Here is a 72,089-nt window from a genome sequence, read left to right as displayed (position 1 = left end):
TTATTAACATGTCTCTTGTTCTGTTACTCAGCCATGTCCTTACTTATGAGAAAGTCTGCCTGATTTCAATGAGAATTTGTCCCAACTGCAGTTCCAGGCTTATTGAAAATGTAAAAAATGTTTTCTTCAAGGAGTCACAGTTACCATTTGAATGTTCATCACTGTGCCTGATTTGTCTATACGACTCAAAAAGGTGCAATATCAAGGAAGTGATGAACCAAGCTTAGTATTTTACTATTTTTTAAGTAAGTTACCATAGGCTTGTATTAATTTTATAATGCCTGGATGTTGGTTGACAACTTATAACATGATGTAAATAGTTATTTCCAAGATAAAGATATATATGTATTGATATTTAAGTGAGTCTGCTGAACAGATACTCCAAAAAATGCTAATGATTAAAAGTCATTTTTCACAGTCAGAGTGTTTAAATCAATATCTCAGTGTTTACAACTTAAGAAGTGTAATACAACTCAAAGGCAGCACAAAAGAATACAGTGAAATTCAGGCATATAAACTGATTCTGTAAGTCCTTACTCACACAAGTAATATTTGCAAGACTCAGCCCTTGTTTGGGAAATAAAGGATAATAGTACATCAGTTCACCTATTCAGAGAATTATTCTGATCTGAGTGGACAGTTTTCTTTATGAGCTGGAGGGTAATTTTGAGATACATACAAAAACAATTGACAAAAAGTTAATTGCTATTTTATATTGATTGTCCATTTCTCCAGATATTAGAGATAGGTTAATAAATTCATTAATTGTGTTTCAGGTGGATAGTGAAATACAAGAAGGCATAAGTATTTGATTAATCAATCACAGATTCAAACTGGGAGCATGTAGACAGACAGTAATAAGATTAGGATATTAAAAAAAAAAAAAATCTACCTGCTCAGCCATGTTTAAAGTTTCATATTTTCCACCATTTTAACAATGGACAAAAGTCATACTTTTTATGGACAAATTATTTTGATATCTCACCTTAGTAATTAATTGGCAATTGTTACACAAAAAGCTGCCTATATCAATAAGTAAATTAACATGATGTGAAATCACCATAGACTGAGTTATGGAGTCCATATTTCTATATTTTTTAACCAAGTGTGGGCAATAGGAACTGAAATTAAAAGACAAAAGCCTGCTGGAATGTTTCATATTAAATCAAGATACATCAGAGAACTTACAGATTTTGGAGGTGTGTTGCACTGAGTTTATCATTGCAGTCTTCCTGATCTAAACTTTAAAAACTTGCAGAGTTACAGTAGTACATCTCTTACCCTCTGTGGGCCAAAAGCGTCACACTCAAAATCAGTTTTGGAACCCTGTGAAGGTGGAGGGTCCCAGCACTCAGGCTGGAGCCCAAGCTCAGATGTCTATACAGCAATTTTTAGCCCCACAGCCTGAGCCCAAGTCAGCAGGTGCAGGCCAGCCGGAGCTGTGCTGCAGGCTTCTGTCTCCACACGGGTATACCCCCAGATGCCAGAGTCAAAGTCAAGAATCAGAACCCAGGGTTACCTGGAGTGAGGAAAGGCTGCATCCAAAGGAGGAGTACAGCTAGGAACAAGGAGACCCAAGAGCTGTCAGACCCATGGGTAAATGCTTTAAGCAGCCATTGAATTGCTGCTGGGCTTAAGAGCCAGTCTGCTGACTCTTCCAACCAATCAGGTGGTGGAGCCAGTTAGGCAACTTACTACAGGCCAGCTGTATTCATTAGGTTGCTCAATAACTGGCTCTGTTGCAGGCCCCGCTTCCTGTCAGTTGCAGCTCCAAACTCCTGCGCTCCTTGTTATATTTTAGAAGATGTAGTGGCACTAAAAAGCTCTCTTGTTGTTTTAACTGCATTTCCTGTAGTACTATCATGTCACAACATTTATTCAAGGCCTGAGTCCTGTACCTATCCAGTGGAATGTAATGCAGAACAACCAACCATCCATCTCACTAACTGATAATTCTAAGCCTGGATGTAGGAGCCCTTGTCCCAATTTCATGAACTTTCACAAAACATTGTTATGAAACTAATGGTGGAAAATTGTTTCAATTTCAATGATGCCATCTTTTTCTGTTACAATTTTGGCAACCCTTATCAGGATCTGATCCTGAGAGGAACTGAGTACCAGTAGCTCCTGCTGAGGTCCATGTTGTACAGATAGTCCCATTGATTTTAGTAGGTCTACTTCACTAGAGTAAGGCTGGGACTACACGACAAATTTAGATCAACATAAGTTGCCTTGCATCAAGCTATGCGTGCATGTGTCTCCACACAAATTTGTCTCCAGCGATGTAAGCACTCCCTTACAGCAACTCAGTAAAACCACCTCCCCAAATGGCATAGAGCCATGGGGGCTGATTCCGTAGGTGCTCTGGGGCTGGAGCACCCATGGAAAAAAAATAGTGGGTGCTCAGCACCCACCGGTGGCCCTGTGGCTCAGCTCCTCCCTCTCCCCCCCCAGCACCTAGCACCCACCGCAGATCAGCATTTCAGCAGTATGCAGGAGGTGCTGAGGGTGAGGGGGCAGAGCGAGGGTGTGGGAAGAGGTGGGGTGGGGCAGAGTGGGGGCAGGAAGAAGTGGGACAGGGTGGGGGTTTGGGGAGAAGGGGTGGAGTGGGGCGGGGCATGGGGCGGAGCGGGGGTTGAGTACCCCCGAGGAAACGAGGAAGCCGGTGCCTATGCATAGAGCGATGGGATACCACAACAATAGATCTGGTGTTGACACTTCTACAAGGAACTGCATGACGTGCTTGGCAGAGACCCCACCAGCACCCTGCAGACCACCATGGATATCTTGGAGGAGCCCAAGACAGAGACCCCTGCTATGAACAGCAAGGAGGAGGAGTAGGGAGAAACTGGTGGGGGACTCCAGCCACGCCACAAGCCAGGACCTGTTTGAGGCTCTGCCACAGCCTAGCCACTCCAGCCAGGCGAGTGTGAATTAGCCAGTGAAGAGGAAGGGAACTCAGTTAAGAGTGTGCATACATTTCCCCTCACAGAGCTTAAATTTAAAGATGGCACCTGGTCCATCCCCAAGCTAACAAGACAAAGGGGTTTACTTTTTGTTGTTTTACTCATATCAGAGGAAGTTGAGGTACAACAAACAGAGGTAGGATTGACATCTGCTTTTCAGTCCCCTGCTGGGTTAGGCACTGGAGGCCATGCAGAGTACTTTGTATATGGGCCTGGGGGGGTCCCTTGTATCCTCCTGAAATTTTCCTGGAGATACTTGCAATTCTCTCCCAAAGGTTTCTTCCTCCATGGTAGGACACTTTCTCATGACATTCTTGATGTGTTTGTCTTGCACCATTGCAGTAAACAGGCTGGCAGCAACTGGATCTGGGTGGATTCAGGACACCCATAGAAGCTGTGTTCTCTGTGCCTTTGTGACACTCAGGAGTGAGATAGCTATTAAAATCACCATCATCTGTGGAAAATAGTGCCAATTTTTAGTGCTATTGTCCTATAGTCATACCCATGGAAAGGGTCTGAAATTTTATAGTTTCATGCAACAGAAAATCCTTCTCCCTGTTGATAAATTGTATAGTCAGTTACTCGACCACACTTTGGTTCATTATGAAATATATTCCAGAGACCAAATAAACAGTGTCAGTCAGGTTTATTGGTATGGTACAGGGAAAAGATTCAGTACAATACCCATCTCAGAAGAGTACTCCCGTGCAGCAAGGTGTGCTCCCTGAAGATACATCCCTAAAGTCATCTTTTTATATCCTACTTGTTTACCAGTAAAAGGTACTATATATGTAATCTGAAACTGGATTCAATTAATCAGCTTTTTACCTTGTTAGTTTCTGGTACCATGGTGTACCCCTTTGTCTTTTGTTCTGAACATGATTCCAAGTCGTGATGCACCCTTATCGTTGTTCTGAGTACGTGCATTCCAGGTATCAAGGGGCATGAAGACACCTCCTAGATTTGTGTAGGTAACTCTGTGATGGGATCCCCGGGGTACAACCTGAACTGTGGTACCGCTGTGCCCCCTTAACTCTCCAGCCTAGGCTGTCTCTCACAATGCATTGCTAGTGAGAAGCAGCAAATCCCTCCACATGCTGTTATCACTCAGCACAACAGCATGTGGAACCCCAAACCCAGGTAAATTGCATGAATGCTCCCTGAGCCACTCATGAATCACACAGAGAAAGGCACTAGCACATCTCCCAAGCCCCCAGCTTTGCACCCTGGAATATACCGTCCTGCCCTGTCAGAAGCCTAATCAGTGTAAATTTATTACCAAGTCTGCCCCTCCCTCAATGTGGAGAGGACACACACCAGCCTTTTTAAACTGAGCAGAGGTTTCCCAAGCATTTAATCCAAAACACACTGTTTTAGGTAAAAAATAAATATTAACTACAGAAAGATAGCTTTTAAGTGATTATAAGTGGTAGGCATAAAAAGTCAGAGATAGTTACCAGAGAAAATAAAAGGTAAGTGCATAGTCTAAATCTTAAACCTTATTACACTAGGCAGTATTTGGATCAAACAGTTTTCTCATCCCACTGGATGTTGCAGGTAGATTATAGTTCTTAGTACACAGGCTTCCCCTATAAGCCTGGGACCAGTCGCCTCAGTTCAAGTCTTTGTCTTCCCAATGTTCTTGTTGCTTCCAGCATAAGGGGGAGGAGAAAGGCTAAAGCATTATGCCATGGTCCCCTATTTTATATCCTCAGTCCATATGCCTGGAAGATACTAGCCCAGGCATGCTTGGTCAGCCTTGCTGAGTCATAGGGTTGAGCAATCTCTCTGGTGTGGTCTTGTGCAACTGAGTTGTAGAGCTGAGCAATCCCAATTGCGTGGTGCTTGCACAACTGTCATTCCTTGTTTACTATTACCCTGATGGTCAGTTGCTAGTGAAAATCATTCAATGCCTGTCCGGGTGTTGGTCACCTTCTTCGTTGTGGTCACAGGAGAACTAATATTGGGTGACTGCCAAACTCACAACGTATTTCACTAAGAACCATACACCAAAATCTCATTAATTCATAGACACTAATGATATACATATTTTGACAGAACAATAGGTTTCAGCAGCTCATGACCTTTCATATGGTATCCTACATGGCATGCTTTGTATGAAATATATCATAATTCTATGACGGGGTGAATATGGGAGTTCCAGGGTGCTGCTTTGAGGTACAAAGTGCCACAAACTCCTTTCCCATTGCCATGAGGACATAATCATATGTCCTGATACTGACAGGTTTCCAATCTCCTCAAGCCAAGGCTTACTTCAGCTACTTATAAAATCATGAGTGATGTGGAGAAAGTGGATAAGGAAAAGTTATTTACTTATTCCCATAATACAAGAACTAGGGATCACCAAATGAAGTTAATAGGCAGCAGGTTTAAAACAAATACAAGGAAGTTCTTCTTCACGCAGCGCACAGTCAACTTGTGGAACTCCTTACCTGAGGAGGTTGTGAAGGCTTAGACTCTAACAGCGTTTAAAAGAGAACTGGATAAATTAATGGTGGTTAAGTCCATTAATGGGTATTAGCCAGGATGGGTAAGGAATGGTGTCCCTAGCCTCTGTTTGTCAGAGGATGGAGATGGATGGCAGGAGAGAGATCACTTGATCATTGCCTGTTGGTTCACTCCTTCTGGGGCACCTGGCATTGGCCACTGTCGGTAGACAGGATACTGGGCTAGATGGATCTTTGGTCTGACCTGGTATGGCCATTCTTATGTTCTTATGTACTATGAGCAAATTTAGGCTTCTGGCTATGATAAAGTGACAGTTTTCTGAATAAGATTCTGATTATACACTGAGATTGATTCTATTACAAGGAAAGGATTTTGTTACTCACAATGTTTCACTGACTTTTAATAACTTGTGGGTTCTGTCCTCTGTGCATAATCCTGGCTCTCTGAGCTCTGGTCAAGTGAAAAAATTATCTGAACATTATATACATCTTTTGAATCTCTTACCAGTACAATGGCATATAAAAATGCACCAGAGAGCAAACTAATCCCTTCACTTGAAGGAACCACTTTGAGCTTGTATCACCTTCCCTCCCACTTTAGAAGTTGGTTTTCTGGGCCTTTTAAGATAATTTGTATTTTGGCACCAGTAAATTCATGGAGTTAGCATATCTGTTCTAGTCTCATGTGTAACTTTATCTGAACTCAGACTTCATCTGTACCAGGCACCCCGCATACTACAGAAAGATAAAGTATGTGCACAAACTAATTTGACTGAAAACCATAAATTTCAATTTGCTCAAGATGCCTCCATAGTTTATGTAGTAAGTGAAGGCAATGTAGTAAGTAAAGGCCTAATGAAGGCCCAGTATGAGGCCTGAACCAAACTAAAGTAATGGTCAAGACTTTGCTAATATGAAGCAAAGTTAAGCTGTGAGCAAGAGGCAGGCCCTGCTCACAGAAGTTGGCAAGGAAAGGGCTGATGTTGCTGATGTTACAGTATAAACATGGTACCAAGACACACTATACCGGAACATTCCACAGATAACATGGAACAGGCCGACCCATCCCAATGACAGGGGCAAAAGGGTAAAATGATGGATAGAGTTGTTTTGATCGAACCAACAGGTACAAGGTGAGAGGCGGCACCTTATTACGTAGAGGGGTTGTACCTTGCTACGTAGAGGGGTTGCACCTCAATACGTCAGGAGTGATGTGTAACTTGTTTGTACCTGTGTATAAGAATGTGTCCCTGGGGTGGTGTCTTTGTCCGGCCACGGGGGCAGTGGAAAGTCCCGCCACTGAGCCGGGTCCTTGCCAAGAGGCACTTTTCTCGTAGTATGCCCTGAATGAGGCTCAGAAACCTACAGGGAACTGCAATTGTGTCCGAGATCGCAATAAACCTGGCCGAGGTGCCTTTGTATCTTAGTAGACTCTGTGGTTATTGGGGATTCTCGTCGGGTCTGCTGTGTCAGCTATCTGCGCAGAGCTGGGGCAGCACACAGAGGGAACATAAGCACGCAGCCGAGTGATATCAACAGGAGAAAGCAGAAGCACCACACCGGTAGCCTCTCACAACAGTTTACTGAGACATTGATGAACAATATCACATTTTAAAGCTCAATTTCCTTTTTCCCTCCTCAGTCTTGGACTTTTACGTCCTGAGGCAGTAATATTTAAGCTTTAGGTGATACCATAGTTTTACACTAAGAAACAGGAAACAGGGACGTGTATCTGAATCCATTTTAAGTTATTAACTAAATACAGTGAATGTTATTGCTTGTGGATGATACAAGAGATTGCTGTGACTAGAGCTAAAAAGAATGAAAGCAAGAACTGTTTAAGGAACGTGTCCCACCCCATCTAGTTAATACTAGGGCTATCAATTAATCGCAGTTAACTCATGCGATTAACTAAAAAAAAATTAATTGTGATTAATCGCACTGTTAAATAATAGAATACCAATTAAATTTATTAAATATTTTTGGATGTTTTTCTACATTTTCAAAAATAGTGATTTCTATTACAGCACAGAATACAAAGTGTACAGTGCTCACTTTATATTATTATTTTTTATTACAAATATTTGCACTGTAAAAATGATAAACAAAAGAAATACTATTTTTAATTCACCTCATACAAGTACTGTAGTGCAATCTCTTTATCGTGAAAGTGTAACCTGCAAATGTAGATTTTTTTGTTACATAACTGCACTCAAAAACAAAACAATGTAAAACTTTAGACCCCACAAGTCCACTCAGTCCTACTTCTTGTTCAGTCAATTGCTAAGACAAACAAGTTTGTTTACATTTATGGGCGATACTGCTAACTGCTTTTTATTTACAACATCACCTGAAAGTGAGTACAGGCATTCGCATGGCACTTTTGTAGCCAGCATTGCAAGGTATTTACGTGCCAGATATGCAAAACATTCATATGCCCCTTCATGCTTCAACCACCATTCTTGAGGACATGCTTCTATGCTGATGATGCTCGTTAAAAAAAATGTGTTAATTAATTTTGTGACTGAACTCCTTGGGGGAGAATTGTATGTCTCCTGTTCTGTTTTACCCGCATTCTGCCATGTATTTCATGTCATAGCAGTCTCGGATGATGATCCAGCACATATTTTGTTTTAAGAACACTTTCACTGCAGATTTGACAAAATGCAAAGAAGGCACCAATGTGAGATTTCTATGGATAGATACAGCACTTGACCCAAGGTTTAAAAATCTGAAGTGCCTTCCAAAATCTGAGTGGGACCAGGTGTGGAGAATGCTTTCAGATGTCTTAAAAGAGCAACACTCCGATGCAGAAACTACGGAACCTGAACCACCAAAAAAGAAAATCAACCTTCTGCTGGTGGCATCTGACTCAGATGATGAAAATGAACATGCGTCAGTCCGCTCTGCTTTGGATCGTTGTTGAGCAGAACCCGTCATCATCATGGACATATGTCTTCTGGAATGGTAGCTGAAGCATGAAGGGACATATGAATCTTTAGCGCATCTGGCACATAAATATCCTGTGATGCCGGCTACACCAGTGCCATGCGGAAGCCTGTTCTCACTTTCAGGTGACATTGTAAACAAAACATGGGCAGCATTATCTCCTGCAAATTTTAACCAAACTTGTTTGTCCGAGTGATTGGCTGATGTAGGACTGACTGGACTTGTAGGTTCTAAAGTTTTACATTGTTTTATTTTTGAATGCAGTTGTATTTTGTACATAATTCTACATTTGTAAGTTCAACTGTCATTATAAAGAGATTGCACTACAGTACTTGTATTAGGCTATAATAAAAATAAATATAAAATGAGCACTGTACATTTTGTATTCTGTGTTCTAATCGAAATCAATATATTTGAAAATGTAGAAAACATTCAAAAAATTTAAATAAATTGTATTCTATTATTGTTTAACAGTGCGATTAATCGTGTGATTAATCACGATTAATGTGTTTAATCACTTGGCAGCCCTAGTTAATACACCTCATTCCTTGGCTTCACTCTTCATTCCTTATGAAAAATCTTATAGCATCTAATATAGTGTCAGGACAGCTGGGCAATTAGTCTGGAGCAGGGACAGGAATAGGCACAGGCTGAAGAAGGGGTAGTCTGTCAGAACTACCAGGATGCTGGGAGTATCCCAGGATCGATAGGACAGTCATAGGGTTTTTGTGGGGGTAAGATATCAGTATTTCTTTTGTCAAATATATCAGCAAAATCTTGGCAGTTTGCAGGGGTTAATGAGACATTGCCTCCTTGAGTCTGCTGGACTCAGAGGCAGTGGCCTTTTCCATGCCTCGCCTCATTTTCTGGGCACCTGACTCAGCAAGACACAGTTGTCAGCAACATCAGCTCAACTTGAATTGTATCTTTTGCATCTTCCAAGAGATGTTTGGATCATTCACTGAGAGCCAGGGAATACGTGATTGGGAAGTACGGCACGTTTATTAAATTAAACTGCAGAATTTCTTGTTGGTCTCAGATTTTGAGCTGAAGGAGTGTCGTTTCATGGGTGACTGGACCTGAAGACAGCAATCGATTCTACTAAGTCTGGTGTGAGCTTCTTCCGCACTGGCAGTTGGTTAGCTTTGGCAAAGCCTGTATCCATAAAATTACTAGAACAGGGGTCAGCAACCTTTCAGAAGTGACAGGTTTCAGAGTAGCAGCCGTGTTAGTCTGTATCCGCAAAAAGAACAGGAGTACTTGTGGCACCTTAGAGACTAACAAATTTATTAGAGCATAAGCTTTCGTGGGCTACAGACCACTTCTTCGGATGCATAGAATGAAACATATATTGAGGAGATATATATACACATACATACAGAGAGCATGAACAGGTGGGAGTTGTCTTACCAACTCTGAGAGGCCAATTAAGTAAGAGGAAAAAAAAACTTTTGAAGTGATAATCAAGATAGCCCAGTACAGACAGTTTGATAAGAAGTGTGAGAATACTTAAATGGGGAGATAGTCAATGTTTGTAATGGCTCAGCCATTCCCAGTCTCTATTCAAGCCTAAATTGATTGTATCTAGTTTGCATATCAATTCCAGCTCAGCAGTCTCTCGTTGGAGTCTGTTTTTGAAGTTTTTCTGTTGTAAGATAGCCACCCACAGGTCTGTCATTGAATGACCAGACCGGTTAAAGTGTTCTCCCACTGGTTTTTGAGTATTATGATTCCTGATGTCAGATTTGTGTCCATTAATTCTTTTGCGTAGAGACTGTCCAGTTTGGCCAATGTACATGGCAGAGGGGCATTGCTGGCACATGATGGCATATATCACACAGGTAGATGTGCAGGTGAATGAGCCCCGATAGTATGACTGATATGATTAGGTCCTATGATGATGTCACTTGAATAGATATGTGGACAGAATTGGCATCGGGCTTTGTTACAAGGATAGGTTCCTGGGTCAGTGTTTTTGTTCAGTGATGTGTGGTTGCTGGTGAGTATTTGCTTTAGGTTGGGGGGTTGTCTGTAGGCGAGGACAGGTCTGTCTCCCAAGATCTGTGAGAGTGAGGGATCATCTTTCAGGATAGGTTGTAGATCTTTGATGATGCGCTGGAGAGGTTTTAGTTGGAGGCTCAAGGTGACAGCTAGTGGTGTTCTGTTATTTTCTTTGTTGGGCCTGTCTTGTAGGAGGTGGCTTCTGGGTACTCGTCTGGCTCTGTCAATCTGTTTTTTCACTTCAGCAGGTGGGTATTGTAGTTTTAAGAATGCTTGATAGAGATCTTGTAGGTGCTTGTCTCTGTCTGAGGGATTGGAGCAAATGCGGTTATATCTTAGAGCTTGACTGCAGACAATGGATCGTGTGGTGTGTCCTGGATGGAAGCTGGAGGCAGGTAGGTAAGTGTAGCAGTCAGTAGGTTTCCGGTATAGGGCGGTATTTATGTGACCATTGCGTATTAGCACAGTAGTGTCCAGGAAATGGACTGCTTGTGTGGATTGATCTAGGCTGAAGTTGATGGTGGGATGGACATTATTGAAGTCATGGTGGAATTCCTCAAGGGCTTCTTTTCCATGGGTCCAGATGATGAAGATGTCATCAATGTAGCGCAAGTAGAGTAGGGACATTACTTTCAGAAGTGGTGTGCCGAGTCTTCATTTATTCACTCTAATTTAAGGTTTTGCGTGCCAGTAATACATTTTCACATTTTTAGAAGGTCTCTTTCTATAAGTCTATAATATATAACTAAACAATTGTTGTATGTAAAGTAAATAAGGTTTTTAAAATGTTTAAGAAGCTTTATTTAAAATTAAATTAAAATGCAGAGCCCCCGGACCGGTGGCCAGGACCCAGGCAGTGTGAGTGCCACTGAAAATCAGCTTGTGTACCGCCTTCGGCACGCATGCCATAGTTTGCCTACCCCTGTACTAGAAGCACCGGAATCCACAAACGCAAGCAGGATGCAGCTCACCTCAGGTATAGTTAGGATGCAGAGGTGGAGCAAGATCTGCAGATCTGGAGGGTAACAGTTCATGGCTGCCAAGATACACAATGGCAGAAGAGGGGGCTTGAGTGCAGGGCCGGCTCTAACTCTTTTGCCGCCCCAAGCAAAAAAAGAGTGCCGCCCTCCATAGCACCACCATAACACACACCCTCAGCATCGTGATGCCACCCCCCCCCCCCCCCCCCCCCGGCCCCCCCCCCCCCACCCTCCGCCTGCCCCCCCCCCCCCCCGCGGAGCGCCGCAACGCCGAACCCCCCCGCCAAACTCCCCAGCTCCCCGCGGAGTGCCATGCCAACAAACCCCACAGCCTCCCGTGGAGCGCCGCCGAACCTCCCAACCCCCCGCGGAGTGCCGCCAAATGCCGTGCCGCCGAACTCCCCCGCCGAGTGCCGGCGGTCGCCTAGGGCACTAACATTTGGGGGGCGGCAACCGCCGCGGCCGGATCTTCGGCATTTCGGGGACGGGACCTAGGGCGGCAAAAAAGCTGGCGGCACTCCGGAGTAGGATATCACTGAAAGCAAAACAGACAACCCTGTTGGTACCCAGAGCCCTGATGCCATGTTATAGTCAATTTTTACCTGAATGGGAGACAACAAAAGATCTACTAAATATGGCAGCCTGCATGCTAGAGCTAATCTTTCCATTTATCAGGTGAGGTTAGTGGTACTGCTGATACTCCTATGAAAATAAAACAAGCTATAAAGATCTATTAGCTTTGTGAGTTTGGAAAATACTAGGAAATAAGTATTAACATCCTAATACAGTGATTGGCCATTAGTACTTTATATGCTGGTTAGGAAAAGGTGTTGGAGGTATGTGGCAGATTTTTGTCCCCCCACTAGGTCTCTTTACAGTGTTCTAGACTAGGCATAAAGGGCACTCAGAAGGCATAGAAGCTGCATCCAGAGACTATCCCCAGTTCAGGGTGGCACAAGGGCAACATAGATGGCTAATGCCCCTTGTAGCCTTTCCCTGGTGTAGATGCATGCTGGGGATTTGAGGGGGCATGCTGAGGATGGAAAGGGGAGTGGCCAATGCTCTGTATACTTTGGAACAGCTCATTGCTAGCTGGGGGGAAGCTATTGGAAATTAGAGCAGCCCCTTTGGACTGTTGTGATTTATGTACAACTGGAGGCCACAGCCTTCCCCCAGAGCAGTTGAGAATCTGGGAGGCTGAAAGGTGGAATAAGCACAGAATGTGGCCCCAGCAATCTAATCTCTCTGTTGGCCCAGGGGAGACAGCCGCAGTCCTTTTTATATAAACCAGTATTTACTGGTATGATTATATTCTGTCCTAGTTAAATTTTAGGCTCACTGTAAAACTAGGAGCCCAATCAACAGTTCATTATGAGTGAGGAAATCAGTAAGATAAAGTAAATACCATAACTCCAGGATCCATTCTGGGCGGGAGCTGCTTTTCAGATTGTTTATCTGTGATTGAGAGCAGCACTGTCACTGGGTCTAGATAAAATTTGACACCCTCACAAAAACTGGAAATCACATTAATTCAGATGTTTCTTAGTGAGGTTTAAACTCACTAGGAGAGTCATCCAGGAAACACCCCAACCTTCTGTAGTGATGAGGGGAGGTATTTGAAGGCTTGGAGACTGAAGGGCAGGGGCTGTTTAATTAGCAATAGGGGATATGGCAGGCAGAATTTAATTAATCAGGCTGAGAAGCCAGTATTACATGCTGAGGCTCTAGCGCTTCTAGCCTAGCCCTTGGTGCCTCGTCAGGTTAGGTCCTTCTGAAAGTAGACCCTCTCCAGTTCCAGGGGGAAGTCACTGGTCACTGCCACCCCAACACACCCACTTTGCTTTCCTCCTGCCAGGGCAACTGAAGGGGATTATTGTCCCCTTGGGAACTAAACTCAAACAGGGAACTCAGGATGAGTTGTGTTCTCCCAAGAAAGGAGAACAAATAGAACTGTTTTTACCTTAAGGCCACAAGCAAACAAATGAGTCCGATAGGCTAGGAAAATATCTCCCAGAAGAATGGGTTACAGGATACAAGAAAAACATCATCGCGGGGACAAAAATCTAGCCTGCTAAGTTTAATAACCTTTTCATAATGCCCTTATGTAATGTCTTCCTGATTCATTGTTCTTTTCTATATTTTTAACAAACATGTCACTTAAAATGCATAATTACAAGCCCCACACACATCTTATTTCTTTCAGAATCAACAGGATTTCACACCTGACACTACAAAGCTCCCTGTGTAAAGGACAGACAAACCAATTGTTCACTTACCTCCCCGTCATTTCATTTCTGTACAGAATGTCTTGTGTGTTTTGTAATTTTGGCTCTAGGAAAATGTTTGCATTGTGACAGAAGCTTGAGCACTTGGCAGTGATATTAATGACATTTCTGGCAACAGGAACGGTATGTCTGTATGTCCCACTCCTGCACATCCTCACACTGCATGGAGGCACTATGGTGGTTCTGTGAATGCAGTCAATGGCTCCAATTAGCAGGCAGGTCTGCTGGGGCATAGAAACCTTTCTGTATTGGTTGTGATTCAGGGGCCTGAAAGCTTTTTGAAATGAACTACATTACTATTTGTTGTTATATACCTATCCAACCCCCCAAAAGGCACAGGACGATCAGAGGTGGCACGGACTTGACATTTGAAGGGTATAGTTTTCTAAAGTCATATGAGCTGGAACTATTTATATAAAATTTCTGAGCCTGATACATTTGCTGAAAGGTAAAAATGAACCCCAGGCCCGAAAGACAAGTGCACCCCGCCACACAAACGCAAGCAGGGGGGTGGGGGTGAGGGAAAGCAAGAGCCACAAATAATAAAATGAAAGTATGAGAATAAAACTTTAAAACACTGACATACATGGGGTAGACAATGCACGCTTTGTTTTGTGTGGAGCTAGAATACCCTTTTAACTCCTTGCAGCTGGGGAAAAACAGCTACACAATTGAGTAAGATTTTAAATACATATATTGTATTTTATTCAACATCTTGCTTATTATGACATTCAACTTCTGGCTTCTTCCTTTGATCCATAGTACATGGTACAGATTAAGCAAATCGGGCCTGATTCACCACTGAGTCACTCCAGTTGTACATCTTTGAAATGAATGCAGCTGCAGTGTGCTACTGTAAAACTGGTATAGGAAGGAGAAGCAATATAGTCTAGTGGACTGGGAATTAGGAGACCTGGGGGCTGTTCCTGGCTCTGCTACTGAAATGCTGTGTGACCGTTAGCCAGTCATTTCACCTCTGCTTCCCTTTTGTCTGTCTTCCCTATTTACACTAGAACCTGTATTGCATCTTAAAGGTAGGCAGATCTACCTTGGGAATGGAGGTTATCTGTAACTCTGAAATGTTCGTAACTCTGAACAAAGCGCAGTTTGGGCTCCAGATCCAGCAGCTGATACTCCAGACCAGGCTTCAGCAGCAGCCACCCCAAAGGGCCGGAATGCTGCCTCTTGGGACGCTAGTGCCTAGAGCCGGCCCTAAAAGTGGTGCAGACCCCAGCGCTGCTCCTGCTCTGCTGGCTCCAGCTGCCTTGGGCTGGCAGCCCCAGCATCTTGCTGTCATTGGCTGCCCTGCATGGGGGTGGGGGATAAGAGGTGGGGAAAGGCAGCCCAGATCTGCCCACCTTTAAGATGCAATACAGGCACAGTACAGTATTTGCTTTTTTTTCTTTTTTCTCTGCTGCTGCCTGATTGGTTACTTCCAGTTTCACATGGTGTCCGGTTGACCGGTCAGTCCGTAACTCTGGTGTTCACATCTTTGAGGTTCTACTGCATAAGTTATTTGGGGCAGGCAGTGTTTCCTGCAGAGTGCACAGTGCCTAGTACAATGGGGACCTTTTGAGGGGCCTCTCGATGCTACTGCAACACAAATAAATAACAACAAACAATCAATTAGGCCCATTAAGTCCAGCAAATGATTCAATGGCCCCCTAAAGAGTGAAGAGTCAGAGCTACAGGGATTCCGCAGCCAACAGTAGATTAAGGAACAGAACTGCAGATACCATGTAATAACTGATGAAATAATTCACAATACTTGCAATTAAATTAGCCTTTCATACACATGTAGTACAACGAGCTGAACTGACAGCCTTGGAGACTAAAGGTCTCTGCTCTGTTTGTCTAGAGAAGAGGTACAAGTTCTTAAAGGAGATTCCCATACATACTTGTGGGCACACCAGGACCGCTGACTTTGACTCTTCCTGACTGCTAACACCATAAAGCTCTCTGAAAAGTCTGTATTACAAATGCTTATTATAAGCTGAATCAGAATTTTTTCTCCATGAACTGATGGCTCTGTAATGCTGCACCATAAGCATATTCTTGTTTTAATGACCTTAGGGCTGATAAACGGCTCCAAGAGAAAGACTCTGAGTTCATGATTCACAAAATCCTAAAGCTGAAGACAAAGACACTATTAATGTCAGGAAATCTTTATGGCTGCCACGCTTAACCATGACTGTGTAGACCAGGGGTGGGCAAACTATGGCCCGCGGGCCGGATCTGGCCCGTCAGGCTTTGGATCTGGCCCGCAGGATTGCCACCCCCATGGCGCCGGGGGCCCCGCACCGCTCCCAGAAACGGCTGGCCCCTCAGGCCAATGGGAGCTTCGGGGGAGGTACCCACAGGTGAAGGCAATGCATGGAGCCCTCTGCCCCCCCTCCCCCAGGGGCCACAGGGCTTCCGGGAGTGGTGCGGTTCCGGCAGGGAGCCTGCCCTGGCCCGGTGTGCGCCACTGCCACCCTGGAGCCACTCCAGGTAAGCCGCACCGGGCTGGAGCCCGCACCCCGAACCCCTCCTGTACCCCAACTCCCTGCCCTGAGCCCCCTGCTGCACTCCTCCCTGCCCCCCTGCCCTGAGCCCTCTCCCGCACTCTGCATCTCCTCCTGCATCCCAACTCCCTGCCCTGAGCCCCCTGCCGCACTCCTCCCTGCAGTCCTCCCTGCCCCCCTGCCCTGAGCCCTCTCCTGCACTCTGCACCTCAACTCCCTGCCCTGAGCCACCTGCCACACTCCTCCCTGCCCTCCTGCCCTGAGCCCTCTCCCGCACTCTGCATCTCCTCCTGCACCCCAACCCCCTTCCCTGAGCCCCCTCATATACCCTGCACCCCTCCTCTTCCCCAACCCCTTGCCCTGAGCTCCTTCCTGCACACTGCATCCCCTCCCACATCCTACACCCCCACCCCACCCCAACCCCCACCCCAGCCCTACATTCATGGCCCTGCATACAATTTCCCCACCCAGTTGTGGCCCTCGGGCCAAAAAGTTTGCCCATCCCTGGTGTAGACTGATGAGGTTTCTTATTCAAGTGAAACTCATGCAAAAATGACATCAAATATTGCCATTCCTAGCATATTTATGAATCTACAGAACATGGGCTTAATCCTCCAGCCTCAGGGCTCCCCATATTATCAAAATATGCAATCATACTTTATGTTACCAGAAGTTAAGATGGTGGACAGGCACATTTTGATAGAGGGCCCAAGGAGACATGACGTGAAAAGCTAAGATTTGAGATACTTGCCCTAGAAACTACAGGGACGACCCATGCCACCGTTGATGCAGCCTCTGGCCAAGTCCTTCCAGTTTTTGTGCTTGAAAAATAATCTCTGTTATCTCCCTCTTTAGAGTCAATGAGCATACACAATTTTTGTCCGCTCAAAGAACAGACAATTTTTCTTATCTGTAAATGGCATTTCTCCACTAGACAGGGTCAGCCACTAACAACGTTTGTTTATTACAGCTGAATGATGTTTTAATGCATAGTCTCATTTTCTGCAGTGCTATTTATTTAGATTTAAAATAATAATAATAATAAAAAAAGATGCCTATCCATGGCTCTGGGCACCTTAGCACATTGATAAGTTATACAATACAACGAAATACCAGCAGCATGAAATAATCATTCAGACAGGAATTAGCCAGACAGACACCTACTGAGACTCCATTCCCTTCATTACTGTGTGAAGCAAAACCACAACCCTCTCAGACAGAGGCAGCATGTCCGGAAGGTCACCAAATTCAAGCTATTTCAGAAGGAAGGGAGCAGTAAGCCCCAGTATCTCAGAGCCCTCACAAAGAGCACCCTGCTACGGAGAGGGATCCAGCCTAGGCACCCCTGCTGACCACAGCTGTGGTGGAATTGCTTGGGGAGAGAGGTAGTCCCTCAGGTTAAACCAGTCTCAGCCCATTAAGGCTTTGTAGGTCATGACAGGGGCAACAGAAGCTCCCTAAAGGTGTGGGGGGGCACCAGAGCCTGAACCGTGGCCCCAACCCCTGCACTACCCCTTCCCCTGGGACCCTGCCCTCGCACTGCCCCTTCCTCCCAAGATCCTGCCCCCTGCTCACTCCTCTCCACCCCCTTTATCCCCGTTGCTCACCCTTACGTCAGGTAAAAAGTGATGGGCCATGGCTCCCTGCCCCCCATCCACCATTCCAGGGCCCCTGGGTCATACCCACCACCTTAAACTCCACCAGAGACCAATGAGCAGCTCATGCAGATCCCAGAGTGCTGGGATTATATGCTCCCAGCAAGATGCGCCGATTAGCAAGTAGGGCACTACCTTCTGCACCGGATTCAGGATGATTTTAAGGTGCAACCCCCCAAGTAGAGAAATGTCTTGCTCATTGTCCCAGTGTATTTTCCTTGTATAGTACTTTTTCTGTTTGGATAACAGGCTTTTCTGTTTCATATGACTCACGTAGGGGTCTTTCTGCCTTTACATTTAACTTCAACCAACCTTTCCATCTCAGAGATAAATATCTTCTCTTTAATGCTCTGGCTTTTCTGGTACAAGTTAAAGCAGCCATGGGGCTGCCTAGTACGGTTCCTTAGGGTCTTTTCCATTTGCTGATGTGACCCCCTAGGAATCTCTCATTGTTCTGTAGCCCCTGACAGGCCAGATAAGCTCACAGCACCCAGTACTTTGCTGGCATACTATTTATGTCATGTGAGAGCTTAAATGAAAGCCAGGATCCTCATAATGATTGTGTGAAGTACATATGGATGACATTTAAGAAGCTGTGTATCTGTATTAAAACATATGCCTTCATCAAGGCAGGGTTGACAAGCAGATTTTGAGTCACACAAAGGAAGTTGATCCACCTGTTTCACTAGCAGCTATGTAAATTAAGCACTGTAGGCCCATACAGTGGAAGCAAAATCTGCATAGGGAGTAAACAGGAGGATTGGAAGACAGTGGAGGCTAAATCATAGGGAGTTATCCAGACTCTGGGGGCAACACAATGAACTTTGGGGATATAAAGAGGCAGCAAAAGGACATATCTTTATACAACACTGAGGGAACAAAAAGGACAGCACTTTTCACATTCATGAGACTGATTTAAGTGAGAAACTACTGTAGACAAAGATTTTAGTCTAAGTTTAAACTCTAAGAAGCATGTTATACTTTTTGTTTTATATGTAAACATTTCTGATTCCATTATCCTTATTCAGTATCTCTTAAAACTTAGTCTTTGATAATAAGCGTATGATTGTTTTCACTATAAATGTACCTCAGTGCTGTGATGTTATAGGATGCGATCCTGAGCTGTACAAGTCAAGCTGTGTGTATACTGTTCCCTTACATACAGCAAATGTGGTAATTCCTGTGAGTGTCCAGTGATGGGGGCTGGACACTATAGGGGGACACGTTCAGAGGGGCTCAGGGTCTGGGTATACCTATTGCTGACAGAGCCTGAAGAGATTATTTGGATGGCTAACTGTCAGGGCCTGTAACATGGTTACTCTGGGCTCTGACCATGGGATCAGATCAGAGCAAGGGTCATGGTCAGGAGTCATGCCAAAGATCACAGCCAGAATTAGAGTTAGAAGCCATGCCAAGGATTAAACCAGAGTCAGAGTCATACCAAGGGTCAAGCTAGAATCAATAACTGGATTTAGGGCAAGGGAGCAGTAACAAGGCCATAGACAGGAACTTGGTCTCAGAAGTCTGATCAGCAAGGCCTAGAAATTAGTTGTTCAGACAAGAGGTGTGTCAGGAACAGGAAGCTTTGTACTAAGAGGTGTCCAATCAGCAGTCTGCTCTTAGGCAGCTGATCCTGCTGAGTCAGCAGGTGTAGCCCGTTTGTGGGGTATCAGGAGCAGTTGCCTTATCTGGGCTTGCAGCACAGCGGGTAAGGCTTTTGCTTAGCAACCATGTAACCCTACATTCAAGTCCTGCTGCACTTAACACTAGCAGACTGGTGGTATCAGGGAGCTGACATCCTGCCAAGCCCAAGCAAGTCTCTCTCTCACTGAGTCAAAGGGATTAACAAGGTGACTTGCAGTCCTTGGCATCCTGAAAAGCTGTCACAGCTGGGTATTACAGTGTGTATCATGCTCCAGCCACTTAGAGGGGGCCAGGTGGGATGGGTATTTAGACAGCTCAGGATTTCTTCACATTGAGGAATCTTGAGTTTCCCTTTAGAGAAACACAGTCACTTTGAATCACTGGTGGAACAAAATGACCTTGATGAGGCTAAGGATTTGGCCCACAAAATTCAAGTGCTTACGTGCCACAACAATAGGGTCCATAGAAATTGTAATATACATATTTTATTTATAAATATATAACATATAATGCAGGACACCAGCTCTATTCTTGGCAAAAATGCTGTAAGATGTGAAACCACAAACAAAAAGAACAAAGTTAATTGATGAGCATAGTACAAAAACCTAAACAAATAACTCACTTGTGCCTGTTTATCGGCAGTCTTAGAAATCAGAGTTTAAAAGACAGATATTCTGCTGCCAAAGTTAATTTGTTGCCGATTCTTTATTAATATGGTACTTATATAGAATTTCTACAGCAGCTATTCCCATGGCAGCAAAGTGCATTAAATGCAGAGATTAAAATTAAATCACCAGAAAACTGATAATCAGAAGCCGAAGGAAATAAACATGCCTTGTTCAAAACGTCTTTAATATTAGTTACATTTGTTAAATGTCCTATTACGTTTGATGCACTGGAAGGCAGATGTTGAAAATATTACAAGGGGAAAGAGCAAGGGACCCCGCCACTTACCAAAGGATGGTTAGAGTTCTGTCGTATTTTTCTGCAACAGGTGATGCTAACCCTGTTTAAAGCAGTTCGGCATGACTAAGAAAAAATAAGCTATTTCTAAAGCTTTTTTCTATTGTTAGTTGAGTTGCTGCCAAATTTGTACTGGCTAAAATGCAATTTTACCATTTTGGCTTGATCCTGCACCTACTGAAGGCAATAGGAGTGTTGCCATTGACTTCAAGGGATCCAGGATCACACCCAAAATACTAGACAACATTAACTTTAGCATCAGTCAGTGATTTTAACACTTCCAATTTCTGTTTGTACATTGATAACTCAGTTCTGCCTGATAATGTTAACCACAAACTAAAACCAATTAAATGTTATTAAAGACCCCTAACATGCATGACAAAAGGAAAGTTGTTAATCCTGTTATCCTGGCTAAATTTCAGATGGCGTAATTACATCCTGATCTTTCTGTACTCCCCCTACAGATTCAAGTAGACACAATATTGTCTGTTACTGTATCCTCTTAATCAGCTGTTGCATCCCATTCAAGGTGGTTGCACTTCAGAAAGTGTAAAGTGATTCCTATATGGGTAGGGTTGCCAACTTTGTAATCACACAAAACTGAACGCCCTAGTCCCGCCCATTCCCTAAGGCCATGCTCCCTGCCCCACCCCTTCCCCCAAGGCCCTGTCTCTCACTCACTACATTCCCCCTTCCTTGGTGGCTTGCTCTCCCCCACCCTCACTCACTTTCACTGGGCTGGGGCAAGGGGTTGGGTGCGGGCTCTGGGGTGGGGCCAGAAATGAGGGGTTCTGGGTGTGGGAGGGGGCTTTGGACTGGGGCAAGACATTGGGATGCAGGAGGGGATGACTGCTCTGTCTGGAGGTGCAGGCCCTGGGGTGGGGGATGAGGGGTTTGGGGTGCAGGAGGAGGCTCCAGGCTGGGGGGGTGGGGCAGAAGGTTTCAGGATGTGGGAGGGGGCTGTGAGTTGAGACAGAGCATTGGGGTGTAGGGGAGTGAGGGCTCCGTCTGGGGGTGTGGGCTCTGGGGTGGGGCTGGGGGTTTTGAGGTGCAGGAGGGGGCTCTGGGTTGGGGGGAGCTCAGAGCTGGAGGTTGGGGCTCAGGACTCGGGCACAGGCTTACCTTTGGTGGCTCCCAGTTAGCGGCACAGCGTGGGGGCTAAGGCAGGCTTCTTGCCTGGCCTGACTCTGCACTGTGCCCCAGAAGCAGCCAGCAGGTCTGGCTCCTGAGTCCTAGGCAGAGGCACAGCAGGTGGCTCTGCACACAGCTCTCGCCCACAGGCACTTCCCCCGCAGCTCTCATTGGCCATGGTTCCCAGCCAATGGGAGTGCGGAGCCAATGCTCAGGGCGGGGACAGCGCGTGGAGCCCTGTGCCCCCTCGCCTAAGAGCCAGACTGGCTGGCTGCTTCTGGGGTGCAGCGCGGAGCCAGGTCAGGTAGGGACTAGACTGCGTTAGCGCCGCAGCACCGACAACCAGACTTTTAACAGCCCAGTCGGCGATGTTGACAGGAGCCACCAGGGTCCCTTTTTGACTGGGTGTTTGGGTCAAAAACCAGACACCTGGTCACCCTATAATAATATGCGGCTTGCAAAATGCTTTTGGATGAAGGATTTATATAAATCACAGCTGTTACTGTAGTCATCTTGGATACTGTGAAATAAAAGCCTTAATCAACTAAGGAATAAGAGACAGGGATGGAGAATTAAAATTGCGTGTGCGAGAGAGAAAGCCCTCACTGATGAAAGAAAAAGTAAAATATTTCCTATTTTCCCAAGAGCCACCTTCTTTCCCACTCTGTGAATCAAATAACTACTACTATATTGTTTTCATTGCAGCACTATAGAGAGTACTTTAAATCCATATAATAAATTAACCTATGTATGATATGTGGCAATCTGGAAATTGATTCCCAGTCCTTCTCTTGCATCATTAAGGTTTATATAATGAAGCTGTAAATGAAGTATCAGAAAACAGGTATAGATGTATTATAAGTGACTTCTGAAAGCAAAGGTGTCAAAACCTCACCACCACCACCTGCTGAAAGAATGTCTTTGTTCAGAAGACTAGAGCTAAGTTTGTTTAGTAAAACCAGAATTTCTGCTCTGACTTTCACTGAGAGTAATTCAGATCTTATTATAAAGACACAGTGAAAACAGGTTTCCCCACTTCTGTCATTTATAGTTGGAAGGGTTTTAAATTTAGCTTTAAATTCTTAATGTTTTCATTTTATTATATATTATGACAAAACGATTACTGATCTTGAGATATGCAAAATCAGGTTGCCTGGCATACATAGTTTCTATGGAGTATAACTAGATGGGAACATGAGCAATAATTTCACAGACAAGCTTGAATTCCAAAATATAAATTAAGTAATCAGTTCTGAAAATTACTTGTAAGTTCAATGTTATGATTCTCCTTCAGCAGTAAATTGCATATAGGTAGCTTCAGATTTCAGCTATTAGTAACATTTTAACTGATAGTTAACTCTCTGCTTTCTTCAACTGAGGTTTATTATTTTAATTGGTGTGATTGTGCCAAAGTAAATGTATAATTAGTCCTTCTTAGAAATTATTTAGAAAGGCTGTTGTTGATATCAGTCTCTGGATACAATAGCCAGTAGCTCACAAAGATTGCAACACATACAAAGAGACAATCCTTGTTCATGATTGGCTGAAAGTAGCTGTCAAATGGGTTAATGTGTGTCAATGTTTTATCTCCTTAAAGGATAACAATAATGAAATTTGAAACAATATTCATCAGTTAGATTGCACATTGAAATGAATATATCCATACTGGTTTATAGGGTAGCCATTGAAATCACACATGGAAGTATCTGCTTTCTGAATTGTTCAATAGAGGTAAGTTCCTCCCATCCACCTTAACCTTTAACTTTATTACCCCTTCAAAACAGTGGTTTACAATCAATTACAATGTTGAAGTTAATTGACATAATGGAGATATTTCTACATATTTCTTATGCTGCTTTTCTCACCAATATTTACTTCCCAGGTTAATAAACCATGTTTTGTTCATCAGAATCTTGTTCTTTTCTTTTCTTCACTACATTTGTCAGGCATAGTGCTTAGAAAGCCTTCCATATTGCTAGCAGTTTTAGATTAATGCTCAGACTGTTTTCTAGCTTAAATCAGGTTCCAAAGAATTCATGGCCCTGAAAATAAGCAACCAAGCCTACTTTCAAGGCCTTGGTCTCTAACAGAAAAAGATGCCTTACCCTAATGTTGCACCAGAACAAACAAGTGCATTTTAAACAGCTGTCACTTAAGAACACAAGACCTATTAAATGCCCAAACAAGTGAGTAAAAATAAATTGTTAGGCTTGGGAACATGACTCTCTCTTTAAATGAGCTATGACTTTTTTCTACATGGGGGTACAAGTTGTGTGCTTAGACAAGATTTTGGCTTTCCAAATAACAGGGCGTGGAAGAGCACAGTACAAATATTTCTTCAGTGGAGAATAGACATGCAGAATGCTTTCCTCTGAAAAAGCATACAGAGGCACAGTCTGCTACCCCTCATAGCAGGTTACACTCTAAGGCAGTAGTTCTCAACCAGGGGTACGTGTACCCCTAGGGGTGTTGGGATCCACTAGGCATAGCTACCAGGTAACTCGGGAGAGTGGAAGGCCAAAAGTGCCAATGAAGCTCTTTTGCTCTGGGTCTGTGAACCACAGTGACTCCATCTTGGGAACTCTCACCTACTTCTATGCTAACGGCTTACATGCTCTGAAGTAGGCTGAAGCAGAAATGTATTGGTCAGCATTTCTGGCAGATGGCTGTAGTTTCACTCATATTAGCAGAAATAATAGAGATAAGGAGGGAACAGAGAGAAATAGTTAGTTTGTAGCCGTTTTCCCATATATCCCCAAGGTATTTAGTGCAAAGGGTCAAGGGATGTACCTTGTTCTCCCTTCAAAATGACAAATGTATCCGCAACAGATGTCTCTTGTATCCCCTTCCCCAAAATAATATATGTATTCTGTGTAACCTGTTATCTATAGGTCAGCATAATGACGTAAAAAGGATGAGAACTGAGTTGTTTGTTACTGGTTATAAAAAGGGCCTGTTCGGCCATGTAAGGTGTGTCTCTTCTGGCATGAGTCGAGGAGCACCCTCTCAGCTGACTGACAAATAAAGGACCTGGTACCCGTCTTCTTGTCTCTCCATGCCTCCTTGGTGTAATTAGGTAAGCTCCGGGGGGAAACGGGCCCTATTTGGCCAACAGGGGTACGCAGAAGTCTTCCAGGGGTACATCAACTCATCTAGATATTTGCCTGGTTGTACAACAGGCTACATAAAAAGCACCAGTAAAGTCAGTACAAACTAAAATTTCATACAGCCAATGAGTTGTTTATACTGCTCTATATACTATACACTGAAATGTAAGTACAATATTTATATTCCAATTGATTTATAATTTTATAATTACATGGTAAAAATGAGAAAGTGAGCAATTATTCAATAAGTGTGCTGGGACACTTTTGTATTTTTGTGTCTGATTTTGTAAGTAAATAGATTTTAAGTGAGGTGAAAGTGGCCTTGCATGAAAGTATGCAAGACAAATAAGACTGCTGAATGAGTAGATTAGTCTGGAAAGGTTGAGAGCCACTGCTCTAAGGTGCTTATACAGCGCCCCATTGCCACAGTATCTCTACTGCAATCACATCTCTGCCTGCAGTGTAGACATGCCCTAAGCAACTTGTCGAAGATCACACAAGAAGTCTTTGGCAGAGTAAGGAACTGAAGCCAGGTCACCTGAGTCTCTGGATAGCATCGAAGCCTCTAGTGCAGGGGTAGGCAACCTTTCAGAAATGGTGTGCCAAGTTCACTGTAATTTAAGGTTTCACGTGCTGGTAATACATTTTAACGTTTTTTAGAAGGTCTCTCTCTATAAATCTATATTATATAAATAAACTATTGTTGTATGTAAAGTAAATAAGATTTTTAAAATATTTAAGAAGCTTCATTTAAAATAAAATTAAAATGCAGATCTTATCAGTTTAGTGTGATCCTTCCCTCGCTTTTCCTTGCTGAGTTTTCCAATGTGGGCTACAGCAGGGGGTGACTGACGAGCGCTGGATCGAGGCCAGGAGCAGAGCCCTGGGCTGGCTGCCGGTACCCCAGGCTGGCAGTGGGCTGAGCGGGGCCGGCTGCCGGAACCCCAGACCAGCAGAGGGATGATCCGCTCAGCCCACCGCCGGCTCCGCTCAGTCTGCTGCTGGTCTGGGATTCCAGCAGGGGTGAAAGTAACTTAAATTTCTTACAGGTACTGTCATATTGCAACCCCCATGGGAGGGAGAAGCTCAGGGGCTGGGGATGTGTGGGTGTGGGGGGGAGCACTCAGGGCAGGGGGTTCGGGTGCGGGGGGCTCAGGGCAGGGGGTGGAGATGTGGATGATGTAGGATTCAGGGCTGGGTGCATGGGAGCTGCAGGAGTCAGGGTTGGGTGGCATGAGGGGCTCAGGGCAGGGGGTTGGTGTGTGTGTGTAGGGGGGAAGTCCTGGGGGAGCGGGGGCAGGGGCTTGGGACTGGCCTGGGACAGTCCCAGTTGCAGCCGGGTTACCTGGATGGTGGATGGGTCCCTGCCCCATGCTGTTCCTATTCCTGCCAAGGGAGCTGTGGGCCAGCTGTGTGGGGGCACTGCATCTGCAGACAAATGGGGGGGCCTTCCCCTTCCCCCCCAGGGGCCGCAGCTGTGCACGCCGCAGGGATGGCATGTGCCTGCAGTGCCCTGGTATCCAGGCACAGTGGCGAGAGAGGGGCAGCAGGACAGTCTGGGATGCAGACACCTCCACCGCGTCTCCCGCCGGCCCCTTTCAGTTGCCTGACTGCCTGCTGCTTAGTCCGGTGCAAGGGGCTGCCAGCGCCAGCCTGCAGGAGAGTTCCGGCAGCCAGCAGGACCCCAGCTGGGAGTGCGCCACACGCTGTGCCTCCACCCGCAGCGAAGCACCCCAGCATCGGCTGGCTCCGAGCGTTCATGCTCCGCCTTACTTTCACTTCTAGGGATCCCAGCGGCCAGGACCCTGGCTGGCAAGGGGCTGGCAGCCGGAACTCCAGAGCAGCGGCGGGCTGAGCGGAGCCGGCGCTGGGACCCCAGAGCAGCAGCGGGCTGAGCGGCTCAGCCCGCTGCTGGGCTGGAGTTCCGTCTGTCGGCTCCTGCTAGCCGGGGTTCCAGCTGCTGGCCCCGCTCAGCCCACTGCCGGCCTGGGGTTCCTTCCATTCAGGCCAGCAGCAGGCTGAACGGGACTGGTGGCCAGGACCCTAGGCTGGCAGTGGGCTGAGCGGGGCCAGGGCTGGGGTTCTGGCCACTGGCTCCTGCCAGCCAGGGTCTCAGCCACCGGCTCTGCTCAGCCTGCTACCGGCCTGGGGTTCCCTTCACCCAGGCTGGCAGTGGGCTGAGCAGGGCCGGCGGCCGGGACCTCGGCGTGCCATTAAAAATGAGCTTGCGTGCCACCTTTGGCACGCGTTCCATAGGTTGCCAACCCCTGCTCTAGTGCCTAGTAGCCATTTCCTGTCTACCAGTCCAACGCTGAAGGGGATGAGGACATTGGCTAGTTGTGCGGTAAATTCAGCAACTGCTTGGATAAGCAAGGAAGAGAAGGAGGAGCATTAGTAGTTTGGTCTTCTATTTTGCCATTTCGTATGGAAATATCATACACCTACATGTATCTGTTTTACTTGCTGAGAGAGCAAGTGAGTAAGTTTCTTACAAGGATTGTTAAATAAACAATATACAAGCTGGCTTGGTGCTGTATTTACAGAATGTTAACTTTGTTATTTGAAATCCACAGAATTTTTTAATGAACGTGGCCTTTCCTCTAGTTTTGCAAATTTCTTTTCCTGTGCAGGTGTCTGGTATTGTCCTTCTACCCCATATCAGCATTTGCACCGGAGATGTAGATGAAACATTATTTGGATTGAAATATTTCAGACATGAATCTTTATTTAGTAATTTTTTGGTTTGGTGCTTTTTTTCCTCCTGCCAAAACCAAATGTATTAACTGAATGCAGGGCCGGCTCCAGCGTTTTTGCTTCCCCAAGGGACTGAGGGACCCACCGCCAAATTGCCGCCGAAGAGCCGGATGTGCCGCCCCTTTCCGTTGGCCGCCCCAAGCACCTGCTTGCTGCGCTGGTGCCTGGAGACAGCCCTGACTGAATGAGCTCCCATTTATCTCTAGGTAATGTTTAAAATCGTTGTTAGTGATTTACAAAAAACATCCTCGTGGTTCATGAGTGAAAAGGTGTTTTACTGGGTTCCCATCTGAATTCCTGTGTTCTGTAATTAAGGGTTCAGTTATGTCATTTCACTACAGACTTTTGCAAGGGGTGGTGCCTTGGTTGACTGGCTTTGCTGGACAATGCATAGGGGGATGGACTAATGGCCAGGAACCCCCAACTTACTAGTGAGTGAGTACCCCCTGCCATCTCGCCACTGAACACTCATATATGGGACAGGCAGAATATGGCTCTTAATGTTCAGTAGATCATTATTTGGCAGTATAGCACCAATATGTCTAGAGTTACACTAGCCCAACCCCATTGATTTCACTAGGACCGGACCAGTGTAAGTGAGAGAACTGAACCTGTCATATTTTAAATTTTCACTTATGAAGTTCCTCTTTGAATTATTTAATTGAAAGAAGAGGGATATATTTAATTGACATATGTGAACAAATAGATGCTAACATTAGCAGGTGCTTACAATGGGTTTTGAGAGGAAAATATTTGAAGAGGATCATTTAGAGGGGATGTATCAGTTCCCACTGACAAACAGCGGAGTAAACAGTATTGTTGTTGTTTGTGGAACAGAATGAAAGACTGTTTTTAGCAAAAAAACATATTGCTAATATTTGCTAAATATTAGGGACTGTTCCCCTGGGGGTGAAAAGGGGCAATTGGCCCTATATTTACATTTTACTTAGTGGACAGGTGAACTAGCTTAGCTGATTACCAAGTTTCTATCAGCATCAATGTTACATTTTTCATAAATTTGCTGCATAATTAACATTTTCACTTATGGAAAAAACAGCCATAAAATACCCTATTTGCATTCAGTTATAGCTATTCCTGTCATAAAACCTTTATGTATCAGCCATCCATGCTAAACAAGTCTTATCAACGTGCCTCAAGAGCCAAGCATTTCTGCTTTTGTATTCCTGCTATAAATCCACAGATGTAACATCATTAAAGGGAGCTATTTGTGGAGGCACTTGCTATGCCCAGCCTGACAGGCTGCTTAGCACAATTACATGTTATTTGGACACATCTGGTGTCACTTATCAAACCATCTTTGAATATCCTATGCATGTCCCTCCTCATGGTCCCTGTTATCCCCCCCTCACTTCCTACACATCCCCCCACACAATTATTGCAGGCAGTTGAATCTCTCTGACATCCCCTGCTGCTGTCTACATATATTACAGGCTGCAGTTTCATATGCCGCTCTCTCAATGGATGTACAATCAGGCCTATAGAAGCAATGCAGTATGTACCCTCTCTAGTACTATGATACTGTTTGTTCTCATAAGCCAATCAAATTTGGGCTGGGTCAGTTCTTTACCTCCAAGGAACACCTCCGTACCACAAGAATTGTCAATGGAGATTCAGTAGGTGCTACTCATCCTTTTGAGTTATTCCCCAACCAATGGGATGCAGATGCCATGTATTTGTCATTCTTTGTGACGGAAGGTGCCATAAAAATGTATAATCAGAATGTTCTACAAAGTAATGGCACAATGGGGTTCTGGTCCATGACTAGGGTTCCTACATGCTACTACAATCCAAATGAATATTAATAATAATAAATACTAATAAAGCAGTTTGCCTTATAAGAATGATGAAAATCTCCTGTTTCTCATCTTTTCATATGCAAGCTGTACTTCTTGTGTCTCAAATTGTCTAATGGGTTGCTAATAATAGCAAAAATTAGATAATATTTCATGGATTTCCCTTTAAATTTGGTTGCAATGCTTAGGGTAAAAAAGCAGATATGGATTAATGAAAAATGAAATAATTCATTTTTGCCCAGAAAGTCAGTACCACTCAAGCACAACATGATTTTAATTATGCATATATGTATGGTCTGTGGCCAGAAGCTCCAGCATGTTAAGAGCTCTCCACTCCCTCTATTGGTGAAAAGGAAAAAGTGCTGCCCAAGAGAGCTGCTTTTCCCTAGGCTACCTACCAACAGTTCCTCTAGTGGCATTTGTGTCATCACCATAATTATAGGTGAACTTGAATGTTTTTTGGGGGGAGGGAGAAGTGAGCTCCCAGAGAGGTGCAGGGAGTGGACAGTGCTCATTTCCAAGCAGTCAGGACTATTCTGAAGGGTCCTAAGTGATCTTGGCCCCGCTCCTGTGAGAAGCAATGCAGACAGATGACTTTGCCATGAGGACTGTCACAGACTAAGGACTTTGCAGCAAGAGATGATCCAGAGGACTTCAAGGTGAGAAATGATGCAGTGGACAGCAGCAGAGCTGAGTGGACTCTGGTGAGCCACTGCCTACCCAGCAGCTTAATAAAACTGATTCACTGACCTGGGCTGAGGAGGTGGCATCTCCAGACAGGACAAGGCAAGCAACTCCATTGTGGCTGGAGACCAACCTGCGAAGAGACACATGGGCCAGTTCTACTCACTGACCCAAATTGTGGGTGGGGTTTGGTGGATGGGTGAGATGGTGCAGCCAACAGGGTATTACCTGTGGAACTTTCTCGCCAGCAGCCTGCAAAGTACTTAAACTCATGCTTAAATTTTAAACACATGAATAATCCCATTGACTTTGATGGGATGAGCTGTGTTCTTAAAGTTAAGCATGTTAGTGATTTGCTGGGGAGGCCTAAGGGCTATCAAGGACTGTTATAGGAGGGTAGACAAAGAACTGCCAAAGTTAGCAGAAGGGGGTATTTTATTCTTTGCTTGCATATCTATTCTTCTGCTGTTTTCCCGAGGTTATGACTGTGTTCACTCTCCCCTAATAAAGGTTCCTTTGTAGAATCTCCCAGTGCCTGTCAGTAGGGAAGTTCTGCTTGTTAAGGGTATCTAGGGAGCGTATGTTTAGTTTTTCCAGGTTCCTGGGCGAGGGCTGGAGCCAGTTTAGTTATCTGTCAAGAGGGACCCCTAGATACATTGCACCCAGCCCTTTTTGCTGCTGTTAACCACCTGACAGAAGGGTTACATATGTGTTATGTCAATATGGTCAAATAATTTTAGTGTGAATTTTGTATATTAATGATATTTGTTTTATATAGAAGATACGTTGAAAGGACTTTTTAGGACAATATGCATGACATGGATTTCCTAGGAAATACCTGGGGATGAGGGAATGCAAAGGATCTACTTCAAATCCATCCTTTTGAAGCTCTGCTCTGTGGAGAGAAGTCAATTGATTACCGATTACCTGCTTCTGAGAACTCCAAAGATCCCACCCTGTATATAAGGAGGAACTAAACTTTTCATGAGCGTGCCAGTCCTGAGCTAAGGTTGTTATGACCTTGTGACCACAAAAAGAGATCCCTTTGGAGGGGTTTGAAGAACTCAGCTGCTAAACCCTCTATTGGAGACAGTAAGCTTACTAGCATGCGTGTACATTCTTTCATTTTTTGTTAACGTTTTCTCTGTAATGCTTTTAGCTTAAAAATAAAAGAGGCTTGCACAGGAAGTGCTGAGTGGTGACTTATAACTGTTGGCAATTACACTGTATACCCTCTCTGAGCAGTGGCAGATTAGCCACTAGGCCAATGGGGCCCATGCCCAGAGGCCCCAGCCAACTGGGGGCCCTGGAAAAATGGGTGCCCCCACACCCCAACCTGCTCAGCACTCCTGCCGGGGGAGCAGGGGAAGTCCCCATGCCCTGATGCCATCAGGAATGCAAGACAAGCAGAGAGGGCAAGCTCCCATGCCCCAACCGCTTTTCCCCAGTAGGAGCACCAGAGGGGGATGGGTAGCGGGGGGTGGGGGGACAACACCTGCAAGCAGAAGGGGTGGGGAGGGCCCCCCCACTTGTTTTGGCTTAGGGCCCCATAAAACCGTAATCCATTTCTGTCTAAGGGGAGACATCAAGCAGGCTGCTTACGCAGGCTGCCTTTTCCTGGGCACAACACAGTGAAGGCAGGGAGTAGTTGAGCCTGGAAATACCCCAGCTAGGGGTGGGGGGGCGGGGTGGCGGGGAGAGAGGGAGAGTTCTCTCTCTCCATAGATATATATATAACAGTTAGGGGACCAGAAGCCTGAAAGTGGGTGCCATTGCTGGACCACTAAGGGGAAATAAGGTGCAGTTGCCCTGAACTGTGACACCCAGTAAGACCACATGTATGTTGTGGTCATGAATCTCTCCCTGGTAGGGCACCCCCTTTAAGCTATGAGAGGAGTGCATGCACAAGTTCAATTACACCAACTCCACCCAGCAGGTGCCACAGGGCATCTTCCTAGCAGGGCAGTGCTCACCTTCCAGCCATGGCCTCTCAACAGTATCATCCCCTAACTGCAGCCCCAATGATGCCACCAAACAACATAATCAGCAAAAGGGGTTAAACAAAAGAAAGGCAGAAAAAAACCCTATAGGCTGCTCCTTCCAGGATATGGGCCTCTCTCACTTCAGAGGGGACCTATGAATGTCAGTGTCCACCTCAGAGCTCACGGGTTTTGGTACCAGCCTCAGGTCTTTTCCCTTCAGCTCAGGGGTTCTACACTCTCCTGCTGCAAGGGCAGAGCTCTGCAGGTTGTCAGGCCTCCCTTCAGACCGGAGACCTTCAGCAATTTGTTCCCTTCCTAGGGCTGCCTTCAGCTGAGTGGAGTTCCCTCCTTTTAACTCCTCCTCCAGCCCTGGCATGATTTGCAGGTGTGGCAGAGCAGGGCCACTCCAGCCCAAATCAGCTCCTTTACCATCTCCATGCTAGTGTGGGATTTACGTACCCCTCACAGTTGTCAGTTGGATAGAACAGAGTTCTGTCGGCCCTTAGATTTAAAGAAAAGTGCTTCTCGAGCCAGCAAAGCCATTAGATCGGGGGCAGGCAAACTTTTTGGCCTGAGGACCACATCGGGTTTCCGAAATTGTATGGAGGGTCGGTTAGGGGAGGCTGTGCCTCCCCAAACAGCCAGGCGTGGCCCAGCCCCCTCTCTGACCCCCCCTACTTCTTGCCTGACTGCCCCCCACAGGACTCCTGCCCCATCCAACCCTCCCTGTCCCGAGGCCCCCCTGGGACCGCTGCCCCATCCACCCCTCCCTATCCCCTGACCACCCCCGGATCCCCCAGCGCCCCATACAACCCCTTCTCTCATTCCTGACTGCCCCCCCCCGGAACCCTGCCCCATCCAACCACCTCTTCTCCCTGCCCCCTGACCGCCCCCAGAACCGCTGCCCGATTGCCCCCTGCCGCCCCATCTAACCCCGCTCTCCTTCCTGACTGCCCCCCCCCCCGGGACCCCTGCGCCATCCAACCACCTCTTCTCCCTGCCCCCTGACTGCCCCCGGAACCCCTGCCCGATTGCCCCCTGCCGCCCCATCTAACCCCCCCTCTCCTTCCTGACTGCCCCCCCCGGGATCCTTGCACCCCCCGTTCTCCACCCTCTGACCACCCCGACCTCTATCCACACCCCCACACCCTGACCACCACCCCAACCTCCTCTGCCCTCTATCCAACCCAACTCTATCTTGCTCCCTGCCCCTTTACTGTGCTACCTGGAGCACCAGTGGCTGGCAGTGCTACAGCCGCGCCGCCCAGAGGACCAGGACAGGCAGCTGTGCTGCCCGGCTGGAGCCAGCCACAGCACCGTGCAGCACAGAGCACCGGGTCAGGCCGTGGATCTGCAGCTGCGCTGCCCAACAAGAGTTTGCAGCCCTGCCGCCCAAAGCATTGGGCTGGCAGCGCAGTGAGCTGAGGCTGCGGGGAAGGGGGAGTAGCGGGGGGCGGGGGCTAGCCTCCCAGGCCAGGAGCTCAGGGGCTGGGCAGGAGGGTCCTGTGGGCCAGATGTTTGAAAACCTCTCCTTGAAAACCAGCAGGAGTTCCATCTCCATTGAGTCCTTCTTTCAGATTAAGCTGTCTACGGCTCTGGCCATACTAATTCCGTATGAGAATTAATCAATCAGTAGGGTTCTACTTCTTTCTAGATGCTGAACACCTGCTGCAAGGTGCTGAGCACACTCAGTCACCACTGAAGACACTAGGAGGGGAACAGAATCTCTTAGAATCAGGTCTGTAGAGGGCAGAAATTTCTATTAGTGCAGCCGACCCATTTATCATCTTTTCTATTTGCATACTTTTGCAAAGTGGCTCGGAAATGCTTCTGAAGCCATTCAGAGGGCAGCAGTCACTGTAAATTTGCTGCCAAATGGCCTGTAAAAAATAGAAATAAAATGGCTTTCATGTCATTAAATTCTGCTTACAGGCAGATTGGAGAGTCTTTCTGAAGATGCCAAGAAAAAAAAATTGGACAGCAGATGGCTGCTCACAAAAATAAATGTCCCTTTAAAAATCCCTGAAGTATTTTGCATATTGTATTTTATTTGCATGTTTTGAATGCCAAACCCTTATTTCTGTCAGTAAATTCAGTCAGTAACCAATTTTCCACAAATATTTCACTGACCTAATGTTTTCTAGAAGAAAAGCAATTTATTGATCAGAGCATCATGCCTACAGATCTAGATAATCTCAATGTACACACCTTCTTATAATAGAAACCAGGACAGTGCAATGGATAGTGCATAGGGCTGGAGTGGCCAGGAGACCCCCACAGTCTATTTGTAGCTCTCTTACTATGTGACCTTGGACAAGTTGCTTCACTTCACTGTGCCCAATTTCTCCATCTGTAAAATAGGGGCCATAGTGCTTATGTACCTTTAGACAAATTATTGAGCTCTGTGGGTGAAATGTGCTAGCTGGAGTAAGTGCACGGCCTTATTAATGATCTCTCCTCAGTTTGTTTCTATTCCAGAGGACAAATTTTATTTTTCCTGCATGAAATGCTAAATGAAGAGCAGTTAGGGCCCAATCCAGCTGCTACTGATGTCAACGGCACAATTCTCATAGACTTCAATGGTGCAGGATCTTTCCCTTTAAGATTAAGAACTCAATTAAGGGGTGCGTTATGACTCCTTTATGCTGGTGTAAAGGTTCTGTAAAGATTTCCTAAAGGCTACAGTAGGAATATAATCAGTGCAGAGGGAGTCTTTTAATAGGTGTAGGGCTCTCACACAACTCTGCATGAGCCCTGGGTAGAGGTGTGGTGGTTTGGGTATCCCTAAGCTATTGGTCCGAAAGGACTGTTATTATCTGGGCACCAGTTAAGGTAAACTTCAGGCTGCTCTAACCTGCATCAAGAGACAACCTGAACTTTGGCAGCCTTTTTCAATGTTCCCTTTAATTTTTTCCACCCAAGTGCGGAATAAATTTTGTTATGTGCACTAAGGTAATGTGTGGATGTGTACCACCAGTAGAAACAAAAAACTTAGATATAATTATATATTTTTAAAAAGTTACCATAGGGATAATTACTCCAGCTAGGATAGGTTAGGCATTTTAGAACTCACTACTCACAGAATTAAATTTAAGTGTAAGAGAGAAATAAAAATTATTAAATTCATAACCCACTCAAAACACTAAAATAACACTTGGAAAGCATAAAATGAGTGAGAATATATGTGCATTGCAGGAAGTACGAAGAAGTAACAACACCACACACATGTGTTGGGAGATGTGTGACACAGACAATGTGCGTGACACAGAGACGTGAGAGAGACACACACAGAGACAATATGAGTGTATGTGTGACACAGAGTCTGTGTGCGCGCTGGCTGCTGGGGAAGTTCTTGAGAGATGCCATCTGCTGTCTCTTTAAGGCACTAACTGAAAGCTCTCCTCCTCCTGAACCATGTCCCTCCTTCCCCTCTCTGCAGAGATGGGGTACATGGGCGGGGGGGGGGGGAGGGAGAAGAGAGATTGTGTGTGCTAGCTGCTGGGGAAACCTCAGAAACCGTGCACGCTCTCATTAAGGCACTCACCAGGCTTGTTCAGACCTTAGAGCTGCTCCAAGTCCTGAGCCCTGTCCCCTCTCCCCTGCTCTATGGAGATGGGGTACAGTGGCTTGGGGAAGGGGGACACCCTGACATCAGCCCCCTGCTCTGCACAGTTAGCAGGAGGATCCCAGGAGCAGCTGCAGGAGCAACGTGGCTGCAAAGCAGCAGGGGGAGGGGGCAGCTGAACACACGCTGCGGATGTACGCGGCTCTGCTAATCAAGTGCACGGCCCTTGAATCTCTCCTGGGCGGCTGCCCAACTGCACAACTTAGAGGGAACACAGTCTAGGGGCAGCACAAAGGTGGTGTAAAGTTACTGGTCCCTGCACCAAACACTACCAGTGTAGGGATGAATTTTTCCCTTAGGTCCCGAGATCCTGCAAATGTTAATTACAAGTGCATTGTGCTCAATAGCGTTTCCAGGATTGGCCCTCAATTCACAATTTGAAAAGCTAACAAGCAATGGATCTGATTCTGCAAGGTGCTGAGTGGCTTCCATGAGGTGCTGAGCACCTGAAAATTCCAATAAAGCTAAAGCGATGTACAGTAAACTGTACGATTGGGCCCAATGTCTCCTACTGTGAAATAAACAGAGCTCATTCTGAGTTATGAAACTGAATATAGGAGATGCACTTACACTGTGAAAAAAAATCAGCACGGCCAAATGTTGGCAGCATCAATGTTCAAAACATTAGTGTGTACACACACACACACACACGCACACACACACGCTTCTCTGCAATTGGCTGCCAGATGCAGAGTGCTGGCCTCTAGCTGGGAACAGGGGAGGGACAGGATCTAAAAATAGCACAAGAGATGCTTCTGCTACAGTTGCCTTTTCTGTTCCAAATTCTCATTTCCATTCTGTACAAGTGAGAAAAAAAAAAAAAGAAGAAAGGAAAGAAAAAAAGGTTTCTGTGCTCTTTTAGGGTATGTCTACATTGCAATAAAACTCCCTCGTCTGGCCCGGGTTAGCAGATTTGGGCTCAGGCTACAGGGCTATAAAACTGCAGACATTCTGGCTGCAGCCCAGGCTCTGGGACCTTCCCCCATCCAGAGTTCCCAGAGCCTGGGCTCCAGTCCGAGCCCGAACATTTACAGTGTGATTTTATAGCCTCGCAAGCCTAAATCAGCTGACCAGGGCCAGCCATGGGTGTTTTACTGCAGTGTAGACATACCATTAGGCCGGGTCTGATCTTGCCCCCAGTGCATTAAATAGCAACCCACCATTGACTTGAATGAGGCAGAATCAGGTCCTTAAAGCATGCCGGTAGACTGGTGTGGCAAATTGAAGATACTCCACCAGTTAGTGGGCAGATACAGAGGCTAATGTGATTCATAATTAGAGGGAAATTTTAAAATGTGGATGTTTTTCATGTTTCAAATTATGTAGTGTGAGACTGGTGTTACCACAAACCCTCTTATGGGACAGCCCATTGGTTGTTCTCCCTTTGCTACAGAGAGGTAATAATTTATGATTGGTCCAAACTGCTACCTGCCCTGCCTTGAACCGGTCAGCTGTAAGTAACAAGTGAGCTCCATCCACTGCCTGCCCACAGGCTCAGGAGATTGGGAGGCATGGCACACAGCCTGGGCCATAATCTGACCCCTAAAATGGATCCCGCTCTCAGTGGGCTCAATTGTGAGCTAGCCTATACATTCAGCATCTTCCACACCAGGAAGAAAGCTGGTGCAGCTTACTTCCCACACGGTGCAATGGGGAAATATGATCTGAATTGTGACTCTGTGCCAGTCTATTCCCTGTTCTGCTCCTGGGGCAACATAGCTAATTGCTGCTGCTTCTTTCTCAGGCAGATTGCTGGATAGACTGTTTAGACAGTCATAGGAATTTTTATATTAACGTCAACGGGAGTGGAAGCAGATCCTAGGTTAGTAAAATATGTTTTCAGACCCAGTGACATCACTGAGAGTTTTGGGTGTGCACGAATGCAGACTGAAGGGATACAGTGGCTGAATAATATGGGGAATTTGCAATATTCTATTGTTACAATGTGGGCATTTCAGTGGTTTGGGGTTTTTTAAATGATCAGAGTCAAAATGGACTATGTACACTTGTCCTGCAACCTAGTTAGATTGTCATATTTTAAGTGTGAGAACTGAGAAGCCAGCAAGCACACACACACACACACACACACAACCTCTATCAACAGTCACCTGTCTTTCCAATGAGGCATTGTAATCCCACTTCTCCTTTTCTGAAAGCTGTATAATAGAAACACATGTGCAAGTTATGTAGGAAAGTTAACACTTTCTCTTATGCAAGAGCACGGATGGAACTTTTTATTTTCAGATTTTCTTAGGCAACAAGAGAATACAAAAACTAAGTTGATGAAAAGGTAACACCTGTCAATTTCTCTGAAAATTGGAACATCTACCAATATGGACTGATCATGGCCATTCCCAAATAACAAGGGGGAAAATTAATTACCGGTACATAAAAAAAAAAAAAAAACCTCTTTATGAAATATGTAGATACATATCACTAAAGTCCCAAGCCCACATTCCTTGCCTACTGAAAATCCCCTCCAGTGAACTTGCTGGCCCTTTCAGGTGTGTCTGGAATGTTGGGTCAGGCACTTAATTTTTGTTTAGACATGGTACACGAACACCTTTTGACCAGAGGCTGACAGGTTTGACATTCCATTCAATATTAGGTATCAAACTAATCCAAAACATCACAGAATTTTATATGTGTGCATAATACTGTTATCTAACCCGTGAACATATGGGAAGACATTCATTTTGCTGGTTAAGTAGTTGCAACTCGAGTGACTGCAATGATCTCCTTAAATTGGTTGTGAATTTGGCCCATGATGCATTCTTTGATTGTGTGTTCATTAACGAATTCTGGATCTTTTGAGACAATGTTCCATAATTTCTCAAATTCTTCACTGGCATGCAAGACCCAGTGAAACTAGAAAGATTTTAGTTTGGCTGAAAAATATTCCTTTTAACTGCTACCCACTGTATTGCATACATCCAGCAGAATGTGCCTGCAATGCTGATGAATATAGCAAAGCAGTGCATTTGTACTTACCAGGGAAGTTCTGATGTGCCACTGATTTCAGCTGTATGTGAACAGAATGCAGCAACTCAGCAGATAGAGTGAAGAACCAGCTTTGAAGTAGTTCCCAATTAAGTCCCCATTCCTGTACAGGTAAAACTTCCTATTGCATCAAGTTTTACCTAGATAAGGGGTTCAGAATAAGGTCCTAAATAGGCAACTGGACTTTTATTACTTAAAAACTGCAAAAAACCTTCTCAGCCATCAAGTCAGTAAAGTCAAATGTGCAAGGTGGAATGGGGACATCCACATCAAAATCATATTTAATAGATTTACTAAACCACAGGGGATGGCTAATTTACATCCTCTATCCACCAACTGTATCTAGTTTAGTTTTTTTCTCATTTTGTGGTAGAGGTGGGTCATTTAGCTATAAAATACTACACATTAAAGATATTCAGAATAATGTTTATTTATATTCAGTGCTATAGTTCATTAAATACTGGTATCATATATCCATGTCTGAGGTAATATAAATTAAAAAATATATTCAAGATTTCAGTCCCATACTTGTGCTCTCTCTATTTTTTCTACCATCATACAGAATTCTGAAGCAAACATAGTAGTTCATAGTTTTGAATGCAGCTGTGAATATCATTTTAATATAGTCTTTTCTTGTCTGACTATACTTTTGAGGAGAATGGTTATTGCATGATACATTTTTAGTAGATTTTTTTTCTTATATTAGAATTTTCTCATAAAATCTCACATGTCCAAGTTATAGGATGAATGGGTAGGAGGATGTACTTTGGGCCAAGGAAGACAGACTTTGAATCAGAATGACAGCACATGCTGCAGGATTATTGTCCGTATACATTATGGCCCAGATCCAGAAAAGCCACTTAAGCATGTGCTTAACTTTAAGCATGTGTGTATTCTCAAGTGACTTCAGTGGGATTACTCACGTGCTTAGTTAAGCATGTGCTTAAGTGCTTTGCTGGATCAGAGTCTAGGAGAGACTGCAAACATAAATTAACAATCCTCTTTAACTCTGCATTGTTTGAAAACATTGCTGGTTTTACACTGCATCACCACTGTAGGATTTTTTCATATCAGTGAAGCACCTGTGAAAGTTTCTAACTTGGTTCATAAACAGACCATACAAAAATAAGCTGCTAGACTGACCCTCTTCTCTCCATTTTGATAAAAGCAAAACCTGATTTGAAAAGCTATTAAAGTAATTTTTCAATGGTAAAATATATTTAAGAAAATAAACTCTTCATTTCATCATCTTCCATTGACATATAAGTTTGTTAAAGGGCAGGGCATACCTCTCACTCACAAATTCAACAGACAGAAGCATTTCAATCCTTTTTGCACTATATGCTGGTGTTAGTAAGCCCTTATCCTAAATCTCCATCAAGCCCAACACTAGTGAGCCAAAGAAACAAAAAAAAATAAATGTTTCTTGTATATGTCTTTTTCATAAAGTCCATGGAGAAAAAATATATTTTCCTTATTAAACTCTTATTTAACTCCTGCCATTAAAATAGAAGATACACCTCACCAATATCTATTTAACTTTAACTAGCCATTGTAAATACAAAGGATACAAGTGCTCTGTAAAAATCACTGTGACATGCCATCAAACTCTTTTAGTGTTTCAAAAGTTGTATTGATCCATATTTAAATTGATGAAGCTAAAGCTAACTTTTTGTGCTTGGGTGCTCTTGGAGGTAAAGGTGTACTTTCATCCCATTTTTTTTTATTATTCTATTTTGCAAACTAGTGACAGTGGTGATGATACGATCGTGAAAAATCAATTTGTAGTATTACCAAAGCCTACGGTCTGTATTAAAACTCTCCATGCTCATGCAGTGAATTGCATTGTTGAGGGTTCCATTACAGTGGTACTGCATCTGACCACCAGGTTATATCCATGCAGCACTATATCTTTAGTACTCCACAGAACTCACTATTGCCCTTGGTTCTTCAAATGTTGCCATCATTATGTGCTTTGGGGTAGGTATGGAGAGTATTTCCCCTGCTTCGGTTGGTGAATGAATACTGTGGTCTGTAAGGTTGGAAACCTCTTCCTCGTGATCTTCATACAGTGTATTGACATTCAGCAGAGGGTGAGTAGGATTACGATTCAGTGCAGCTGTTGGTTCTGGTTTGACATGGCTCAGGGTTATATTTGTTGCAGCAGCAGGTGTTGCTATATGATTGTGATTGCAGGAGAGGTAAGCCCCAGCCGCAGGGACAGTTCTGCATGTCTCAGAGGAGTACAGAATCTCTTTCTCATGATGTGGGATGACTGAAAGAAAACAGAATACAGAGTAAATCACTGGCTAGTCTATTTTTCCCCACTAATCCGCCACATAGCTGTATCCTGATCCCATAGAAGTCAATGGGAGTTTTGCCACTGATTTCAATAGGAGAAGAATTGGGCCCAATACACAAGTTTTAATTGGACTCTGAGAAATCTAAGACTACTTCATGCGAGCTTTGACTTTTGAAAATTCTAGTCCTAGAAGCACATTACAGTGTGACTAATAAGTTTTGTAAATATCACTTAAAGCTACATTTTTAAGCATTGCCTATGTGCAGGGCCGGCTCCAGCATTTCTGCCGCCCCAAGAAAAAAAAAAAAAAGCCGCAATCGGTGGCGGCAGTTCAGCGGGGGTGAAAGGGAGTGAGGGACCTGCCGCCCCCAAATTGCTGCAGGTGCCACCTCTCTCCCTTGGCCACCCCAAGCACCTGCTTGTTAAGCTGGGGCCTGGAGCCAGCCCTGCCTATGTGAAATCATCCTCATTACACACATCATAAGCCGCTATTCTACATGAAATAGCTCAACAATGCGTAATCAATAAATGTTTCTTTCCAGAACTTGCTCACTCAAAAGCATTCTTGGGTGGGGTTTAAGGTGGGCATAAAAGCAGCTGTTGTAATTATTTTGTACTCACAACTTAAAATATCCAAACACTTGTTTAAATAAAGATAATCGAGACCAGAAACCCCTAGTAGCTTCAGGGAGTTGGAGTCAGAACAGGCTACTGGATTAAGAATGCTGTGGGAAGTCCTGCACACATATACTGGGGAGTTTGAGGACTCCAAAAAGGAGCATAAGGATTTGGAAATGACAGAAATTTTTAGAGCTCAAATCACTTTTCTGCTGGGCAGGGAGGACACCGTAGCTGTCTGTCTGCTGAGGTCCAGAAGGGGGGGGGGGGGAGGTCTTTGTTTATAAGGAACCATATCTTTAACACAAAGTTTTCTATAACTCCAACTGCACATTTCATCTTTTATATTGGTCACTTATAGTAATAGATAAGTAGATATCTAGCTATGGCGCCCATCACCATAGCATCTCAGCTCCTCATGATCACTTGAAATATTTGTTTTCACAACACCCCTCTGAGCATAGGCGCTGACTTTTATTTTTCCCCAAGGGTGCTCCACCCTCGCTCTGCCCCAAGGTCCCATCTGCAATCCACCACTTCCCCTAAGGCCCCGCCCCTGCTCTGCCCCCTCCCGCCCGCTGCTCTCCACCCTCCCCGAAATGCCTCCCCCATCCCCCAAACAGCTGATCAGTAGCACAGCGAACAGCTGTGGCTGGTGAGCAGTCACAGAGTCGGCCCCTATGCTTCTGAGGTAGGGAAGTACTATTATCCGCATCATACAGGTGGGGAACTGTGACTTGTCCAAGAACACAAAGAAGTCTGTGGCCAAGCTGAGAAATGAACCTGAGTCCCAAGGGTGCCTTTCACACAGACCAGCCTTCCTTAAAGCCAAGTAAGACAAAGGGAAATTTAAATTTATATTAAGGATTACAACTCAACAATAATCTGAGTTTTGGAATCCTCAAGATTCAGGGCATAAGCCAGCCTCTAACAAAAGGGGAGTAGGAAGAAACTTTCCTCTGGGCAGACTATGCCGTAACTGCCTTCTGCACAGTTTCATGCACCTTCCTCAGCAGCTGGCACTGGCCCATCATACACGGGATACTGGACTAGATGGAACACTGGTTTGATTTAGGATGGCAGTTCCTGTGTTACTGGAAAATGAGTGATGTCACTTACAATGAAGTAGAACTGAGAGATAGGAAAGGGTGAGGTATCCTGGGAGCCAACTCTTACCTCTTTTCCCGGCAAAAGTGGTGACATTTTGCATAAGGCCAAATTCAAAATTATGTGGAAAAATCTATCAATACTACAAAAAATATCTGCAAAGCAGAAGGACATGTTGCATAGCTCGGCCTTGCCACAGATCTACTACTCCTTATCACAGGCCTATATTGAGAAATTCTATCTAACCCATTTAAGAAGCCTACTTGCCCTTATATTATCAGCTGCTTAGAAATTTAACAAGATAGAGCAAACAGATCAGGTCATCTTTGAGTTCAACCTACAGCAGACAGCTACTCCAAATTCTGGCCTGTTCAGTTTATCACTGTTGAGATGGTACTGCAATGACATACTGTACCTTTGAGAGAAGAGGTGACATGAACTACGACATTTTCCTCTTGGTTTAAAAATCCACCCTCTTGGCTTTTGGATGTAGGCATTGAGGCAATGGCTTGAATCTCTGGCTTGGGTTTTTTACTACTAAGTATATATGGGTGAACATCCAGGGAAAAGTGCCGTGTATGTTTTTTCTCATTGCCTGTGCTGGAGATGGGGTTTGACTCAGTTTTATGAGATGATGATTGCTGTGAGGTTTTTGACGTGGACTCTATCAGAGGAGCGATAAGGCTATCAGTTGCTGTTTTCCTGCGCACTGGCTTCGGCTTTTCAGGTTTGTGGTTTTCAACCTTCATAATAGCTAACTGCTCTTTGAATGGCTGAGGAAGTGGATTGCTACTTGGGATCCATTTCATTTTCTTCCTAGGTCTCTTAATGACGAGCTGTTCATTGGCATCAATGTCTGCTGGATCGACACTGGGGTCTATAGTCTGAATCCCTGAATCGCGCATGGTTGGTGTGACATCATGATTAGACTGGGCCAGCGCTGCCAGCAACTGGCGCACCACATTATCATACATCAGATCACTTTCATTTGTTATAAAATCCAAGCGATTCAGGGATTTTATATGGTCCCGATTTTCATTGCAAAACATAGCTAGAATATTGATGTCACAAAACTGAGACTTTTGCCACTGTTTCTTGGTCTTTATTCCAACCTTGTTCAGTTTATCAAATATGAAGTTAGACTTGCGGAATATGAAAAGGTGAACTAAGTTGATGAGAATGATCAAGTTCATAAAGCAGAGGAGGACAATGTCTACTCCAGCTATTATCCGTTGCAACTGGACAGCTGGCAGCTTGCAGTTCACCCGGATGTGCAATTTGGAGCTGCTCGTTTTGTCAGGAGGCTCTCCTAGTGCACACGTAAACTCATTTTGCTTCTGCGTAGCATAGTAGGTGGATAAGTATGTAATTGGTATAATGCTTAAAAATATGATAAATAAATGTCTCGCAAGGTAAAGCTTAGCTAAAAAGTTACTTCGCCCTCTTCTTTCCAGGTATTTTTCAAACAAATTCTGCTCAGGGCTTTTTTCCTTTTCTGCATTCTCAATTATTTCTCTTTTCTCCCTCTCTGTGATCCCAGGGCCTTTGGATTGTATTTGTTTCTCTATTTTCGGTGCACGCCCTTCTGCTGCACGGTGGTAGCAGTTATCAATCTCCTGAAGCAAAAAATTAAGCTCAGAAGTCAGTCTGGTGGAGGCCAGAAACTCCCAGCCAAGAGCTGGAATGTACATTATGCCAGCAAAAGCCAGCAGTGCATAAGGAAGGAACTTATGCTCAAACAAGGAGGGCCAATGGCTGGCATCAACTCCTGGCAAGGCATCTATTAGTTCTGTCCAACAATATCCTCTGGCATACAAGGCTTGGTCACGGGTGAAGTTGTGGGGTGTGTAACAGTATATTGGCTCCTCTGTATAACAGAGAGAAAAGTCACTGCTGTGCATTTAACCTACAAAAGGAGCTCTGTAAAATAAATATTTCAAATGATATCAATGTTCTTTTACTGTTTCTTTACATGGCCATCAAGCCCACAAGATTTAATATTAGTTAGTTATGACCCGCACTGCCCACACCCCAGGCAAAACTATCTGCTTGAAGAGCTTTAATAAACCTCAACTAGAAATGTAAAAAAAAAAAGTTTTTATAAATTGCGTTGGCTACCACTTCCAATGTAGAACTCCACACTGAACTCTGGACAGCTAATGAACAGGATATCCTTAACCACTGTACAGTAGCTGAGACTGTAATATCAAAACACATGGCTTCCCTATAGAAATAAGCATAATACATGACTCACCTTAGTGAAATATTTTTTCATTAATAAAGCCAAATTAGTTGTAGTTGAAGTCAATGAATCTAATCCTGTGCAAACTCACAGTAACAAGGACTACTGTACTGAACATGACACAGAAAATTTAAACTTAATATCATCTAGATACTGGGTCAACTTCATCTCAAGTGTCTCTTTGATTTCAATGGCGATACGCCAACAATCTGTCCAGTTAACAGTCTCTTTAGCACTGTAAATATTTAGTTTTACCTTCAGATATTTACTATTAAAGATTTTGCAATAAAATATTCTAGCAATAAAATATTCTATAAGAGTCTAGTGAAAGTTGGAATATTGTTAGTTACTCACAATGACGACCTTGACCTAGACATGCTCTTAGAGGAGAAAGCATGTACTACATCCCTGTCCCCTCAATGCTATGTCTCTGGAGACTATTGGATATGGAGTAAATTTTAATAGTGTTCTGACAGGCATTACAAGAAGCAGTTGCTAAATCAGACCCACGTTAAGTAAATATTTTTCTTCTTGAACGCAGAATGTGCCAAGAACACCAAGCTTGTTTCCATTATGAACACACAACCTGGACTCTGGGAGCAACAGGATTAAAGGGTTTTTAAGGATCAGTTAAGGCTGCTGGGTCTTTAAAAATTGTAACATTCCTTGGGAGTTGTTTCATTTGGTAGCAATGACTAACAATTTCATCTACGTGTTGAAACCCTTCCCCATAAATCACATGTGCAAAGAAGCTCTAATCTTTGCTGCAGCAGTAGGCAAAAAAAAAAAGACCTCCACCTGCCAAATTTACTGAGCTTTGCAAGGGAAACCGAACAGTTCTCTTGTACTGTGGAAGTATCCGAAGGCACATGCACATACTGGTCTTCATGTAACCAAATCAGTGTAAGTACCAGGGTTAGTTCTTAAGTGTTTTGTGGGGGGGCGGTTTGTGGGGGTTTTTTTGAAGCAATTTACTGCAATAAGGATTAGTTTCTAAAGTACAACTAATCTGGGTGGAACAGTTACAATAAATGCTACTAAACAACAATTCAAAGTCAATTCATTTGATAAGCCTAATTAATTAAGTACCTTTACAACAAAGTAAAACAATAGCTCAAAATGATTCAGTTCCAACCTTTCAGAGAGGGCAGTTTAAGTGGAGTATGTTAATGTTACTCAACTTCTCATTTAGACTCATTTTTAAGTGCATTTCCAGAGTCTCTTTTCTCGAGTATCTTTTCTGTTTGCATGAGCCCCAAATTCCAGCAATTAGAAAAAAATCCCAGCTGCAGCGTCTACCACCTGCTTCTACTAGGAAAATGCTCATTAGCTCCCTGGTTTTCGGCAATCATATTACATCCCATTACTGATCATGGGAGATATGTGCTGAGAAATTCCAACTCCTGCCATCAGGGGGTTGGTTACTGTTACTACCTTACTGTTAAGGTTTCCCTAGAGATCCAGTAGGTTCCTATGGAAGAAAATTTCAGTTAAAAAAGTAGCACAGACACTTAATCCAGAAATATATTAAAAGATCTTTCATGCGCTAAGCCACATCTGTCAACTCCAAATTAAGTTTCAGAGAAAAACAATTTCTCCTGTGGAAAAGTATCTGATCATTTCTCCGAGATCACAGTACGTACTGTACCAGAAACATACAGTCAAGACTGTATACAATTGCTCGCACAAAGCAATTGCATTTATTCCGGATCCATGCACCAGCTGGTGTTATGAAATAAATCAGGAACACTGGTTTTTTGTTTTTGTTTTTCCACTGAGGTCCCACAATTAAGTTAACTATTGCAATATTTCAACACAGAATTGCAATTCAATCAAAACAATCTCAATTAAAGGTCATATACTATCTATGTGCCTGCACCATGGATTGGGCACATATTTCAAACTTGGCACAAGGAGTGGTATACTTTGGTATAATCATTTAAATATACTAACTGTATAACTACGTATAGCACATAGGAGAGAACGTAGAGAAAAAGAGGGGGACTGACCATAATGACATTTCTACGTATTTCAAGAGTCATGATGGATCAATATCTAACTGGGCTCAATCCAATTTAATTGGGCTCTCTGGAGTTTGTTAACTTCAGTGAGCACTGGAACAGGCGTAAAGTACTCTACAGGAGCAAATCTCTATAGATTATGTATAGAAATTCTTACTCTACAACCATTTCATTCACATTGGTCAGAGATAAAAATCTGAAGAGTTGCACTATGATGTTTGAACCAAATAGAGTCTCATTTACTAGAGATGACTTCAAATATGATTTTCTCCTGTCGAGTAAAGAAAGTCCAAGTTCTCCTGTGGAAGTTTGCTAGCTCTTCCACTGTTAAATGTCTGTTTTTCAGCTGCTCTCACTGTATGGTGTGAAGTGGGAGTTTTGTAGTTCATGACAGTTATTGAGCACACTGTACTATTTTTAACTGGTGTTTTGTTTATTGATGTTATTTATTTATTGTTTTGACAGGCTTGCTATGAATAGTGCTGTAGCGTTTAAATAATGAGGCACAACACACACTCATGGTGAAATCCAGGCTCAACTGAAGTCAGTGGGAATTTGCCATTGACTGCAATGGAGCCAGCATTTCATCCTCTCTGTACATTTTTAGCGAGGAATAAGCTATGTATACAACCTACAGAATGCGAAGTTCTTATAAATGTGTTTCTAAAACATAAGAGCCAAACTCACCCCTAGTGTAATGTCACTGATTTCAATGAAGTTACTTTAGGAGTGAATTTGGCTCAACATACTTTACTGACTTAGAAAATTAGTATTGATCGACCGTGTTTAACCTAAATAGACATATGTAATCAGGCCATGATAGGATACATATCCTATGGGCCTGATTGTTCTCTGACTGAAACAGGAGTAAATCAGAGATAACGGAGAAAAATCAGGACCTTATAATAATCTCAATAACTACAAAGCTAATGGTAACGTGTCTAGATTGCAGTATGATATGATGAGGATGGTTTGAGTCAACCCCAGTCAGTTCTTACATCTATCTGGCTATCATTTCAGCCACCAGGGCTGAGTTTGCACAACGAAGATGGAACAGGCTTTGTGGGCCTGCTGAAATTGCCCAGGCTCAGCTATTTTTACATTTTCAGTTTTAAAGTGATTTCTGGGTAGGTAAAAAGCATGAGCCCTACAAAAAACAAAACAAAACAGCAAGAGTGTTAAAATCCCAGCTCCAACATTGGAGATACTTACAAACCTAGGTTATTGGGTTTTAACTTTGTAATAACAATAATCTTCTTACATTTATATATCAACTTTCATCGTGAAAGTTCCCAAACCACTTTAAAAAAATTCCCATTTCACCAGTAGTATAGTCAAGTATAAACAAGTAAACAGTTTACTCACTTCTCATTTGGTGAATACGGAGTTTAGTTAGGTTAGTTTATCCAATTCTTTTTTTTACCACTATACCATTGCTTTTCATGTAGTCATTCCAGCCACCAGTGAAATGCAGCCCCTTCTGGGATGAAACACAGTGGCAGCTTAACTGCATACAACAATACTACACAACCGTTTAGGAAAGACAGCAAAGAAAGATGCTGAACCCAACTGAAATGTGGTCAGGACACCAGAAAATGGTGAAAAGTGTCATGGGATCTTTAATGACCCAGGGTGGTCAGAACCTTGATAGTAAGTCTCATCCAAAAGACAGCACCTACCTATCACCACTGATGGGGCACTAATTCACAGCTGGCACAAATGGAAAAATGCTACTTCCATATATGCTTGATCCCACACATTTTCCTGTAGCACCTGCATTTTGGTGGGAGTGGTTTTTTTTGGGTGGGATGGGGAAAGAGGCACCTGTTTTGGGGGGGAGTGGTATGGGATGGTTTCCCATCTAGGCACTGACTGAGACTGCTAAGTTTATATAATTGGATAAGACAACTTCATCAACTGAAATGCCAGCAGTTGATGTTGAACATAATTGAAGATCTAGGGCCAAATTCTGCTTTGATTACACTCACAAACCCCCTTGTTGTCACTGTAGTGTTCCTTTAGGACAATTGTTGATAGAACAAATAACACTGTGCAAGTACCACTGTAAGTGATCTTACTGCAATTCTTTATTTTAATACACTGTATAGTCTGCTATCTGCTAAGATTCAGTGTCCTTTTCTTCTGATATTTCCTAACAAAAATATCCATATAACTTTAAATTCTTCTGTATTTTGACCACATTTACAGCAACTCCGCCTTTGTCCAATTCAACTCTCATATGCAAATAATGGGTCAAATCCTGCTCAACTTACTTATAAGTAACTTTGAAGTCCATAAGACAACCTGCACAAATAAAGTGAGCAAGATTTGGTCAGCTCTTACTGAAATTTTCAGTCAAATTAAAATAATCAATGCAGAATTGTGTGTTGGTATATGTACATACAGGACTATGTAATACTATTAGTTAAGCTACATCACTTAAGAATTACAAATTCCTGACAGCTTAAGTTAGACTATAGTTGTCAGGCTAGAAGTAGTAAGCAAGAAAAATACTGTATGTGATCTTTTGTAAATAATAAATCCTGCCTCTACGATATACACAAATAGCAACTTTAATCTTGGAAGATCCCTCAGTACTTTCCAACTCTACATTCTGTAATCATTCCTCATTGCAGAACTCCCACTGATGACAGGGCATGGCTCCTATTTGTACAGGAATCACTTCATCCCACCACTGGCATGTAGTCATTTGCACTAGTAACACTACCCAACAGACTTTAGGAGAGGAAGGGAACAATAACAACTTTCTTTAAAACTTTAGGTAACAAGAATATAATCACCCAAGTTGGAGTTTGGCTCAAAGCCCAGGAGTTAACAACCCTACCCTTGGAAAGAGTATTGCTGGAACCTTCATGGCATCAGTATTACTGATGTAATAAAAAGTGACCTGGTCTGCAGTACATTGAGAAGACACTGTCAAGGCTGGTAGGCTCTCATCTTTCTTTCTTTACTTTTATAGCTACTTGCAAAAGTTCATGCAGTTTTTACAAGGTTTTCTTCAAAAAGAGTGAATTTCACCTAAATTCACATGCCGTTTCTTTTTTTAAAACCCAATATTTAATATAATGAATACTGGCATCTAAACACTCATGGACAACTACCCTGTAAACAAATCAGGCCCTGCTCCTGAAAAGACTTAGGGTACGTCCACCAATGGCGGCAGCATGTAGAGTATGTGTAGCTACACACTGTTGTGAAAAAGAGGCTGCGTCCACATTGCGGTGTGTACCTACATGCAGTAATGAAAGGCTCAGCCTGTCCCCACCACAGGGAGCTGCCGGAGTCTTTCCCCGTTGTGGGAGCCTTTCCCTGTGGTGGGGAAAGACTCCAGCAGAGGAACATTATACTGCTAAAAATAACAGTGTAGATGGAGGAGGCACTGCTTGAGCACGTAGAGAGCTGTACAGGGTACATACCCTAGGGCAGGGGTCAGCAACCTTTCAGAAGTGGTGTGCTGAGTCTTCATTTATTCACTCTAATTTAAGGTTTTGTGTGCCAGTCATACATTTTCACATTTTTAGAAGGTCTAAGTCTATAATATATAACTAAATGATTGTTGTATGTAAAGTAAATAAGGTTTTTAAAATGTTTAAGAAGCTTTATTTAAAATTAAATTAAAATGCAGAGCCCCCCGAACCGGTGGCCAGGACCCGGGCAGTGTGAGTGCCACTGAAAATCAGCTCGTGTGCCGCCTTTGGCACGCATGCCATAGGTTGCCTACCCCTGCCCTAGGGATTCAGGCATGTCTTTACTCTGCTCACCTAAGCACTGCCTAACCACCTACACTACTATTTATATTTATACTAGGGAGGTGGGAAGTGCATGTACGCTACATGCTGCCTTAATGAGTGTGCAGGAGTAAGCAAGGGGTTAACTATGCACTGAACAATCCCTTTGAAGCCAATGGGATTATTCATAGTGCATGAAGTTAAACATGTGCATCACTCTGAAGGAATGTGGCTTTAGGTCCAGATTCAGCCAGGTGCTTAAACATGTGCCTAACTTTAAGCCAGGAGTTGTTCCACTGCATTCAAATGGACTTGCTTGATGTTAGGAATGGTTGAGCACCATGCTGAACTGGGGCCTAGTGTGTATGGAGCACACAGAAAAAAGGTATTATGTAAGGAAATCCGGTTCCATTTCAAGCATCTAAGAGGTTATAAGAAGCAATAATTGAAAGGTATTTTTAATAAGTATGGAAAATGTATGGATTGTGCTTTTAGTAGATATTTAAAAGAAAAAAGGAATTTAGTAATAATTTATCACGGTCTGCATAAAAGAACAAATAGCCTTTTATACCTGACTTACACCCCAGCTAAATGTACTGTACTCAACAAAAGCAGACTCAGGACCCTATTAAGGAAGGATTTATACCCCATTTATGTTCACGTTTTTGGAAGTTACGCTGTAACTTGCATAAATTCACATCCTTCATTAAGGATTCAACAGTGGGGAAGGGATCAGACAATTCAATAATAAGGAGAAATAGAAAAATGCAAAAAGGAATACAGTGACCAAAAACAAACAATTTCAAAATGAGAAAGTCAGCTAAAAGTTGTTATCCGTGCTAGTCTAGACACAGGTAGGCCGCACTTGTACAAATAGCTATTTTAGTGTACAATTTAACAACATAGTTACACACATTCATGAAAGTCCATGGGACTACTCACATGCTTAGCATTATGCATGAAAGCCTTGATGAATCAGGGCCAGGGGGCTTAAATCTGCAACGTGCTGAAGTCCGAGAGAGCTGAAGGCACTCAGCACCTCCACAGATTGCTTAGCACCTTGCAGAATCAAGCCCTTCTTAGGCAATGCTACAGAAATGTATTCCACAATACAATTCCCTTAGGCTTCAGGGAACACTGTAAAGATCCCGTGTTTTAAACAGACATTAGTCACAATCCAGATTTACACATATGCATTAGGTAACACTGAAACACAGGCTTCTGTTAAATAAGCCAGATGAGAAGCTTCATGAGCTTAGCTAGTACAGAACACTATCATACACTGATAGACCTATCATAATGCAGTAGAATACCATGCCACACCCACAGTGCATCCACAATACATCACAGTATTGACATACGTGCAATCAAACAGCCACAGGCATGCATCATCCACGCTAGGTACATAACTCAGGAATAAATGCGCAATAAAGCATGTAACCAAAGTATTTTATTTTAAGAAAACTAACTAATTGTGTGGTTTTTTAAAGTAATGTTTAAAGGAAAATGGCTCTGGATCCTCTTCTCTCTGGAAAAAAAGAAGTCATGTTACTCAGGTTAAAAAGTTCAGTCTAACGAAAAATTCTCTTACCTAACCAGTAACCAGATCTGCCTTCCCTGTCAATATTTTACAGGGAAGTTACGTATACCTCTATTACTTCTGATATTATTGAAACAATTACTGGGTGAAATCCAGGTTCCATTGAAGTAAACGGCAAAACTTCCATTGACTTCACTGGGGCCATGAGCTCAACAGCAATATTTGAAGAACAGTTATGAAAATATAAGTTCCACATAAGGACCAATTCCTGCAACAACTTACACACACACACACACACACACACACACACACACACGTCTTATCACATATGTAGTCTTACTTAACTCAGTGGGTAAGATTATGCACATGCATAAGTGTTTGTAGGATCAGGCCCTAAGCTAGATCTATAAATTTAAGTATTATTACTATTAATAAAATAAAAAGACAATAACTTTACCTTTATTTAGGAGTACTGTCCTTCACTTCAGAATATAGGCTCCACGCCTGATGATTCAGTTTGTCTTCCTCAGGCACAATTTCCCCCACGATGAGAAAGCCTAGGTATAGACATTTATTCTCCTTTTTTCTAGATCCAGTTGGCCTGTTTAAAAGAAAAATACTTGAAAAAAAAATCAAGAAAAGGTACTACCCTATTGCTAATAGTTCGTAAGGTCCCAGATTCTACACGCCTTACCCATAACTGTGTATGATGAACATAAGCAGTCTTTATGTTTAATAGCCAATGGGCTACCCACACAGATAGGTACAGTTGAAGGTAAATAAGGGTGGCAGAAACAGGACCAATATTTATAATTGTGGGTAGTGCTGTGCTGATTCTCTATTTACATACATTTCCAGTCCTACAGCATAGTCCTACATTATCACTATATAATTAACATTCCCAAATAATTTTGTGTGTGAGTATTTGCTACAAAATATTAACTACATATAATAGACATTACCTTTTCTAAAATTAACTACACAGCACATGCTAAAATTCACTTACCAGGGAATGAGGCGTAAAGGCCTCAACAGTGCCTTGTAATGCCTCCCCCAGGGGAAGAGAAATATTTTTATCTGGGTCCTCATTGAAACGCGGAGGCCCAGAGTGAGAGAATTAGTTCAGAAATAGCAACTGTTGCGGTAGGGGGTGTCAGAAATTCCTAGTTGAAAACCCCTAGACTGCTTCCTATGGGGAGACATTTTTTCAACAATGAGCTATCATCCAATATGCGATGACCATGTTGCAAGATGATAATATCATTGTACAGAGATGTTCCATAGTGACGTACTGCTGCATCCCGCTTCAACCGTTTCCTCCTGTGCTATACAGAATGCTGTGAGGAAAAACAGACATCTGGAGGGAAGTGACACGGCTTACCCTCATAACCACGTGTGTTTCTGTACTGTAATCTTGATTTCCATGATGGATAGCTTTAAGGGACAATATCAGTTCAGTTAGAAGAGAAGAGAAGTTTAGGTTTTGGAGAATGACCAAAATGTAATCAGTGAAATTCATCCTACACACAGGGCCCCAAAGAGAGACCCGTGCTCTGTTTAGAAATATTCCATGAAATAAAAAAAATCTGAAGGCAGCGCAGAAGTGAGGGTGGCAATCCCACAACACCCCTACATCAGCTTTGTGACCCCCATGATGCACTTTTGGGTGGGACCCCCACAGTTACAACAGTGTGAAATTTCAGATATAAACCTCTGAAAACGTGAAACTGACCAATTTAAAAACCCTCTGGCCATGAAATTGATCAAAATGGACCATGAATTTGATAGGGCCCTATTTACTTGGAAACTATCTTTAACCTTCAGGTGAAATTCCCCCCAGGGCAGAGAGCCTACAAAAGACTATCTCTATGTACCATTTATATCCTGTGTAAGGCCCTGATACTACAAAACATGTAAGCATGTGCTTAAACCCATTGCTGCTCTTCTCATCTTATTTGCTGAATCAGGGCCTAAGAGTCTGTTCTAAGTAGAACTTAAGTGGTGCCAAAACACTTGTGCAAGTCCTTTGCACCTTTGTGTCTATGGACAAATTTCTGCCCTTAATTATGCCTTCATGTAACCAAGACAGAATCTGGCCCTGTACTCTTAGCAGTAATAATAAAAAAAATAGTTCTTTGCACTTTACTGCCATATGCTACACTAGGTGCAACCAGAGAGAATTTTGAAAACAAACACTTAAAATTAAAAGCCACTTTATACATATGTCAGATGATTTGAGTATGTGTAACATGCTGCCCACAGCTTGAAACAAGAATATTAGTAAGAGAAGTTGATCAGAGATACTAAAAAAAGAGAACCTTGTGTATTAAATAAATCCTCAACAAACACAATTTAAAATATACTGTAGATAATGAAATGCCTTAAGAGACATTGAACTCATGTAGAAACTGTACTACACAGTGAAATAAGCATCATTTATGCAGAAATGATTACAGATCAGGAATTAAAACATAAAACTTGAACTGACTCATCAGTCATTTAACTTACTGTCTCCTTCCATTACTTCCTCATGAGAATTTTCTAGCAGAAGGGTGGTAGAGGGCTGAGCTAGGTAACTGCTAAGAGATATAGAAATACAGTATTTGTGAGCAATGTTTGGTATTTGAAGGCATCAATTTATAAATGTAATAAGAAGGCCAACAGCAGAGCTTCGTTTTTTGACCAAAACGTAAATCAACTGGCTGCCAATGTTCTGCTTTATTAGAAGTATTTAGCAGCTTTTGAGGGGGAAAATGAACATGTGATAGTTGACTGTGATATGAAAATTATCATTCACTGCGACTGGAAAGCACTGGGTAGTGTACATTATAAGAAAATTAATGTGATTTGGCAATTCTCGGACTCCATCATTAACCTAAAGCTTTCTTTGATCATTCAGAAATCAAACATTTCAACACCGTGATATTTAAAATGGAACGTAACACACACAACAATGCATCCATTCCCTTTGGAGCCTACGCTTCAGCTCCTTACTCATAAAATCTCCCACAGACATCAATGAGAGCATTCTCTGAGTAAGCAGCCCAGCACCGGACCTAACCTGTACAATGGAGAATTTTTCTTTATAATAATGGAACCACTTAGGAAAATAAAACAATACACACAAAATAAGCAGTTAAGAGCAAGGACCAATTCCTCCTAATCTAAAGTAGGCTGAAGAACTTAGTGTCTAGGAGGATGAGGCAACACCACCATAAGTATCCTCACTCTAACTGCAGAATCACTTCTCCTAACAGTCGAATCGCAGCTACCCACAGAACAAACAACTTCAGCGCCTGCCAATGAAGAAAAGTATTCTGCACAGATTATCCTCTGGGCATGTAAATTTCTACTTCGGATGACCTATTTGTGGGTGAGGTTCAGGTCCGCAGGTTTCATGGCTAAAGACAGGAGGAACTGAAGGGAGAGTTAAAACAGCACTGGACACAAAATGATGCACTTCAAAGTCAGATTTAATGTTGTATGTGTAATTCAAGCTTCCAACACTTTGATTCTAGACATTGTAAAAGGGACCTATATATGGAAATGTGCCTGTAGCGCATCCAAACTTTTGGGACTCTTTAGATCTAGATCAAAACTTCACAGCTCTGGCCTATCTCTAGAATGGGAGAAACAGAACATCAAATCCAAATCAACTGCTAACTTTGGGGTAGAGTGGATTTGGGTTTGATTCTGGATTAGAACTGCATGTCTGTCCTGTGGTTACTGTACTAATGTGTAATTAAATGGAATTTTGTGGTGGCTTATCATTTCTTTACATATTCTTCCAAGAAGGATGCAAAGATAGGAGCAATAAAATTCTAGTTCAGTAAGAAAACATTGAAATTGTCACTTTAAAAAGAAAAATTGAAAAACCCCTAGTAATATGAACATACTAATCCAGTGGGCTCTGACATTTCTAAGATTGAAGGCCACCAATAAATAATGTAAAAATTGCACAACTGACACCATAAAATTATAGGCTCACAGCTTGCTTCTAGGCCTGTCTGGCACCTTGTATAGTCATTTTCTCCTGTACAAAGTGGGGGTACATTTCCTCCATTCACACACCAGTGGTAGTGTTCTAAACAAGAGTGGTGTACTGAACACTGTATTGAAATTGTAAGCTATCACTGGAAATGCTCAGGGGTTTTCCTGGTCCTGCTTGCAGGATCTGTACAGAAGCATGCGATTCTGAACCTAGTACCAACTGGTTTGCAGGCAGCCAGCCCAGTGTAAAGAAGCCTGAATTGTGACTCTTTGTTTTGGGGGACAGCCTGCTTTCTCTCTGGTTTTGGATTCTTGTGTGTTATTCTGAATTTTAGGAAATAAAAGTAGTGTTACATTGCCACTCTGCAGCAAGAGTATTTATGTTTTTATCGAATTCTCAGTGTGTATGCCATGAACATATAACAAGGTGCCAGACAGCAAAGAATCAGGCTTGTGTGTATGAAACATTAAGGAATGAAAAACAGAAGGGTTTCTGACCCTTCAAAGGGTCATGAACAGACATGTACCATGCAAGGAGATGCATATGAAGTTGACTGTGCGCTGGAGACTGGTGTATTAAACTCTTTTATTAACATGACTAGGGGTATCTTTGGTATTTTGACAGAAATACAAATATCTTTGACAATAAAGGAAAGTGCCCAAATATGCACAGATGGTAGCTTTCATGTTAAATTAAAAAAAAAAATCATCCTTTTGTTGTCCTTAAGTTTCAGACAATAATTCCTGAAGGAAAACACTGAATAAAAACAAGTAAATTCCTCTGGGCCTACCAGCTTTGTGCATTTGGACTTGTTATCCTCTGTGTACTACCTTCAACACCACTGGAGCCGACTCCTTGAGACCTGGCTATTGTATGAATCCTTGTAAACAAGGCTTTAAGCCCTGAAATTTTAGAAAACAAAACTTGGGTTGCTTAAATTCAAATCCGAACCCATTCAGTCAAAGAATTATAGGCCAATCCTGCTCCCATTAAAGGCAAAATGCCCACTGATTTCCAATGGGAGCAAAAATCAGTGTATGAGATGCAATTTTTCTAGGGCTGGGGTATAGGGGTCAGAGATGGGGAGAGGGCTCATGCCAATCCCTTGGACTCTCTGTCAAGCTCCCAGATTTTTTTGCTAGTGTAATAGCCGAGTATCTTTCTTAGAGGCCTTTGTACCCTCGCTGTGGTTATTGTGTGCCAACTATAAACTTGCTATGTATAGCTGTTGACTCACCCTCTAGGGAGCTTGCTTTCTAGGAATCATGCTATTTTATTTAAAAAAAACATTAAAAAACTTGCAAGTTCAGAAACAACACTGTAAAATGAACTATATGTGAGTAAGTGTCCACAGGTCTATTCTGAAAGACGTCCCGAAGAGCATAAGCAAAGGGTGAATTTCACCTCTTTGCAGAGGGTCAGTACAAGGACCAGGGTATGCCCCATGTAAGCTTTAACGTATGCCCTCAGAGTGAAATCCTGGCCTCAATGAAGTCAATAGCAAAACTACCATTGACTTCACTGTGGTCAGAATTTCACTCTCAAAATCGTATTGGGCTTACAGGGTACAGAGGCCTCATGGTCTCTCTCTGCACAGGGGTGAATTTCACCCAAAATGCATTCCCATCTTGTAGTGAAGTTTGGGGAGGAAATTATTTTAATCTCTCAATAGATTTTGTTTACATTACAGTTTCTTACATCTGGCAAATATAAACTGAGATGACAGTCTATCTCTGACACAAAGTCAGGAATAAAAGTTCATAAAGAGTGACAGCAAAGGTACCTCTGATGGAAGGAAGGCTCTTCCATATTTAAAGCAACATGTAAAATATGAAGCTCACCTATACTGTGGTCTTATTCATAGAGTTAACAAAAGACTTGGTTCAGTGCCTGGTGAACTACTAAATCCTTCTTTACGTGCTAATATAATTATTAAAACAGTAAATCATATTCTTAATTTCTCAGTGGTGATGTAAAGATAAAAGCACTCGGGTACCGGGGCAATCAGTGTGGAATAAACTGCCTAGACAAACAAAGAGAAAGTTATGTTAACTTAAACAAGCATTTGGCTTATGAAATAAACACAGTAGTAACATCATAAACTAACTCTCTCTTTGCTTTACCCATCAGGGAAGTACAGTACACGTTAAATCATGCTACAGAGATAATGATCTTTAAGACCAGAGATGGATTATTGCCTTTTAAATAATTCTCTCTGTTATGACATTTTTTGTTTGTCTTGTTATCTAAAGCAGTGGTCTCCAAAGTGGGATGCGCAAGAGGATCCTCAGGAGTGCACGGCAGGAGGAACGGTTTGTTTGTTTTTTGCTTCGGCAGTTCAGGCGGGAGTCCAAGCAGCTTCTTTTTTTTGCTTCGGCAAAAATGGTAGAGCCAGCGCGGCAGAGGGTGCATGCTCAAAATTTTTTTTACTGATAGAGGTGCACGATCAAAAAAGTTTGGAGACCACTGAGCTAAAGTATAATTGTGCTTGTCTATATTCACTTTCTAGGCCAACGAGGCATGGGCTGATGCTGGGAAACAAGTTTTCTCCTGGTATATTCCCTTTTCCAAGTCACTTGTATAGCACAAGCAAGCTGTCCAGTCAAGTGGACGCTACTACACATGCTCCACTGGATTGCACAGACACTGTTGACTCCTATTTACTCCCTGCTTGGTCCTGCATGCATAAGTACTGGGGTAGAGAAGGGATATGAGTGGCTTAGCTGCACACCACATACTAGTCATAGAGACCCTTCCTACACTAAGCAAGATATGTTGCAAGAAACCATTGCTCGGAGCTCACCCCACCATACTTGTATAACACCCTTAATTACATACACTGCACTCAGTGTTTTACAAGTACTGGTTGCATAAGCCTGGATAGATCTGCCCATAGGTTTCTTTTTATTTAGGAAGATTACATTGGCTTTAAGTGGCTTTCCATGGATATTACTATTTACAGGAATTAGGATTCGTAAGTATCATCAGTTCTTATTGTTTATTCTGACACAATAACTTCTGAATTCAAGGGCACAAAGCAGCATTTGGGAAGCTGCCATGGTATTTGCGATAAAGATACAATAAAAAAAAATCACCCCATTTTTGCCAGCAGAGTTTGCTTTTTCTATATCTACTATCTAATTTGCCAGAAGGTATGGAGAAGCATTCAAAGCGAAGAGCATAGCTAGACTTTGGAAACTATAATGACAGTACATGGGTAAAGCATAATACAAGCATCAGGAAGCAGGGTATGTGCTAATAAAAATCACTTAGCAATAAGGCATGTATTCAGCAGGACGAACATCATTAGTAAACACAATGTACAATCTCTCTGAACAAGTGTAATTTCACTAAGAAGTCTGAGTAAACAGAGCCTTGGTAATAAAAGAGCTAGGGTCTAATCCTGCTCCTATTAAAATTAATGGGAGTTTTGCTACTGATTTCAATGGGAGCACAACTGAGTCCTTAGTAATTAGAAGCTCTGATCCTGAGTTGTTAGCTCCCAAAGAGAAGACAATTTTGTTACACCAAGTCCATGCTGAGCTTACATTATAGTTTTATTATCCACTCAATTATTTTTTTTTCATCCAGAGTGTCTTTTATTTCCCCCCTTCCTTTTCTGTTTTGTTTTTTCTGAGTTTTGGAGCATCTGATCAACCCAGTGACATCACTGGAGAGCAGAATGTGGCCCATTTTCCCAGTATAATATAATGGTGTCCTTTGTGCTGAGAGGCGAGGTTTGTCCTGTCTATGCTTTTATCTTTCTTTGGACCAACTTCTGCTGGTGGAAGATACAGGCTTTCAAGCTACATAGAGCCCTGTGTAGCTAGAAAGCCGTACCGCCCACCAACAGAAGTTGGTGCAATAAAAGATTACCTCATTCATACCCTGGGCTCAACACGGCTACAACAACTGCAAAAATTGCTTTTAGCATAAGCTACAGTTTCGTGATCCCAAGGTGAACTTAGCATATAGAGCAGGGGTCGGCAACATTCGGCACGCGGCTCGCCAGGGTAAGCACCCTAGCGGGCTGGGCCAGTTTATTTACCTGCTGACGCGGCAGATTCGGCCGATCGCGGCCCCCACTGGCCGCGGTTCGCCGTCCTGGGCCAATGGGGGTGGCAGGAAGTGGCGCGGGCGAGGGATGTGCTGGACGTGGCTTCCCGCTGCGAACCGCGTCAGCAGGTAAATAAACTGGCCCAGCCCGCTAGGATGCTTACCTTGGCGAGCTGCGTACCGAACGTTGCCGACCCCTGGTACAGAGTCTGTGACTAGACTCAAATGATTTTGGTCTATCTGAAAAAGTTGTTTGACTCTTAAGGATACAGACTGCCCCTTCCACACATAAATCGTCCCAAGGGTAAAATATGTTCCTCAAGCTGCAGAGATAAAGGCAGATTTTCCCTTGCAGGGAGTGCAGTTTAAGCCAAAAGGGAAAATGAAGGATTTATGTCAGTAAAATCAGCAGCTCCACTAGATTCACATGCACTTATTTGCTTCTCCTTGCAGAGTGACATCCAGTCGGAGAATCTCTCAGCCTCCCCTCCCTTAATCACATGGTTCCCTTTGGAACTCTTTCTCTGAAAGGACTGTAAACATGGAGGTAAGTTACTGCTCCTTTTATCAGTTAAGTCATGGATAGATTTCTACTGGGAAATCCACATTATCCAGAGGGAAGTTATCAAACTCCTTCCCCTTCCTCAGAAGGTTACCTCTAAGACCCACAAAGCCTGCAGATGTCACACAGAAGGGCACTTGCAGTGCAGGAGGAGCATGCTACAGGTAGGGTTCCCCCTTCTACAGGGCTAGTTGAGGTTCTGCCCTATTTTACTTCTCTCCACACCAAGCAGAGGAAGAGAGAGAGTCTAAAGCCTTTAAATTCTGTGGTGATGATTTTCAAAAATCACTAGTGATCTTGCATTCTCAATATGAATGACCTTACAAGGGGCTAATTTTCACCACATTAGCACTCAGCACTTTCTGAAAATGAGGCCCCTTCAAGGTGTCTCAGGTTGGGCATCCAAAAACTGAGGCACTAAATATCACTATTCATGTATAAAAATCTTGAGCTATAAGTTTTTTTTAAAAAGTAACTGGTTTAAAATTGCTTTAATTTGTAACATTAAAATGTCTTCCATTTAAACAAAATAATTTGTCAAACAGTTAATCCTTCATATGGTTTATGAATATTCAAAAATAGAACCAAATAGGATACAGAGTTGTAAAAGTCAGCCCCAGTGCATACGCAATAAGGGCTTGATTCTGTCATGCTTGCCTGACAAAACTCCTACTGAAGTCAACACTACCTACTAACGCTACTAGCTGCAGACTGCACAATCAGTTCCCACATTTTTTGAACACAAATTTAACATTGCTTTTCAGTAAGCAGCCTTAGATCACTTGTGCAGTGGTCAGATTAATACAATAAAGGCTTAAGAGCTCCATTCATCAAGTCCACATTTCACAAACTAAGATATGTTTACTTGAGAAACTAATTACTTCAAAACACCCACAACAATTTATGGGTCCCTAGTTTTCGAAGTTCAATATGAAGGATTGATTTCATAGACCATAAAGGCTTTGAAGGGGATGCTATGGTCAATCTAGTTGAAAATATAATGTTTACCAGTGTCTGAATACAGATTTTCACAATAGACAGTAACAACCTAGTAGGCAAATAGTTATTTTCATAATCGCAATTGGGCCTACCACAATATGGATGTAGTATAGATCTATAAAATTACTACTGTTCACCTAACAGTGCAGTTAAACATGCTCACAATCCACTAGTAAATTTGTATAATACAAGATATGTTTAAAAATCGTTTTTGGTAGATCAGCATAGCTTCTGTTTAATAAATAAAACAAACATACTCAAGTGGCTGCCTCAGCTCATTTTCACAAGTGCATCCACCTGCAGCATCATAGCAATGGCAGAGTAAACTCCCTTCAGCCCCAGCAAGTTCCCCAGAGATCAGAGGAGTAACTGATCGGAAGAAATCACTGCCTTGCAAACACAGGGCCGGCTTGCAGTCCTATTGGTTTAAAGCAAGCTGCAGGAATAAAGAGAGTGGAACTGGGCCCTGCATATTTCTCCCTTGGGGTTGCCAAGTTTGGTTGGAAGTATTCCTGGAGGTTTCACCACCTCACAGAATCTTTAATTCTTGGAGAGTTCAGGATAATCCTGGAGCGTTGGCAACCCTACTTGTTCCCCTGTAGAGCTTTATCTGTCCGCAGAGAGCTACCAATCTGTAGGCCCGCTACCCACAGAGAAAGCCACACAATGATCGCGCCATCTGCTGCCCCTTCCCTCCCGGCTTCGCCCACCTGCGCTCTAGCTACCCCCTCCCCGGGTGGGGTGAAGCGCCGAGCGGGGGCATGCTGGGGGTGGGCGCCCTGCTGCCCTTACCGGCGAAGTTCTTGGTGAAGACCAGGGTGACGAGCAGAATGGGGATGAGGACGGTGCCGATGGTGACCACGCGGTCGAAGGGCAGCTCTAGCTTGAGCTGCAGCAGCAGCGCCGCCAGCGAACCGGCCTTGTCGTCCTGCTGCCCGGGCAGGATCAGCTCCTTCAGCTTCTCGCCCGCCAGCAGAGCAGTAGCCATGTCCGGGTGGTTATCGATGATGTGTTGCATAAGCAGCTGCAGGCGGGTTCACGCCGCACCAGGCTCCCCGGGGGGTGGCCGAGCTTCGCCTGTGCGTGACTCTCCGGAGGCGCGGGCGCTCCCAGCCTACAGGGTGACACTGACAATGAGAACAGCCCATGCAGATGGGAGCCGCAGCCAGGGACCAGGGCAGGTGGGGCAGCGGGCCGGCGGGCGTGCAGCAGTGGCACCATCTTTAGCTCGCAGGAGATGCTGTTCCTACTGAGACTGCGGTCTGCCGCCCGGAAGTTATCCCGGGCATGCTCCGCAGCTCTGCGCTGGAGAGCACGCACCGGCACCCAGGGAAAGCCAGGCAAAGAGGGCGATGCAACAGAGCTATATGATCGGGGCAATGATGCAACCAGAGCCGCACGGTGAGAAATCAAAGAGCGACACGGGCAAGGCAGGGAGAGCTGTGCAGTAACACTCAGGGAAGAGCCCTGCAAGAAAAGGCCGTGGGAGGTGGGCAATCAAAGGCATTCAGTGCTAAGAACAATGCAACGAGCTCTGCAATAACCAGCCATATAATAAAAGCCGGCCAGAGCCAGCTACCCCAGCTAAAGTGATGCAGACACAGGGAGGAGGGCATTTACCTGGTAACTTTGGTCTCTTCAGCTTCAAGCGGATGGTGTGAGCCAAACGGTGACGTTGTAAATAACTGCAGAGGCGAAAACAACTTCCCCCCTCTCCCGCTAACGGGAGGAGGAACCGCACCTCCCACAGTAATACAATCACCCCAAACTGGCGTGGATGGGAGTGGTGGTGGTAATTTATCGGTGCTTGTTATTGCCGCTGCTGAAAGGCTCTTGCACAGAAATTTCCATCTGCCCCGAGCAGCAGCAACGTGCAGAGCAATTCAAGAAGGGGCTTGCAGCGGCGGGAAGGAGGCTGCAGCCCGGGAATGAATCGGCTGAACGCAAGAGGTCCTTTTAGTTGTTAAACCCAACATCTGGAGCCTGCCTAGCTGGAAGCAGCAGCAGGGGGAGGGGAAGCTGGGAGCGGCGCTGGCTGTTACCAGGCAGGCACGGCACAGCACACGAACGGGCTGCAGTGGTAGCGCTGCCACGCGCTGGGGCTGTGGCGCCGCAGCACGGCTCTGGCTGCAAGCAGCCGGATTTGGCAAGCGGGGCTATTGCCAAGCATGCTCAGTAGCCTCGCCTGAAGGGGGGCTGCCCTACCTGGGCATCCTTGCCCTCAGAACCGCCTTCCTCAGCTGCTGGTGGGAGCAAATCAAGGGGAGGCACAGGCAGCGTTTGTGCAGGGGGACACAGCATGTCCAGAGGAGGGAGTGGAAGGAGGGAGCCAGACGTGCAGATTCAGGGACGGTGCAGGAGATGAGGCTGAGAAAGGAGGCGATGGACTGACTGCAGGAGGAGTGGCGGAAGCTGGGAGATAAGGAGGGATCGAGGAGAGAAAAGTTAACAACCATGGGTTGAGCAGTTTACAGTGATGGCCAGAATAAGGCAAGGGCAGCACAGACGTTGAGTTCCTGGTTGGCTGATCTCAGCATCCCCTTCCCAGGCTGGGCTGTTAAAGGCAGAGGGTAGCTCAGTGCCTAGATAAAGCAGCTCATTATCTGAAATGACCTGGCAAAAGAGACCTGGCTCAATACAATATTCAGGCTCTCCAGCTCTTGCAATTTTTTACAACCCCAGCTACAGGAATCATAATCATATTACAGGAGAGCATATCTTTCATTTAAAATATTAAGTTTCTAGCCCTCCTGCTTTTAGAGAAAAGCTTGAAAGGTGAAGCAAGTGCACCCTGAAAGCCAACAGCCAGAAGGTGGATTTAACAGAGCCCAACATTTAAAAAAAATCATTTACAAACAAATCTCATGATTTTTGGGAGCCAGACTCTTTTTAAAAAAAGATTTGTGGAGTTGGCAATACTGAACATTTTACACACACACACACACACATATATATATAATCGTACATATTTTTGGCATTCAAAAGAATTGTTAGTTTACATAGGTGTAGTATGTCTGCAGGTAGCCTCATATCTGTTCACAAGTGTCATGTCTGCTGATCTGATTGCCTGACTGTTCCTTGTCACTCTGCTCAAAACATAGTTTCACTCCTAAAATGCATTTATTTAAAAAGCAGTATTTTTTATTTCTTGTCCTTAGCACACTATCATATTTCTTGGTTAACATTGTACAGATGGATTTAATTTATGGATTTAATAGCAAATAATCACAGAAAATAATTCTAGTAGTTAAGTAGTCACCTCTCAAAGTGTTTTGTTGTAAAATTTCCCATGTTCTTATTGTGATTTTAATTTATAATTTTATATTTATTTTCTTTTGTATAGCAAGTTTATTCTTTGCCATTATACAGCAGAACCTCAGAGTTACAATCACCTCGAGAATTGAGGTTGTTCATAACTCTGAAATGTTCGTAACTCTCAACAAAACATTATGGCTGTTCCTTCAAAAGTTTACAACTGAACATTGACTTAATATAGCTTTGAAACTTTACTATGCAGAAGAAAAATGCTGCATTCCATTTATTTTTTAGTAGTTTTTGTTTAACACAGTACTGTACCTACTTTCTTTTTGTCTCTGCTGCTGCCTGATTGTATACTTCCAGTTCTAAATGAGGTGTGTGGTTGACTGGTCAATTCGTAATTCTGGTGTTCATAACTCTGAGGTTCTACTGTATAACTTCAATGCTATCTGATTTTCTGGGTTGTCATAAGACTTTTTCCCACTCATTCTCTTTGATCCACGTACAAGAACTACCTTTCTCCCACTGTTACTTCACCTTTCTCCAGCACCAGGTCACCACTTGCGTGTTGAATTTACTCCTGAAATTCATGAAGGGCCCAATACTACCTTATTTGAAATACCTCCGCAAACCAAAATTTCTACTGAAGTTTTACTAAACATAGATATGTTTTTTAGCTACCTGGACTCACATGACATTGATATTAAACACTGGAATAAATTGCCTAGGGAGGTTGTGGAATCTCCATCTCTGGAGATATTTAAGAGTAGGTTAGATAAATGTCTATCAGGGATGATCTAGACAGTATTTGGTCCTGCCATGCGGGCAGGGGACTGGACTCGATGACCTCTCGAGGTCCCTTCCAATCCTAGAATCTATGAATCTATGATATCAATGAGAATATCTGTATCACAAAGTTAAGCACTGGTTTAATTTTTTTTCTGGATAGAGGCTTTAGTTTGCATAGTGGTACTGTAATCACTGAGTCACAGTTACCTCTACATATCTGAAATATTAGGTCATACCTATTACATGCAGTAGTGGTTTGGTCTTCCAGTAATATGTAATATTTTTCTTTTATTAAAAAAACAAATCTTATCTTTAACTAATTCCCCAACTCTGCATAAACTTATATGCAGACTTCTTCAACTATAAGCTTGAAAAGCATATATATGTTTTAATAAAGGAACTCACAGTATAATTTGATAATAGAGAATTGTTGCAAGGGCCCTGTTCCACCCCATCTTCTTACCAGCGGAAACTACTCAGAATTCTCCAAGTATACTCTCAGGAAAGCTTTATTTCCAGTTCCCTTTATCAATATAACCACAGTCCCCCATGCTCCCACCTATTTACAGTGTTTGCTAAGGTTTAAACATTCTCAGCAAGACCAACAGTCTCCCACCACAAAAAGATTTCTTTTTTCCTTTTGTGCTTCCTTCCTGTGCCTTTTATCAGCCCTGGACTGATGGGCCAATTGAGTTTATTACCCTCAATCAGCTTCTCCTAATGCACTAATTAGCCACCAGGTGATCAGAATGCTGACTCATCTCTTGCAGCCACCCCATCTCGGGAGCTGCTACTGCTGTCACTCTTCTGGAGAAAAAAGAGTTGCTGCAGCAGCAGGACTTTATGGAGCAGGTACTGCTACTGGTATGAGTAACTATACCATTTTTGTTATCTCCTGGGCCTGTGGTGGTGGTGGTTGCTGTGGGAGTAGGGATGAGCAGTGCAGAGCCCTCCCGCAAGTCTATCCACTACCAGCACTGCCCCCTTCACTGTTCTCATATATTATGTGGGACTGCCTCCACTCCCCAGCCTGGGTGCTTGCTTTGCCTCTGTTTCCAACTAGGACTTCATCTGCAGTAGCAAGTAGAGGTTTGTTGTCCATAAGAACACATGGGTGGCTGTGCCCCCTTCCTTGGGCTTGTCCTTTTCCCCCAGCTGTGCTTAACTGGTGCCCCCCCCACACACACACACATGTGGCCAATGTACCCTGAAGTAGCCTGCCGCCTGCCCCCTTCTCCTCCTTACTGCCCACTGCATCTTCCCTACTGATGCTGGTTTATTTGTCTCTCCTGTCCCACCCTAGCCCTTTGGTTGTGGGGTTTTTTTTGGGGGGGCTTGTTTGCCTTTCCTGCCTCCCCCCGCCCCACCTAGGCCCTTTTTAAGTTGGCTCCACTCCCCTCCCACTTTGTGTGCCCATGCCTCCCAGCACTTGTGAACCCCCCTTTTCTGTTGATCCCCCATTCACTGCACCCCCCCAATGTTGCTCTAGTCCCCTCCCTTGCCCGGTGTAGCTGGAGGAGCTGGTCTGCCCACCCTGTGCTGGTTATTGTGTCCCGCCCCTTTTCTTTCCTTGTTCGGTGCTCCCATGACCCCTTTTTGCTGGCACCATCCTCCCCTGCCTGCAGCCTAATGGGAAGGAGTGATTAGTTACCCCCCTTTTTCCTCCCTTCACTGCTGTCCCCTCCGGGGTTTGCTCCTGCTCCCTTTCCTGGATGGCAGTAGAAACTGGGAAAGAGGGCCCCCTGGCCGACCTGGTTACCCCCCGCCCCCTTGGTTTACTCCCCCATGACCACCACGCCCACCACTACAACCACTGACACCGGATTCATTGCCACTGGTGGCAGCAGGCACAGGTAGAGACTCTACTACTGCTTCCACCTCCGCTACCTTTGAGGGAGCTCCCTCAGCTGGCAGAAAGAGCCAGGGGAAAAAGAAGAGCAAGAGCTTTACAACGAAGGTGAAGCCTCCTGCTTAAGGACCACTCCTCCTGCCGTGGCTCTGCCATTGACCGTGAATCCTCCTCCCCTTGCCGTTCCCTCCACCAGCTTTGGGGGTGCCCATCTCTCGACCCCTAGCGCGTACGTGACATCCAGGTGGCTGCAGCCTCTCGCTCACCACTTTCCCATCTGCCCCTGCTACCTCTCCTAGTTCCATCTCTGGTAGCCAGGGCCCCTTTCCCCACCCCGACCAGGAATCACAGGACCCATTGCCTCCTGGTGTCTGCCTTGCCCCACGTCAAGACCTACATGCAGGCGTTGGTGCAGATGGTGAGGCCTGTGGACATTGTGGCAACCTCCAAGATGTACAGGAAGGCTGTCTTCTTCCTGGCAGCGGAGGCCACCAACCAGGAGGTGGTGGAGAAGGCCCTCATGATGGGGGGGCCTTTATGTCCCCCTTAAACTGCTGGAGGACCTGGGTGTATGGGTGGTCCTCACCTGCGTCCTGTTCTTCCTCCCCAATACTGTCCTCCTGCCTTTCCTCTCCACCTTGGGAAAGCTCATTTCTGTTATAAGCCTTCTCCTGTTGGGCTGTAAGGACCCCACCCTCCATCACTCCCTCTTGTTCTGCTGGCAGTTGCAATTCCAGCTGCTGCCGCCGGCAGCACATGATGGGGAGGCATTCAAGGGGTCCTTTCTGGTGTCCTTTCAGGGGGTCTAGTACCAGGTGCACTATTCCTTGGGGGGAGGTTAGGTGTTTCCTCTGCTGGGTGTGGGGTACATCCAGAGGGACTGCCCCTAGCCTGACACGGAGGGGTGCCAGAGACCCCTGAGACCAGGGACAGTGCCTTCCCTGCCATCACCTGCACCCACCGGCATTCCCATTGCTGTCCCCCGCTCCCTTCTGCCTATCACTGCTTCTGCTCAGGCCCTGGGGGCAGCCCCTGCCCCTGACAAGCAGGTGAACCCCGCTGCCTCTATATGCAGTCAGGCAGGGCCCATGGAGGAGGGAGCGGTTGGGCTGTCGCTGGGTTTGGGAGAGACCACACCCCTGGAGGAGGCTTCTCTTCCCCCTGTTGCCCTGTCCCTGCCCCCCTGAAGCCCTAGCCCTTGTCCCCCGACCTGCCCCTGCTGGCCAGCCCTCCACCACTACTACCTTGGAGGGCTGCTCATTCAGGGGAAGCGCAGTAAGCAGAAGGCATGGGCTCAGCACCTTCCCCTTGGCATGGAGGGGGAGGAGGCCTCCTATAAGTCTATGAGGGGAGCCACTGCTGTGGAGCTTGCCACATTGCCTCCTGCCGCAGTCCAGCGGGTAGGGGCAGGAGGTGGGCGTGTGGGGGGGTGAGGAGGCAAGTGGCAGGTGAGGGGGTCCTGCGTTGGGTGGGTGGGGCTCTGGTGTGGGAGTGAGAAAGATGCAGTGAACAGCGGGCAGGGGGGACTCATGGTGGGCAGGGGATGAGGAGGGACATGGCCAGCAGCAGAGGGGTGGCCAAGTAGGGAGGGGGCAGGGGTGGAGCCTGGGGCAGAGTGGGGATGGAGTGTGGGCGGGGCTGAGGGCAGAAGAGGCAGGACAGGGAGCTAGCCTCCCGCAGGGGAAGATTCTCCTGCCACCCTTGAGCACATGGTATGACAATGAAGGTAAAACACTAATAAGGGCATAACAAATCAGATAATATAGTGTATAGCTGTGGCATGTAGTACAGGTGTGCCATGATATGAAACAGATAGTGTGTCTGACAATTCATATATACCAGGCATTCAAAAAAGAAATAAAACAATTGTCACTGAGAGAAACGGATTAAAAAAATTTAAATCCAGTTATGAAGTGAAATATTTAGTTAATTATAAATTTATTTCCTCTCCCAACAAACAGGGAAACCCACAATGGGAGTCTGGAAAACTAAATATCTAATACACAAGAGAAAACAATGGGCACAACTGTGGATCACTTATCCTAAAAGTATTCAATATATAATTATGATGAATTTTCAAATAAGTTTAAATTATTATTATTAGTTTGCAGAAATATAGTTGGAATATAATCACATCTGCCGTGAGCAAACCATACAGAAGAGACTAAATTTGTAAAAAAGAAAAACCATTATTCCATTAATGAAAGAATCAAGGTAGATGGGAACTTAGACATTCTTGATGAAACAAGGGTACATGGGAAGGTAAACAGGACAATTGACATGATGTCTTATCAGTGTAGTATAAATACGGTGTAATGTGGCTGGTAATTTGTCTAAATTGACTGATTTTATCCACTACACATTCATTCTCTCCTACTTAAGTTCTGCCATCTCTCTGGCCATCTCTCTATTTTTCCAACTTGATTGAACCCGATGTCCTCAATCTCAGCTTCTTTTTTGCCACCGTTGACTCGTTTCTCAAGCCCTCCCCTCCTGCATCTTCACCGAATCTCACCAATTCCTTCCAAGGGAAAGTTGACAAAATACAATGTGACCTTTCCTCTCCCCTTAGCTCACCACTTCTCTTCTCATACACCCCCCCACCCCTTCCTGGTCACAGATGCAGAAGTTTCTCATCTGTTTTCTTCCTGTAACCCCTCCACTTGGCCCATTGTCCCCCATCCCATCTCCTGACCTCCCTTGCACCCACTCTCCTCCCCTCCCTTACTCTTCTCCTTAACCCCTTACTATACTCTAGCTCTTTCCTCTCACAATACAAACATACTCAAGTCTCTCCCATCTTAGAAAAAAACACTCTTGACCCCACTTGCCTCTCAACTACCACCTCATTTTCCTTCTCCCTTTCATTTCCAGGCTCACCAAACATGCTGTTTACAATCAGTGTCTAAAGTTCCTCTTCTCCAATTCCATTGCTGACCCTCTCCAGTCCAGCTTCTTCCCTTTGCACTCCATTAAAATCACTCTCCCCAAAGTCTGTAATCACCTCTTCCTAGCCAAAGCTCAGAACCAGTACTCCATCCTCATCCTGAACTTGTCAGCTGCCTCCAGCACTGTCATGCTGTCTGGAGTGGCTCATGACTGAGTGCCAGCCTCAGGGCAGACTCAAAAAGCAAGGCAGACACCTCAAACTGGTATTATATTAATAGATTTCAACAACCCAGTAACAAGTGTGAACTCTTGGATTACTGTAACATTCTTACCATGGAGTCAGACAGTCCCCCTGGGCACTCCAGTCTATCTTGCTATCCAGACAAGCTGGACTTAGTGATGAATGGTCAGTTACACCACAAATCACAAAATATTCAAGTTGCTCCCAGTCTTAAGAGACCAGTCACTTACCCCAGATCAATTGGTACCTCAGATGTCATTTTAAAGACTATGTTGGTAGCCAATCCTATAGTAAACTAATTAAGGATTTATTAACTAGGAAAAGAAAAGGAGAGAGTTATGTATAGATTAAAGCAGGCAATATATACACACAAATGAATTCAGTCTATGGTTCCAAAAGGTGACAGAGTTGTAGTAATCTGTCAGCTCTGAATGTCTTTTTAGGGCTAACCCAGGTTGACCCTAAAAAGAACAGGAGTACGTGTGGCACCTTTTAGGCTACGTCCTCACTACGGGAGGGGGGGGGGGTCGATTTAAGATGTGCAAATTCGCGTAGCTGAATTCGACGTATCCGAGCCGACTTACCCCGCTGTGAGGACAGCAGCAAATCAACCTCCGCGGCTCCCCCATCGACGGCGCTTACTCCTACCTGCGCTGGTGGAGTACAAGCGTCAATTCGGGGATTGATTGTCGCGTCCCAACGAGGCACAGTACTTTGATCCCCGAGAGATCGATTTCTACCTGCCGATTCAGGCAGGTAGTGAAGATTTGAGCATAAGCTTTCATGGGCTACACCCCACTTCTTCGGATGCACAGAATGGAACATATATTGAGGAGATATATATACACATACAGAGAGCATGAAAAGGTGGGAGTTGTCTTACCAACTCTGAGAGGCCAATTAAGTAAGAGGAAAAAAAACCTTTTGAAGTGATAATCAAGATAGCCCAGTACAGACAGTTTGATAAGAAGTGTGAGAATACTTAAATGGGGAGATAGTCAATGTTTGTAATGGCTCAGCCATTCCCAGTCTCTATTCAAGCCTAAATTGATTGTATCTAGTTTGCATATCAATTCCAGCTCAGCAGTTTCTCGCTGGAGTCTGTTTTTGAAGCTTTTCTGTTGCAAAATTGCCACCCGCAAGTCTGTCATTGAATGACCAGACAGGTTAAAGTGTTCTCCTACTGGTTTTTAATGTTATAATTCCTGATGTCAGATTTGTGTCCATTAATTCTTGTGTGTAGAGACTGCCCTGGGGATCTCTGCTTTTTATTTCTTAGCTCCAGCCCTTGTAAGACTCCAAACAACAACGAAACAAAACATCATGTCATTTATCTTTCTTTCCCTCTTCTAGAATTCAAGCTT

The 72,089-nt window shown here is 44.1% G+C and overlaps 1 protein-coding gene across 10 annotated transcripts; it reads right to left on the bottom strand.

Annotated features, from left to right (window-relative positions):
* Nucleotides 1–38,922: 38,922 nt before the first annotated feature.
* On the bottom strand, nucleotides 38,923–63,691 carry PANX2 (pannexin 2). Of its 10 annotated transcripts, none has more exons than XM_034767550.1 (4): nucleotides 63,320–63,691; nucleotides 62,492–62,813; nucleotides 42,955–44,406; nucleotides 38,923–40,787 (listed from the first exon to the last, which is right to left on the bottom strand). In XM_034767550.1, the coding sequence occupies exons 2-4, from the start codon at nucleotides 62,715–62,717 to the stop codon at nucleotides 40,426–40,428; spliced, it is 2,040 nt and encodes a 679-aa protein (XP_034623441.1). In that variant the 5' UTR covers nucleotides 62,718–62,813; nucleotides 63,320–63,691; the 3' UTR covers nucleotides 38,923–40,425. The 10 variants fall into 10 exon arrangements, 3 of the variants coding, with proteins under 3 accessions (XP_034623441.1, XP_034623450.1, XP_034623460.1); XR_004645405.1 differs by lacking the exons at nucleotides 38,923–40,787; nucleotides 42,955–44,406; nucleotides 63,320–63,691 and adding exons at nucleotides 51,987–52,079; nucleotides 52,549–52,692; nucleotides 54,600–54,670 and having other exon boundaries at nucleotides 62,492–62,571; XR_004645404.1 differs by lacking the exons at nucleotides 38,923–40,787; nucleotides 42,955–44,406; nucleotides 62,492–62,813; nucleotides 63,320–63,691 and adding exons at nucleotides 51,987–52,079; nucleotides 52,549–52,692; nucleotides 53,473–53,525; nucleotides 54,600–60,060.
* Nucleotides 63,692–72,089: the final 8,398 nt, after the last annotated feature.

The sequence above is a fragment of the Trachemys scripta genome, chromosome 1, assembly GCF_013100865.1.
Source record: "Trachemys scripta elegans isolate TJP31775 chromosome 1, CAS_Tse_1.0, whole genome shotgun sequence".
NCBI classification, from domain to species: Eukaryota; Metazoa; Chordata; order Testudines; family Emydidae; genus Trachemys; species Trachemys scripta.
Note: the sequence above shows the minus strand (reverse complement) of the source record. Positions and strands in the feature narration are given on the sequence as shown.

Excerpts from the sequence above, each read along its gene's own strand:
- PANX2 (XM_034767550.1), bottom strand. The coding sequence starts at position 62,717 with ATGCAACACATCATCGATAACCACCCGGACATGGCTACTGCTCTGCTG. Across the intron at positions 44,407-62,491 it reads CTTCACCAAGAACTTCGCCG|AGGAGCCAATATACTGTTAC; the intron begins GTAAGGGCAGCA and ends TCTGTTATACAG. Across the intron at positions 40,788-42,954 it reads TGTCACCTCTTCTCTCAAAG|TCATCCCACATCATGAGAAA; the intron begins GTACAGTATGTC and ends GTTTTCTTTCAG.